This window comes from Lucilia sericata, unplaced genomic scaffold, assembly GCF_015586225.1.
Source record: "Lucilia sericata isolate MDLA Ls3-8-SP2 unplaced genomic scaffold, ASM1558622v1 Contig000911F_arrow, whole genome shotgun sequence".
Lineage (NCBI taxonomy): Eukaryota > Metazoa > Arthropoda > Insecta > Diptera > Calliphoridae > Lucilia > Lucilia sericata.
The window spans coordinates 5015-77103 of NW_023994898.1; the positions used below are offsets into that span (position 1 = coordinate 5015).

At 32.4% G+C, this 72089-nt stretch overlaps 8 protein-coding genes across 9 annotated transcripts in view; 2 read left to right on the forward strand and 6 right to left on the reverse strand.

Moving 5' to 3' along the window:
* Nucleotides 1-24304: 24304 nt before the first annotated feature.
* Nucleotides 24305-24695, forward strand: LOC119608997. Its single transcript, XM_037963655.1, has one exon. It carries the CDS (start codon nucleotides 24408-24410, stop codon nucleotides 24627-24629), a length of 222 nt encoding a protein of 73 aa, XP_037819583.1. The 5' UTR covers nucleotides 24305-24407; the 3' UTR covers nucleotides 24630-24695.
* Nucleotides 24696-30170: 5475 nt separating this feature from the next.
* LOC119608993 (H/ACA ribonucleoprotein complex subunit GAR1-like) lies at nucleotides 30171-33394 on the reverse strand. 2 transcript variants are annotated; one of them, XM_037963649.1, is made up of 2 exons: nucleotides 33349-33394; nucleotides 30171-30634 (listed from the first exon to the last, which is right to left on the reverse strand). In XM_037963649.1, exon 2 carries the CDS (start codon nucleotides 30597-30599, stop codon nucleotides 30288-30290), a length of 312 nt encoding a protein of 103 aa, XP_037819577.1. In that variant the 5' UTR covers nucleotides 30600-30634; nucleotides 33349-33394; the 3' UTR covers nucleotides 30171-30287. The 2 variants fall into 2 exon arrangements, with proteins under 2 accessions (XP_037819577.1, XP_037819578.1); XM_037963650.1 differs by having other exon boundaries at nucleotides 30171-30608; nucleotides 33327-33383.
* Nucleotides 32891-33391, reverse strand: LOC119608994 (H/ACA ribonucleoprotein complex subunit GAR1-like). The gene has a single exon (XM_037963651.1). The coding sequence runs from the start codon at nucleotides 33315-33317 to the stop codon at nucleotides 33006-33008; it is 312 nt and encodes a 103-aa protein (XP_037819579.1). The 5' UTR covers nucleotides 33318-33391; the 3' UTR covers nucleotides 32891-33005.
* Nucleotides 33395-37259: 3865 nt separating the features above from the next.
* LOC119608996 (H/ACA ribonucleoprotein complex subunit GAR1-like) lies at nucleotides 37260-37788 on the reverse strand. The gene has a single exon (XM_037963654.1). The coding sequence runs from the start codon at nucleotides 37679-37681 to the stop codon at nucleotides 37370-37372; it is 312 nt and encodes a 103-aa protein (XP_037819582.1). The 5' UTR covers nucleotides 37682-37788; the 3' UTR covers nucleotides 37260-37369.
* An 8375-nt stretch (nucleotides 37789-46163) lies between these two features.
* On the reverse strand, nucleotides 46164-46556 carry LOC119608999 (glycine-rich cell wall structural protein-like). The gene has a single exon (XM_037963657.1). The coding sequence runs from the start codon at nucleotides 46554-46556 to the stop codon at nucleotides 46164-46166; it is 393 nt and encodes a 130-aa protein (XP_037819585.1).
* Nucleotides 46557-50918: 4362 nt separating this feature from the next.
* LOC119609000 (neuropeptide-like protein 31) lies at nucleotides 50919-51215 on the reverse strand. Its single transcript, XM_037963658.1, has one exon. It carries the CDS (start codon nucleotides 51213-51215, stop codon nucleotides 50919-50921), a length of 297 nt encoding a protein of 98 aa, XP_037819586.1.
* A 3045-nt stretch (nucleotides 51216-54260) lies between these two features.
* LOC119609010 (keratin-associated protein 19-2-like) lies at nucleotides 54261-54867 on the reverse strand. Its single transcript, XM_037963670.1, has one exon. It carries the CDS (start codon nucleotides 54723-54725, stop codon nucleotides 54360-54362), a length of 366 nt encoding a protein of 121 aa, XP_037819598.1. The 5' UTR covers nucleotides 54726-54867; the 3' UTR covers nucleotides 54261-54359.
* A 17156-nt stretch (nucleotides 54868-72023) lies between these two features.
* LOC119609001 (keratin, type I cytoskeletal 10-like) overlaps nucleotides 72024-72089 on the forward strand; it is a 339-nt gene continuing 273 nt past the window's right edge. The window contains exon 1 of the mRNA XM_037963659.1: nucleotides 72024-72089. This exon is cut by the window's right edge and continues 273 nt beyond it. Within this exon, the coding sequence (XP_037819587.1) occupies nucleotides 72024-72089 (66 nt within the window).

The window sequence follows — 72089 nt, forward strand, 5'->3', positions numbered from 1 at the left end:
CTTGCTTCTTCAAATTTTTTTATTAGATACAATGATAGCGGTGTCGTCTGCGTAGGCAAAAGCAGTACTATTTTTTAATATATTTATCATGTCGTTCGCATATAGCAGGTAAAGAATTGGACCGAGTTTGGAGCCTTGGGGAACACCGTTTTCATTTAAAGTAGTTTCGTTGCTAAAACAGTTTGAGATTTGAACTTTATATGTCCTTAGATTCAGGTAGTTTTTAAACCAATTTAAGCAATTTCCTCTTATAACCATTTCTTTCCAGAATATCCAAAAGATTGCTGTGCGATATCGTGTCAAAGGCCTTACTAAAATCTATAACAGTGCTAAACAGTGGAAGTTTCGCTGAGGCTTTTATTTATGAAATGCGCAAAATTTCCAAGCATTTGTTTATATTTTTGCCTTTTTGAAAACCATATTGTTTAGGATTGAGGATTTTATATTTGTTTAAAAAATTGTTGAGTCTACGAACAATAATCTCTTCTAGAATCTTTCAATAATGGACAATATAGCAATTGGCCTATAGTTGTTGCAGTCGTTTTTAACGCCGTTCTTAAAAATAGGACGAATTATTGATGTTTTCAGTATTGCTGGTATTGTTGCAGTGTCAATGCTCGAGTTAACAAACTTTGTGATAATTGGAGTTAAAATAGCAGCATTTGCTTTTATATCTGTCGGTCTAATACCATCTACACCTGCGCCTTTCTTTGTGTTTATATTCTTTAAAATGTAAAAAATTTCCTCCTCATTTGTAGGTACGAAATACATTGAGTTTGATAATGTTGTTTATTGTATTGTAACGTATTTATATTGCATTTATGTATATTTTTTGTACATTAAAATTAAAATTTACGGGCAAATTTATTGGCTATAGCCACAATGTTCTCGCCTTTAAAGTTTTTATTTATTGTTTTATCTATGTTATTAACTGTTTTACCCGTTATTTTCATTTACTAATTGCCACGTTTTTCGGATATCGTTTCTATTTTCTAGGAATTTTCTTTTATAGTAATTGTTTTTTGCGTATGTTAATTTTTTATTTAATTGGTTTCTAAATTTTTTGTATTCATTTTCATAGTTTTTGTTGTTTCTGTTATTTCGCCACTTGTTAAAAAAGTTTATCCCGGATATTACAACAATTTATTAAATATTCATTTAACCAAGGGTTCACTTTTCTTTGATTTTTTTAGCATGATTTTTCATTGATTTTTTGTATATATTACTAAACTCTTCATATATCCTATTAAATAAATCATTAGTGTTTGAGCTTTGTTGACTTATCACGTTCCAGTTTGTTTCATTAATATACTTGTTAACTTTATAATTGTTTATGTTGGCACGCAGACAGTCTGATATTGGATCACTCTGGTTTTGGTTAGTTTGTTTTTCTTTTGATTCGTAAACACAACAGAAAAGAGCATAGTGGTCAGAGATACTTGTTCTCACTATTGATGCGTGTGTTTCAGCTGCTGATTTGTTGTTGCGTACATGAAAGTGATCAATACAGGTACTTGTTTTTTTATTTATGTCTTCTCTTGTACACTCATTTATGATGCATTGCAGTCCATTCGACGACAGCATATCTCTATATTTTGTTGTTGTTAAATTTTGTGTGGAGATGTCAATATTAATATCACCAATAATAAATACATCTTGTTTGTTATTTATTATATTGATTGTTTTGTCGAGCTCTTTTATAAATTCTTGTACATTGTTTTTAGGAGGTCTGTATATGCATATGAGGGAAAAGGCTTTATTGTCAGAGCTTACATCAATTTGAATTGTTTCAAAAGAGATTGTGTTACAATAAATGTTTGAGTGTGTAATTGATTCTCTGACGTACAATGCTATTCCCCCGCCTCTGCCATCTCTGTTTAGAAAGTAAGAATTAAAGCCATTAATATTGTATAAATTATTTTCATTATTTGTAATGTTAGTCTCGACAAGAACGATAAAGTTTATGCTGTTTAAAATGTTGTGTATTGAAGCTAGAAAAGGTGCAAAGTTTAAACGAAGCGAACGAATATTCATATAAAGAATTGTTTTGGGATAACTTAAGAATTGTTTTTCTATTTGATTGAAATTTTCAATTATTTTTATTGTGTTCATATTTTTTTATTATATAAAATTTAAAAAGACAATAGATTTAGATATGATTAAATTGTTGATGTTATCAATTCGATATCGGCTGTATTGTTTACGAGGATTGGATGTGAAATATCATTCTTTTTTGCAAAAATGTGTCCATTTCTCACCCAGACGAATTTCCAGTTTGACTCTTTGGCCTTTGTTTTTACTTGCCAAAGTAGATGCCTATTGTGTTGGGTTAATTGATCATTAATATATATGAAGTTTTATCGTTTTCATCTCTTGTTATTACTTTAGACTCTATCCTATGACGTTTAATTTTACCCATCAGTTCCTTCTTTTTATTAAGTGTAGTAAACTCTATAATTATTTTTTTTGATTTTTTAATGTGATAGGAATTGCTTATATCGAAGTCGTTTAGTTCAACGTTAAGAGATGTTGCGATCGTTTTTACGGCATCGTTTGGGAGAATGTTCTCATTGGGAAAATTTTTAATTTCGATACTCTTATTTATAAGTTGTTGTTGCAAATCGTTAATCTGTGTTTTCATCAATTGCATTTCTTTTTCTTTTTCTTTGTTGCTTTCGCCAAGAGCACTTACTTGAGATGTAAGGTCGCTTACTTGAGAGGTAAGAGTGGTAAGGGTGTTTGTTATTGCGTTGACAGCGGTTTGAATATTTTCGTTTATTTGATTGTTTTGGTTCACCGATACTGCTAGCTTTTCCATAATTGCTTTTATATCAATTGTATTAGTTTTCATGGCTGTAACGTCATCTTTAAGAGATGATACATCGTCTTTTACAAGAGAAATACTTTGTTTACATCGCTTAGAGAGAGGGAGTCTTTAAAGCGTTTTGGGTCATCATTTTCGTACACTTCATCATCATCTCTTTGTTGTTTTGTTGCTGGTTGAATACTATTATCGATTATTGTGAGATAACCATTGTTGCTGTTGGTGGATGCTTTTCTTGTCTTACATCTATGACATCTCCAATCGGCTCTTCTATCAATAGCCATGGTCGCGTGGGTTTTCTCAGACAGGGAGCAGCAGGGAGAGAAGTGATAAAGAGAGTTACACCCGTAACACTTGACAAACTTTGTCGACAACTCTTTGTTACACTGAGAGCACAAACTCATTTTTTATATTATGCTTTTACTTTTATTCTTTAAATTTTTCTTAGTTTTGCAATTATTTTTGGATTGTTTTATTGTTTGTTATTTATTTTGCTTTTTTAATAGCACAATGTAGATATTTATTCCTTTTTTATTTATCAATTTGGGGCAAATTATTTAAAATATCAGCAGGTTTGTTGAATTATTTCTCAATTCCACTTCAAGCACTTTTTTACAACAATATGTTAGAGCGGCGTTAAAAACAGGTCTGTTCGCAATGAAAGCACGGAACTTTCATTGAACTTTACAAGATCTAAGAACTATGGTTCAGAATATCCAAGAATTAATTTCTCGTGGAGAGACAGTTTTTTCGATCGGTGCCTAATTGATGTTACCTTCATAGTTAGTTATTTAGTTAGTTAGTTAGTTAGTTAGTTAGTTAGTTAGTTAGTTAGTTAGTTAGTTAGTTAGTAGTTAGTTAGTTAGTTAGTTAGTTAGTTAGTTAGTTAGTTAGTTAGTTAGTTAGTTAGTTCGTTCGTTCGTTCGTTAGTTCGTTAGTTCGTTCGTTAGTTCGTTCGTTAGTTAGTTAGTTAGTTCGTTCGTTCGTTCGTTCGTTCGTTCGTTCGTTAGTTCGTTCGTTCGTTCGTTCGTTCGTTCGTTCGTTCGTTCGTTCGTTCGTTCGTTCGTTCGTTCGTTCGTTCGTTCGTTAGTTCGTTCGTTCGTTCGTTCGTTCGTTCGTTCGTTCGTTCGTTCGTTCGTTCGTTCGTTCGTTCGTTCGTTCGTTCGTTCGTTCGTTCGTTCGTTCGTTCGTTCGTTCGTTCGTTCGTTCTTCGTTCGTTCGTTCGTTCGTTCGTTCGTTCGTTCGTTCGTTCGTTTCGTTCGTTCGTTCGTTCGTTCGTTCGTTCGTTCGTTCGTTCGTTCTTCGTTCGTTCGTTCGTTCGTTCGTTCGTTCGTTCGTTCGTTCGTTCGTTCGTTCGTTCGTTCGTTCGTTCGTTCTTCGTTCGTTCGTTCGTTCGTTCGTTCGTTCGTTCGTTCGTTCGTTCGTTCGTTCGTTCGTTCGTTCGTTCGTTCGTTCGTTCGTTCGTTCGTTCGTTCGTTCGTTCGTTCGTTCGTTCGTTCGTTCGTTCGTTCGTTCGTTCGTTCGTTCGTTCGTTCGTTCGTTCGTTCGTTAGTTCGTTCGTTTCGTTCGTTCGTTCGCCCTCCCCCTCGTCTTCTCGTGCCTCCGGTGGCCCTCGCCGTCCCCCGCTCCCTCTGCCCCTTCTTGCTCTTTCCGCTCTTCTTCTTCATCTTTCTTCCATCTTTTTCCCCCACTTCCCGCATTCATTGTATGCTGTGTATTCATACCATTATTCCATTTTAAATACCTTCAATTCAATAATTCCCAAAACCGTGGCAATCCTTTCCCACTTCATTCATTTAACAATCCATAAATTAAACACACACGTTCTTACATATTTTCTCAGCTTGTGCCTTAAATCTATCAAAACAGGTAAGAAATGATGAAAATAAAAGACTTATACATCTTTCATTTAGACTGTTAAAATTTATCAAGTATGAAATTTTGTTAAAATAAAATATTCAATGAATTATGAAAAGAATGAACAAAAAAATGCCCTAAATTGGCTGCAATAACCATAAATACAAGTAAATGAACAAATGGTGCAATTGAACAATAACATTTTCCTTAGAACGTTTGCCCAACAGCGAATCATGGCTAGCAAAAGGGTTATAAAAATTGGAGTAACTTTTAAATGGAATTGCACAGTTTTTCCTCTTTTTTGTATTTTTAGATCATTTTTGTCAAAATCATAAATCAATCAGCCGAAATTACAATGCTGACAAATGGTGGTGCCATTATGACGAGAGAATAACATCAATAGACTTTAGTTTTCAGTTTCTTTTGTTATCGCACATTTTATGATGTAAAACATCTGGAAAAGAGTTTGAAAAAGTGCATGTACTATTAATATAATAGAATATTCATAGGTATTTTATTTAGAATATATTGTTGTTAAATTTCTGGGTATTTGTACAAGGTATATGGTAGTTAGGGTAGTTTCATGTATTGATGATAGAATGGATTATATTACAAAGTGTAATAGTAGCAAAATATTTTGGGAATATAATTAACAATTTCTTGCTACAACACTGAAGTTTGCAATAAATATGTATATACAGTGTCGGTCAAAACATACTGGACACAAGTACCTTGAAAATGGATGACGCGTTCAGCTGTCAATATAATTGGGTTTCTGATTATAGCTGGATTTAACATTCAAAATTGTGGTTCATGGCTCCTTTGAACTTTGATATTCATGTTCACATGAATATCAAAGTTCTTCATGTAAAATTTGAAGATTCTAGCTTCTACAGCATCTCAGATATACAAATTTTTCTATATAATTCATATGGGGGTTTTAAGCCACCCCCTGATGAAAGTCCGCTTTTTTCCCACAAAATGTTCAGATGAATATAAAAGTCCTTTTTGCAAAATTTTAGGAATCTACTTCTTTTAGTTTCTTAGATGAAATATTTTGTTGTATTTAATTCATATGGGAGGTGCCGCTCCCCCCATTGGTATTCCGCCAATTTATTACCCAAAATATTTACATGTATGCTAAAGTTCTTCGTGCAAAATTTTAAGCTTTTAAGTCTAATAGTTTCCAAGATAAACGAATTTGTGTATTTAATTAATATGGGAGGTGTCACGCCCCCTGCTGCTAGTCCGCCCACTTTTCATATTGAGACTAATGTGGCTCCGACCAAATTTGAGGGCTCTAACTGTTACATTTTCCGAGATATACTGATTTAATATTTTCTTAATATGGAAGGTGCCACGCCCACTATAGTCATTCGCCCATTTTGTCCAATAATATTCCTATGGATGTCAAAGTTTCCGTGCAAAATTTTAGGATTCTATTTGTACCAGTTTCCAAGATATATGACTTTTAATAGTTATTTAATGAGTAGGTGTGGCACCTCGCCTACTTGAAATTTTAAAATAAAAAGTAGCCTATAATTCCTTCCAGATATACGCAAAGGTACTGTTAAAATTTGAAGAAAATCGGTCCAGCCGTTTAGCCGTCTATAGACTTCAAACAAACAAATCCACAAACAAACCCACAAACAATAAACACACATTCATTTTTATATATATAGATCTACATATATGTATGTACGTTTGAGTATAATTTCTTAAATTATTTTATATTCGCAGTAAACATCTTCTTAAGATCAATAGAAATATCAAAACGTCTGATCATTTTAATGTACATTAACACTAAACATGCAAAACGTGCCTTCTTTGCCAAATCACTAATTAAAATTCAAAGGAAACATTTGTAATTGTAGCATAAAATGGGATCGATGTCTGACAATTTGAAAATATGTAATACATATTATTTCCATTGTTAATTCCTTTGAAATAAGAGTAGACGTGTTTAGGTTTTGACCTCCAGAAAGATAATTTCATTTAGTCTTATGCCGCCATCAATGAAGACATCAATGTGTCAGACAACAGGATGCCTTAGAATAAAGGGCGCTCACAAACACATTTCCTTCGGTTACTAAGTAGTAGATACATATCTATTTCGTTAAATTTCATTCTATACAATAAATGTGAGAAAATTTCTTATCTAGATTGGTTTCTTTTCTGGTTGTAGTTATATTCAGTTTAAAACAATGCAATCATTGTTTAACAAAACAAATTGTAACTGATATTTTTACTTCAAAAAAAAGTACTTAAGCATAAATGCATATTTAGTGTTTTTTCTTTAACTTAAGTGAAGAACTACAAACCACATACTTCTGTCTACAATATATTTATGTTTAACTAGACAGATTAATAAGTTTGTGTTTTTTTAGTTTTATTGTTTATGAGTTCGTTCAACTATTTAATTGTAATTTTATTAGTTTTTATTTTATTTTTGATTGATGACCTGGTAACTACTCTTGAATTTCTTTGTTTTATAAATTCAATTTTCATTTTCAATGATTCCTTTCCTAAAAGGTCGTAAATGTTTTTCGTTTTTTAACAATGACCCCCAAATTTTTTCAAAATTTTATTACACCTTCACTGCATTATCACGATTAGCAGTAAATGCTTAAAAAACTATAGTAAATATTTATTACCTCTTAAATGTTTATATTTTTGAGTAAATATATTTAGTTATTTTGATTAGTTATTACATTTAAAGGAATATTTTCATTATAATTTTGACCTTTGTAAGCTGCCTTTTAATTACCAAATATTTATAGTGTTTTGAGTCAAGAATTTCAAAGTAATTTTAGTAATAGGATATATGTACTTTGCTAAATCGATGGAATAACGTTTAATACCCCTGTACTGTGGCGAAGAGCATAAAATGGCTCCCGAAATTAAAAACTTTCGACTTTCTTTCTTTTACAAATAATAGCAAATCACAAGATGTCGAAGTGTTTTACGCGAACATCGGCCGGTACATCTTGGCGGTACTTTTCAACCACTGGGCGAGCTGAATAGACGACTCACCATCTCCCCTTTGTGTATCTTATACACTGGTGGCAATTTTTGTACACGATTCTACCGGTCCATGTACAAGCACATTGCTCAAGTTTTCGAGCTATCTAATCTCTAACCACTGCTGCCCAGTTGCTTAACTTCCGAGATGCAAAAACATCACTTCCGTTTAGAATCACGCATATGGGATGGCCTCTAAAAAATTCAATATTATCACTTTTATAAGATACCTTTCATCCATCACCATTTAACCCAGCACACTTCTCATTCATTCGACACATCCATAGAGAACAACATCCGACACACTCACTCTAGGTATACGAGCGGGGAAAGATCCGTATACATTCATCCTTTATCATATACATTTAACACCAATTTGTTTCCAATGCTTAGTCCTAAAATCACTCTTCTGTGGGGCATCTGTTGATTTCGGCAACAGCAGCGAACTTGTTCCGAATTATAGACTTTATCGTGCATCAGTCTTTAAACACACATTCTCTTCCCGCGAAGTTGGGTTTCAATCACAGCCACCACGTGCACGCCGAAAGAACCTTTTCAATAAACGGGACAATACATAGTCCGAAACTCTGCTCTGCGGGCTAATGATTCCCGTGTTACCAGATAATGTAGTTCTCTGGTTCGATCCCATGTCAAATTATAAGAAGAAAAGGCCGAAGATACATCAGATCATCACCAGTTTATAGTTCCGGAAGATTAGAGGTACTGGTAGCACCTTTTTCCCCGGGGTTGCAATAACACCAAGCTGGGGTATTTCATCAAGGTTACATGCCCCGGGGGAACTCTTCAACCCGCTTTTAATCACGAATATCGAGTGCTTAACGTGAACACCTGCCTTGACGGCCTTATTTCACGGTGATCTTTTTCACCCACTGGGTAGACTAGAGATGGTCTATCACGCGCCCCTGAATCCTTCTATGAAGAACTCAGTTGACAATTTTGTACATGGCTGAGCCGGTCCATGTACAAGCACTTTGCTGAAGAACTCGAGCTATCTAATGCAAACCCCAAAAAGGAAAAAAGCAATCACTGGTCTAAAGTCAATGGAAGGGGCGACAAACCCCAGCATCAGGTGAAATAAATCATCCGGTATACCGGAAGGTGATCACCCTTTTGATGTCATGCAAGATTGCATAATTTAAAATGCAATCCCCTTCAACTAATGACCCATTCCAGTGCATTCCTTAACCTCTTACTGAGATGGCTTGGCAGTCCGAAATATCCAGCCAATAAATCACGATCCCTCTGTATGTTAGATAATGTGACAAAGCATGTAGAAATTTCCAAAGTCAATTCGAACCCAATAATTGCCCCGACGAGTTGAGGGAACAGACCTCAACCATATGTCGCGTAGCAAGAAACAATATGAATCCTGTTGAGATGGCAACAACACCGAGAACTTCCCTGAAGTAAAAGGTCTACTAAATCAGCACTAGTCTCCTGTCGGGCAGAGGAGTCTTTCCCGATCGTCCGCCAATTACATCAGTACCATTCTCAGATCATAAAGAACGATCTACGGAATGACGGGTTCAGGAGTCCAGCATAAGTTGCTTTGTCACATCGCCCAGTGACATCTGTTGAGATGGCAACAGCACCGGAGAGAGAATATAGTCATAATTGGCATTTGGATATATCAGTCCCTAAACCAACATTCTCTCAACGCGAATTTGGGTATAAACCACAGCCATTTCGTGGATCCCGAAGGAACCTCATTCAATTGACCGGTCAGGACTAGGTCCTGCGGGCAACCGGCCACCCGTAGTGCCAGATTATATGGTATTCTGGTTAGACTCAATGTCAAATCAGTCCAAGGAAAGGCCGAGGATACATTTGATCATCACCAGTTTATAGTCCCGACAGACTAGAGGTATTGGTAGCACTTCTATACCCCGGGATTGCAATACACCAAAAAAATTTGATCTCTTGTGTTCAACTATACTTTCATTATTGTTTTGTATGCGGATTTATATAAATCTTTATGCTTTAGATAACTCAGCTGTTATATTTCTATTTGAAGTTAATCTATAAATAAAGTTTTTTTTCATATGAAATTTGTCATACCGTTTTTACCGGTTTTAAGATTATTTGTTAACAATGCCTACATGAATATTTACATCTTCACAATAAGAATTCAAAATATAGAACACAATGTCAATCAAATTTTAAGACCGAAATCAATCATTTATACTGTGTCACATAGTAAAAACTCTTAAATGTAAATGTTTCATTATTTTGATGTATAAAAATCTATGAAAATTTACCCAGAATTTTACGAAATTCTCAATCGGCTAATTTTAAACAACTATTTAAACATAAATAGGGAAAATTCAAAGTTTTCAATTTAAAGGAATAAGCAAATTTTTAAAATATTGTACGATTTAATATGTTAATCATTATTTTAAAGTTATTTGGACATATCAGACGGTAGCCAGTTACCCTATACTAGTTATGAGTATGCTTCAAATGCGGATTATTATACCCTACACTACTATAATGGGGATGGTATTATGCGTTTCTGCTGATGTTTGCAACACACAAAAACATTGGTCCTACACCCTCATTAAAGTCTACTAATCGGCTGAGAATCACTTTCTGAGTCGATTTAGCTATGTTTGTCCGTCCATCTGTCTGTCTGTCCATCTGTCTGTCCGTCCATCTTGTGTGCACGCTACAGAATGCAATTTTCAAGATAATTTGAGTATGCTTCAAATGTGGATTATTATACCCTACACCACTATAATGGGGAGGGTATTATGCGTTTCTGCTGATGTTTGCAACACAAAAAAATATTGGTCCTACACCCACCTTAAAGTCTACTAATCGGCTGAGAATCACTTTCTGAGTCGATTTAGATATGTCTGTCAATCTGTCTGTCTGTCTTTCCGTCCATCTTGTGCGCACGCTATAGGATGCAATTTTCAAGATAATTTGATGAAATTTCTTCTTCAATCACAAAAATGGTAAAAATTGGTCCATTATTTCGCCTAATCCCCGAATAAGTCTTTTGAGCTTATAACTACGTCAAATGCAATAATATCTCTTCAAAAATCTGTAAAACTTAGTTTGCAGTTTGCCTTTGACCCTAGCCCCCATACAAAGTTCGCATCTGAAAATAACTTGAAGGTCAAAATTTACATATACACACTAACATCTCAATGAAATTCTGCATAAATAACTTTAATGTAGGCGTAAATCCCTCCACCAAAATTTATCAGGTTTGGCTCACATTTCTTCTTGTCTGCATATAACCTCTCTTTTAAAAAATATCTTTGTTTGCCAACAGATTGTTAAAATATTTCGGAATTAAGGTAAGAAACAATTTAAGTGCATAGTTATTAAAAAATACTACATATTTTCAAATACATATCATATGGTCCACCATGACCGACTATACATTCTTACTAGCTTAATTCGGAAATATTTAATGTTATATGTAAATAAGTGTTATATTCGGATTGGATGCAAATTTTAAAGAGTAATTCCTTTTTAAATACAATTAACTTCTTTCTAATTTCATCATAAGATTGGGTAGATAAAAGTTGTAAAGGGGATCTTATATAAGGGGTAGGACAGTAATGAGCGTTGAAGCAATTTGTTGAAGGGGATCCTGTAGGGGATCTTATTTGGTTAAAGAGTTTATGGTTCCTGGTTTTGTCAAATTTCATAGCTGTTAAACAACCTACACCAATAAAAAATATTTATGGAAAATTTCACCTCTAGTTCTCTTTCGTCTTAAGGTCTAATCCAGAATATATGTACATATATTTATTTTTGTGGGCACGACATTGCTAGCGTCGGGAGCAACATTTGACATTTAATTTCTAGTATACAATTTAAACTATTATTGTTAAGTTTGGTACTGTAATTTTACGATATGAATATTTATCTAAGACACTACATTATAATCTTTCCTATTAGTTATATAATCGGTTTCAAAAAAGTCTGAATAAATTTAACTTTAACTTATTCGACCAATATTTCGATGTGTTACAAACGGTATGACCAAATCAATATACTCTATCTTTTTGGTGGATATAAAAAGTGAATATCTAAAGGAGACCTTATATGGTTCGATCCTTCTAATTGGAGTATTTTACTTAGTCTATTATAGATGTTCAAGTTATTTGTCAGAGGAGTTTGTATGGTAACTTAGGTCAAATGCGAATCGATCATTATGAAAATTTATAGTTTAGAATTATATAAAAAGTAATGGTACCGATTTTTGTAGAGATTCTATATCTATATATATAAAAATGAATGTGTGTTTGTATGTTTGTATGTATTTTGAAATTCCAAGTGGGCGAGGAGCCACGCCCATATTAAGAAAATATTAAATCTGTATATTTTAGATAATATAACAGTTAGACTCCTCAAATTTTGTCGAAGCAACTTTAGTGTCAATATTATTATTTAGGACAAAAAGTAGGCGGACTAGCATTAGGGGGCTTGGCACCTCCCATATAAATTAAATACAAAAATAGGTTTATCTTGGAAACTATTATATTTAGAATCTTCAAATTTTGCACGAATAACTTTAACATCCATCTAAACATTTTGGGTAATAATTTGGCGGACTACCCATGAGGGGAGCGGCACCTCCCATATTAATTAAAGACAAAAATTCGTTTATCTGGAAAACTAATGGAACTAAATTCTTCAAATTTTGCACAAAGAACTTAAATATTCATCTGAACATTTTGGAGGAAAAAAAAGCGGACTTTCATCTGGGGGGTCTTGAAGCCCCCATATGAATCAAATAGAAAAATTCGTATATCTGAGAAACTATTAGAGCTAGAACCTTAAAATTTTACATGAAGAACTTTGAAATTCATGTGAACATTTAGAGCATAATGGGCGGACTTTCAATGGGAAACTTGGCACCTCCCATATGCATTAAATATAAAATTTCGTTTATCTGGGAAACTAATAGAACTTGATTTATAAAATTTTGCACAAATTAATTTAGTATTTATCTGAACATTTTGGGGGCTTCAAGCTCAAATAGAAAAATTCGTATATCTGAGAAACTATTAGAGCTAGAATCTTAAAATTTTACATGAAGAACTTTGAAATTCATGTGAACATTTAGAGCATAACGGGCGGACTTTCAATTGGTGGCTTGGCACAACATATATGAATTAAATACAACATTTCGTGCATCTTGGAAACTCTTATATTATTCAAATTTTTTATAGATAGATAGAAATTGGCGATAGATAGAAACTGGCGTCCTGGCAATAATTTGCTTGACATCTCTCATATGTAACATATTATAAATCTGGAAAACTATTGTAGTTAGAATCTTCAAAATCATTAAGTGGGATTTTTATTTATACACATTCCTTTTAGGGTAGCAAAGCACACTGGGTATAGCTAGTTTATTTATATTTAACTATACAAGTAATGAAGATGGGCCGACGGTGATTCCAAGTCGTTGTTAGGTAGATTTTGTGCATTACAAATATCAGCACAAACGTATAATACTCTCCCAACTATAGTAGTATAGGTTATAACAATGCAGTACATAACACAATTATCTGCCTTCTATATGTGTACATTAGATTGAAAACTTGTTTTCTGTACTTGACATTTGAGACACAATTTTCAAGTTGAATGAACGATTTGCAAAAAATGCAACAAAATTTCCATGAACACCCATATTGAACCAGTTATGATGCAAAATTATTTAAATAAAGAAAAAATCTAAAACGTAAACTCTCACATGCCTAGCAATATATTTTAGTGAAATAGGCTAAAACTGGAAATGGTGATTATGATTATTTTTGCCATTAATATGAATATATTAATTTTGTCATGCCGTTTGTTACACATCGATGTCGCAAAACCCAGAAAATGTACTTAAAAATCAAGTATGAGCATTTCATATATTATGATAGAAATAGGTTTTGTTTTCAATATTCTCAAAATGTTACTCTACATATTTGTTAAGAATAAAATTACATAAGTAAGAGTTAATCGCATTGATTTAAAATTTGATTTTTTTACGAAATAATAAATTTTGTAAGCTTTTCACAAAAGATATGTCAAATAAAATATATGCACTATTTTCCCATAGCATACCTAGAATAGATAGTTATTACAAATTTTAAAAATAAATAAACCAGAAATGCGTAAGTTGTTATGTAAGTTGAACGATTTTTTTTCTTTAGAAAAAAAATATAACTTAACTGTTGATTCTTTTTTTTACTGGCAACTTAAAGATTTGCAAATATGACATGAATTTTGTGCTTGCAACCAGAAATTTCAGCATTGGATGCATCAATACTCCATATAAAAGAACAACTGCTGATTGAAGAAGTGGCAGTTTGTATTAAACTTTTGAATCGTTGTCGTGTGTTGCACCGAAAAAAAAATGAAATACCTTTGTTGCCTTTGGTTGTGCATTGTGTGGCTAGTGTGTTATGCCCAGTATGGAGTTTACGGTTTACATGTTCAACAGGCACCGGAAATTATACAAAGAATAACACGACAAGCAACACGTTACGGTAGTGGTGGCAGTGCTAGTGGTCCAAACTATCGACCTATATCAGGATCGAGTTCAAATTTTAATGTTCGCAATATAGCTTCCGATATAACAACACATCAATTGAATTCAGTGAATTCAGCTAATTCCGGCCAACGACCAGTTGGTGTGGGTGCTTACAGTTTTGGTGGAATGGCTAGTGGTCGTCCGACAAATGGCAATAGTTTTGCCATTAGCAGTAGTTCCATAAAGGGTTCTGGTTTACGCGGTTCACAACCAACCAACATAGCTTCGACAATTGTTGGTAGTGGCAGTGTAGCAGGTGGCAATGTTGCTGGTGGCAGTATTACTGCTGGTAGACCTCAGCATTTGCAACAAGCTTTATTACAAGCTGCTCAATATCAACTGCAACAGCAGCAGCAACAACAACAACAGCAATTACGTCGACAAATACCACAACAACAGTTGTATCGTCAACGTCCTGCCACTTCTTATCAGCAGTATAATTAAATACATTAAATAAAGAGTCTTGAATTTAAATTTATTTATTTCGTCATTATTGTAATTAACATGTAATTTGACAGAATTTAAACAAAATAACAAGTGTTTTTTAAATAAAATTATATTAACAAAAACTTACATTAATAGCATCAATAAAATTTTCTATAAATTTTATTCATCAGAACCAAATATCATAAAATTCCAATAGTGGATGATTCTCTTCTGTCGTATAGATTCATTTAAAAGGGAATTTTTATAGTGTTTGCGCTGGTGGAAATGGGATAAGATCGAAAAATATCATCCCAAGTCATTTGAATCTAACTAGCCTGTCAATTATGAACAAATTGCAATGTTTAGCTCTCATTTCCGTATGCTCTACATCAGTCTGAATCTGCTGGCCCAAATTTTCATACTTGTATGTGTGTTCAATTAGAATACGTACTATAGTACTAATCCTGAACTTACTCATTATAAACATGAAGTTCCCACTCGTTTGGGTCGACCTTTAGGATCCGTGGTGCTACCAATATAGTTTCCGAATATAACCGATTAGCCTGAAACTGTAAAATTAAAACGATTATGATACCTTTACAGTCTAAGTAATACGATTTGAGACTTAACTTTATCAGATGTAGTCTAATTTAAACATACCGTTTTAATAGACAAAAGTATATTTCAGTTTCCAAGATTTCAATGTAAATCAGGGTTCAATGCGACTAATGCCATCCAAAATGAACATTGATTACGTGTTCTATAAACGCTTTTATATCGTATCGCCCAAATATAGGACCCATTGATCTTCCATAAGTTTCAATAAGGAGATATCTAGCAATGTTTCTAGATCTAGAGGTTAATGTAGCGCTCATAAGCAATATACACATGCTGAACTTCCTATATCAGTAGTATATTGCACATTTAGTTTGAAAAAGTCCACCAGATTATTAAAGCGTAAGTCATAGTCGGACTTAGGCTTCATTTTGTGGGTGTAACTTCCTATATAGCACCCAGCATAGTTTTGCCTTGTTGGGCCTATAACCTATTTGTTGCTTCCATTTTAATTTGCATTAAAGGTTTACATCTATGCACACAATTCTGTGAGTATCTTTTTGACCGGGAATCGGGGTTCAGTGTACTCAGGAATTTTTGTATTTTTTGTGAAAAGACAGATTCCAATTTTGGGGTTAACATTCAGTCCATGTTCAAGGACTCCTTGGTCTTTCTAAATAAGTAAATTTGATCCTTGTCTTTAGATGTATCATGATATGGACCACACAGCAGACTTATCTAAATTCCTGATGGATTTAATAAAAAATTATCGAAAAATAAAGCGAAGTTTAAGTTGATATTTTATGATCCAATATACATACATATTTAATTGCCCAGCCTTCTTCCTTTACTTTTTCCAGTCGATTTATGAACCAATCCTGTTGAAGAATCGTAACTTATAAGCCTAGAGCACAATGTAGAGCCCCCGGATTAGATAACACAGGCCACTAAATTATAACACGTAGAATAAAGTATACTAAAGAATTCAGGTGCGCTGAGTTCAATTCTGGGTTCATAATATCCCCATTTCGAGACATCGCTAAAACCATAGATTTTGACCATATTTGAGATATTAAAACAAATGTTCCCACGACATACGGCCTACCCAACAGAATGACTCCAATTATTTTGCCAAGGCAGTCAACTTCCACAATAACTATAATTATTTGTAATAAATATAAATATACTTTATTTTCTATAAATAAATAATTTAAAATATCATTTTGATCTTAAATCTGTTTGCAATATAAATCCTTAAATAATAATAATCAATAAATTATCTAAATGTATAAAATTATTCATTTTCATTTTTCATTTCCTCCAATGAACGCTGATTTCTTACAAAACCTGGAAAAATCCCACCAGGAACTCCAAAACCATTATTTACACCATTTTGAGGTGGTACACCGAATGGTATCATTCCTAATAAAGGATTTAATATTGATGGTTGTGGAAAATGACCTGCTGTTGAGGGTTCTGCTGTTAAGGAACTCATATAATTGTTGCCATTCATTGGTGGCATACCGGTTAAGGGTCCCTGTTGGCCATACATATGAGGAAATCCAGGTGGTTTGTGGAACTGTTCGCCATTTGTTGCATAATTATTTTGTAAACCAGGTTGTCCAAGAGGAAATGGGCTATAGCCCATTAGATGATTACCATATGCTGGAGGATAAGGCTGCTGTCCAGGTTGTGATAGACCTGGTTGTCCATAGCCCATGAAATTTGTAGCATAACCATTGTTAAAGGGTAATTGACCATTTCCAAAGTCTGACATGGGTTGTTGACCAATTAGATTATTATTGACCTGATCCAAAGGTTGTACGCCACCATTTAAAGCCATATTAGGATTACCGTATAAATAACCCGGCTGGCCCAAAGAAGGAAGTCCTGGTACTAAGTGACCTTGATAAGGATAGTTATAGGCATAACTGGGTACACCTCCAACATTGAAGGGATTGTCCATTTGCAAGGGAACATTTTGTAATACATTGCGCAAGGGCTCCACATTGGTTTGTAGTGTTGTTAAACCAATCGGCGTATTCACGGCAAAACTTGGCGAACGTGCTAATTGAGACCTGGTCATGGCTTCAGAGTCTTCTTGCTGTTGCTGCTGCTGCTCTTGTTGTTGTTTTTGCTTTTTAACACTTTCACTTTCAGATTTTTTACTATGTCTACGCCATCTTCCAATAATTTCATCATCATTTTCATCGGCCTTTATTTCATTGGCACAATTATAACATATGACCGTAAATATCACAAAAGCAATATAAAATTTCCGTATGTTCCTCATCTTAGCACTTTCAAAATGAAACTAAATTCAAACCTTAATATACTGTCGAATTTTATTTAATTTTTGGGTGAAATTATGGATTTTATCCTCCATTTCATATCCACTTTCTTTTCAATCACTAATTGTGTACATAATGATAATTTCGTAATATATTTTTTATTATAATTTTGGTTTCTGTTAAAACCCCAAAATGACTAAACTGAAAATATCAACATTTGTATATATTTAAAATCAATTTACACCTTCCACATAATGTTGAAAATAAATAAAGAATCTATTGTATTTAAATATTACTATGGATTGTTAACACTACTGGCATAGTTTGGACTTAATACGCTTAATTGGAAACTATAAAGATGCATAACTTTTTCTTCGATTAAGTCGTCTGTTGTTGTCTCCAAAAGAAGAAAACTTGAGAGAAAATAATAAAAACAAAAGATGAGCTAATTAAACTCGACATGTTCACACACAAAATAGAACATTTTTATGGTAATTTAAATGTTTCCCATTCATTAGAAAATCCACTAATTTTAGATACATACATATGTATTTCGATGATGCTGTTAGATCTCAGCATGTGGGTTTTCTAATTAATTATGTATACATTTTTCCCTTTTTCTATTTTAAATATTTAATACGTCTGATGAAATGCATTTTATCATAAAACTTTGTTACTTTATTCATTGGAGTTTACCCAGAATTTTAACGTTTATTTCTTAAGTCTTTCGTTTGAGTGTGGTGGGAGATGTGTGATTTTCATTTCTAGTGTTTGTTTCTTAAGTCTTTTGTTTTTCAACAATATGCTAACGCTTGTTTCTTAAGTTTTTTATTATTCTCTCAACCAGTGTTGCCAGAAAAATGTTGAAAAAAACATCGTATTTGAATATAGCTGAGACATGTCTCACAACCTGCGCCATCTGGTAGTCAGTGTAAAACTAAACCAATAACAAGTGGCTTTGATAAGCGTACATTTAGTTTTTTAATGAAATATAGATGGCGCAATATAACATAATATTGTAAAAACATAAGATAGTAAGCAGAGCACAGCAACAGATGTCTTTGCGTTTCCAGAATGTCAAATCACATATGAAAAAAATATGACATTTATTGAGTACACATAGAAATATTTTCCCAAATTGCCACTCGCTGTCACCTCATCCCAAGGGACAAATCGAATACTGTTTTCTTATTGTGGTATGTAAATAGTTATCGATGATTTATGATTTTTCGAAATTTTTATTTAATGTTATAAATAACATATTTTAGGGGTGTTAGATTTAAAGCTAAGAAATATGCAATACCTTTAAATTATTCTTTATATATTAAATATGTATATTAAAAAAGTGTCTAGCATTCCATAATTGCATTCGAAATGGATATAGCGAAAGACTAATTCAGTTAACGGAACCTGTTATCGAAATAACGAAATTAATAACATAAAAACTTTAAGATTACACTCAGTGTTACCAGAAAAATGTGTATTTATGTTACCAATTTTATGCTTAAGGTCCCTAAAAAAATCCATATTATACCCGTATCATAAATCATGGATAACTATTTACATTCCACAACAACAAAGCAGTCTTTTGTGGAGGGCATATTAAAAAACTTAAGAAACAAGCGTTCGCATATTGCTGAAAAACGAGACTTAAGAAACAAACACTAGATTTTTTTTATGAAAATCACACATCTCCCACCACACTCAAACGAAAAACTTAAGAAATAAACGTTAAAATTCTGGGTAAACTCCAATGAATAAAGTAACAAAGTTTTAATGATAAATTTGGAAAATTTGATCCCCTCCAGAAAATGATTTTAATCCTCATTACTGTGTTAAAAACAACATTATAGCTATAAAATTATATATAAATAAGTTTTGTAATATCCAAAATCTCTACCAAATTTTATGAGAACTGTTCCATAATTGACCCTATCTCCCATGTAAGTTCCCCTACAGAAAATGACTTTAACATACATAATTGTCTTAAAAATAACATTACAAAATTCGACAGACAGTTTTGTAATAATCGAAATATCTGTAACAAATTTCATGAGGATCGGTTCAGAATTGAACATTCCTCCCCCCCATATTATGTCCCCTTTCGAAAACGACTTTAAGACTTAAAAATACAAGTATAGCGACGAAATTTATAGAAATCAAATTCTCCTTACCAGGATCAGTTCATTATTGATTCTTATATAAAGTCTTTCCATGCTTCTTTACAACACATGCTTTGATGGTGGGTACATAAGATTCGCATAGCCGAATATAACACTCTAACTTGTTTTTAAATTGACATTATCGGACTTTGATTTCACTCTATACAAGTGAACCCCGGAATACAGTTAACAGCCGTAAGTATATTAAGTATGGAGCAATTGTGATACAATTTTACACAATTTAGTTTTATGGGTCACACTTAATATCCATAAAAGCTTCAGAAAATTACTTTAAGTTCACGTTTGACATCAAAAAGGCCTACAAAAAATTCTTATAATCTTAGTACTAAATTTCATGAGGATCGATCCGTAATTGACCTATATCAGATTTGTCAATAAATCGTTCAAAATTGTATTAACATAAAACAAAAAACCAAACAGATCTATTCCGAAAATACCTCTTATGTTCATATTTAAAATAGATATATGATTATTCAAACGCATGCTATTTAGGATAGATTGATGTACACTACATCAAATCCGAAGAAATACACCTAGGCCACTATCGGGCCTGTTGTGCGCTCATGTATTATCGCCTGTTGTACGCTCATGTTTCCTGGACGTAATTCCTAAGAATTTTACAATCAGCGTCCGTGAGGGATTTTATATCCGGAATAACTCCAATTTCGATGAAATCCTGACAATGGCAAAATGGTTCACAGTTACACTGTTCTCTCAACATGCTCTACATTCGTCTGAATCCGCACGTCCAATTTTGTATAGCTGTACCCGTAATCCTGTATCCCTCAGAATACGAACCGTCACATTAACTTCAGATTTGCACATTTTGAAGAAGCTTCTGGTCCTACTATCGTTGCGGTTACCCCATACGTTCTTTCTGGTTCTAGACACCTTTTGATTATTGCAACAGTTCTTATGGGATTCTCACACCCATATCTTTTATTCAGTCTTGTTGAGTCAAATGGTTTTGCGATCCTCATATTAACTACCTCGAGCTCCCTTTCCTTTAATACTATTACATTTGCTCTTTCGTTGCCGATTACTCCCATGTTGCCTCTAGAATAGTATTCGGTTTGAGCTTTCTTAAAATCAATACGGACTTAATTTTATCACCTGATATTACTCTAATTGACATCTGGCTATCGGTAAATATATTAATCCCTGTTGGCGCCATATTTAGCATAAACCAATTGACGCATTCTATTACTGCTTGAACTTCTGCTTGGAAGCTAGTGTTGTGATTAGGTAAAGGGTGGTATATTTTTATTTCTGAACCTTCAATATAGAGCTTCTGGCCCGCTTTGGTCCCCTATTTAGAGCCTTCCCTGTAGCGATGGATTCCTACATATATTTGCTCTAATATTCCGATTATACATAGTCTCCTTATTGGATTTACACCTTTTTTCCAAAGAAGTCCGCCAGATTATTGAACGCATAAAGTTTTATATCGTATATTTTCTAAACTACTTTTCCAATTTTATTATTCTTGGACTCCAATTACTGGTAAAGTGTTTGACTGCGAAACACTTTACCATTAATTAGAAAAATGGAATGTTTTGTTCGGAATTATAATAAATTCAAAAACATTTCCCCAAAAATCCTCAAATTCCAATCGTAATTTCAACATAGAGATGGGTGGACATGGCTAGATTGTCTACACTATTGTGAAGGGTGAAATAAGATGATGTTTAACTTAATAAATTATACAAAAATAACGCCCTTCTCGAAGTGCATGATGTAAATGTTTAGGGGAAATTCTTATAACAAAAAAATTGTTATTCTGAAAAACGTTTCCTTTTCTAATGAATATATTCAACAAATTTGTTTATTATGTCTAATTGTGATTTACAACGTATAAATGTTAAATAGGTAATAAATTAAACTGCGCAGGTATTTTAATTAACAAAAACTACGCCTTTTCACTTAATAAGTTAGAGTGTAATATTCGGCTATGTATAAACTTGAAAGTTCATATCGAAAGACAGACTTTCATATATGTACATATGTGTGTATATCGTACATAGTATGTATCATTGGTATTAATGAAAGGATTCGCTATTTTTTACATTTATGGATATCGGGCTGATTTTCATGTGGCGGATGTGTCAATTATGGAACGGTTTTTAGAAAATTTTATAGACTGATTTGTAAATATTGCAAATCAAATCATTTTAGTTGAATTTAAAATCATAATTCTTGATGAAAGACCCCATCTTGGTGTTATTACAATCCCGGTGAAAAGAGGTGGTACCAGTACCTTTAGTCTGCCGGGACTATAAACTTTTGATGATCAAATGTATCCTCGGCCTTTCTTTGGAATTATTTGACATGGGGTCGAACCAGAGAACTACATAATCTGGTATTACGGGAATCGTTAGCCCGCAAGGCGGAATTTCGGACTTTATCTTGTCCCGGTTATTGGAGAGGTTCCTTCGGGGTGCAAATGGTGGCTGTGTTTTAAACCGAAGATTCGCGGGAAGGAAGTCAACAGATGTGGCTGTGGGTCTAAGCGTTGTATGAAGGTAGGGGTATACGGGTCTTCTCCCGCATATAGTGAGTGTTTCTGATGTTGTTCTCTATGGGTGTCTCGAATGAATGAGAAGTGTACTGGGTTAAATGGTGATGTATGAAAGGTATATTATACAAGTGAATTTTCCTTCCTTGTCCAGGTATGTTCAGGGTTTATTCTGTTCATACCAGATTTACCACAATGTATTCTCTAAGAGTAAGAACAAAGCCCTCGGCAAGTTTGATGGATTCGGGTTTCGGTCTACCAAATACGTCTCTAGGGGCTGTTGCCGACTCCATAGGGTCCATCCCATCTGCGTGATTGTAATCGGAAGTGATGTTTTGCATCATGAAAGTTAAGCAACGAAGCAGCAATGTTCAGAGATTAGATAGCTCGAGTATTTGCGCAAAGTGCTGTACCGGCAGAGCTATGTACAAAATTAGACACCAGCGTATAAGATACAAAAAGGGACGGTGGTGAGTCATCTAGTCAGCTCACACAGTGGCTGAAAAAGTACCACCATGAAATAAGGACGACACTGCAGGTGTTCACATAAAGCACTTTGACATCTTATCCTACTCCATGCTTTTCATATTTCATTCAAGGATATCCTGAAGTCAATGAGTAGTAGAACGTTATTCTATTGATATCTCTATTAAAGAGTTGAGTATTGACCTGATCTATATACATTGATTCTATTTGGGCAGAAACTTACCTGTTTATCTTGCAGATTGTTCTCTATTTAATTTGGATTCTGACTGTCAGTATCTTGAAGTTGTAGCAAACTTTGAAATAGCTCTTTTCTGTCACTTTACAAGGATATATTTTTTAAGTTAAATGTAGGCTCTCTTTAGAATTATTTGTGTATCCATGCTTAAAAAAGAATAATCATACAATTGTGATAACGGAAAAATGGATGGACTATTCTAAATCGTCAATCAATGTCTCATTTGATTATATAAAGTTTGACTTACAATTGATCTAAGCCCTTATAGAATATCAGTTTCATAAATCTATTATTAACATAGAACAAACGATATAAATAATGGAAATTTCATACCAACAATGAATACGAATCTGACTTTTTACGTTTTCGACCTAAAGTTTGAGAAAAGGTAAAATCGATTTTTGTAGAATTGTATCAAACTTTAGGTTAAGATATCTCTAAGTGGGAATAAGACATAACAGATATTAAATCTTCATTTTTAATTCAATATGAATTTTAGATGTCATACCATCAATATATGAGGTTAAATCCTTAGTCCCTTTCAAAATTCAAATATGATCGGTAATGATACAAATGCATATATTAGAAAAATGTTTATCGAATCTAATTAATGATTTACTAAGTAAATTTATTCTGTTTTGTATCTATTTATATTCAAAACAATTTTTATTATTGAAATTTCCAAAATTTACTTTAGCCACAATATTGATTGTCCCAAATCAAAGTATTATATCATTAAGATCGCATTGTCATGATCATTAAAACTTGAATGCTTTCAATAAAAAATAACAGTTTTTAATTAATTATTGTTAATTTTTATGCAATTTGTTTGTAAACAACAGTTTATTTATTTTGAAATAATTTTGTAATGAAACAAGCAAAAAAAGTACCCAAAAACGTCAATTGATACAGGTTGTCAAGTACAACAATAACAAACAATATCAATAACGCCCAAGAAGTTCTACACCAATAAGTGTACCCTGCAAATAAAAGATGTGCATGTAGGGTATACAATTTATTATTTGCATTCAATATGTGATTTCTATTTTTAATTTAATTCAATAAAAAAAAAACGCATTTAATAGTAGACCAATTAATTGTCAAATCAATCATGATGAACAATAGAACTAAAGACTGGTTCATCTTTATGGTGTTTTGTTGTTTTAAATGGCAAATTTGTTGAAAACCTGAATATAACCAGAATATTCTTTAGAAATTATTGGTATAAAAATTTTTATAATTTATCTTATATTATCGGCGCCTGAGTTTATTGTGTAGTGCAATTTAGAATCGTTTTCAGTCAACACTCTTATTCAAATTAGATTTTAATATAAAATCATGAAAATATCAAAGTGATTCTAACAGTTTAAATCTTCTAATTCAGCATTTCAGTTCTATTGCAGCAAATTAAGTTTTTTATAAAACAAATAAAATAATTAAATTAAAATGTTGCAAATGCGTTTTGTATTGTGTTTTTTGCTGGTGGCCATTGTTGCCGTTTCGGCCATTACCGTAAAACCTTTTAAGGAACAACAACAATCGCTTTTGGATGTCGATGATCTTGGCCATGGTCATGAAAATGTTGGTGATCGTTTAGCTCGCGCTTATGGACGTCGTGGTGGATATGGACGTGGTGGCGGTTATAGACGTGGTGGTCACTATGGATAAAGATTTTAGATTATTTTTTTTTTGTTTTTAATTTGCGTCAAAAAATATTATTGTTGTTAAAAAATATATTGGAATTTTTTTTTCTTTGCTAAACTGTAATATTTATATTAAACTAGCTATACCCAGTGTGCTTTGCTACCCTAAAATCGATGTAAATAATAAACCCACTTTACGATTTTTGAACATTCTAGCTGTAATAGTTTCACAGATATAAGATTTTTTGTATTTACTTCATATGTATGCGACGTCAACTATTGCAAGTTCGCCAATTTTTCGAAATGTCAATTTTGATTTTAATGCAAGTTCGCCAACTATTGCAAGTTCGCCAATTTTTCGAAACGTCAATTTTGATTTTAATGCAAACTATGAATAATTTGAATAATCTAATAGTTTGCCAGATTCATATTTTTGTGTTTATGGGAGGTGTCAAGCTCCCCCATTTTATCACCACCATATTCAATTGGATGTCAGAATTTGTCATGTTCACAGGGAGGTCAATGTATTTAAAAGGGGGGTCATATGCTAATCTGTTAATTTATTACCAAATATTCACATGAATTGCAAAATGAATTTTACTGTATACTTCTAAGATAGATAGATAGATAGATGATGATTAGATTTGATAGATAGATAGATAGATAGATAGATTGATAGATAGGATAGATAGATAGATAGATAGATAGATAGATAGATAGATAGATAGATAGATAGATAGATAGATAGATAGATAGATAGATAGATAGATAGATAGATAGATAGATAGATAGATAGATAGATAGATAGATAGATAGATAGATAGATAGATAGATAGATAGATAGATAGATAGATAGATAGATAGATAGATAGATAGATAGATAGATAGATAGATAGATAGATAGATAGCTAGATAGATAGATAGATAGATAGATAGATGATAGATAGATAGATAGATAGATAGATAGATAGATAGATAGATAGATAGATAGATAGATAGATAGATAGATAGATAGATAGATAGATAGATAGATAGATAGATAGATAGATAGAGATAGATAGATAGATAGATAGATAGATAGATAGATAGATAGATAGATAGATAGATAGATAGATAGATAGATAGATAGATAGATAGATAGATAGATAGATAGATAGATAGATAGATAGATAGATAGATAGATAGTAGATAGATAGATAGATAGATAGATAGATAGATAGATAGATAGATAGATAGATAGATAGATAGATAGATAGATAGATAGATAGATAGATAGATAGATAGATAGATAGATAGATAGATAGATAGATAGAATAGCTAGATAGATAGATAGATAGATAGATAGATAGATAGATAGATAGATAGATAGATAGATAGATAGATAGATAGATAGATAGATAGATAGATAGATAGATTAGATAGTAGATAGATAGATAGATAGATAGATAGATAGATAGATAGATAGATAGATAGATAGATAGATAGATAGATAGATAGATAGATAGATAGATAGATAGATAGATAGATAGATAGATAGATAGATAGATAGATAGATAGATAGATAGATAGATAGATAGATAGATAGATAGATAGATAGATAGATAGATAGATAGATAGATAGATAGATAGATAGATAGATAGATAGATAGATAGATAGATAGATAGATAGATAGATAGATAGATAGATAGATAGATAGCTAGATAGATAGATAGATAGATAGATAGATAGATAGATAGATAGATAGATAGATAGATAGATAGATAGATAGATAGATAGATAGATAGATAGATAGATAGATAGATAGATAGATAGATAGATAGATAGATAGATAGATAGATAGATAGATAGATAGATAGATAGAAGTAGATAGATAGATAGATAGATAGATAGATAGATAGATAGATAGATAGATAGATAGATAGATAGATAGATAGATAGATAGTAGATAGATAGATAGATAGATAGATAGATAGATAGATAGATAGATAGATAGATAGATAGATAGATAGATAGATAGATAGATAGATAGATAGATAGATAGATAGATAGATAGATAGATAGATAGAGATAGATAGATAGATAGATAGATAGATAGATAGATAGATAGATAGATAGATAGAGATAGATAGATAGATAGATAGATAGATAGATAGATAGATAGATAGATAGATAGATAGATAGATAGATAGATAGATAGATAGATAGATAGATAGATAGATAGATAGATAGATAGATAGATAGATAGATAGATAGATAGATAGATAGATAGATAGATAGATAGATAGATAGATAGATAGATAGATAGATAGATAGATAGATAGATAGATAGATAGATAGATAGATAGATAGATAGATAGATAGATAGATAGATAGATAGATAGATAGATAGATAGATAGATAGATAGATAGATAGATAGATAGATAGATAGATAGATAGATAGATAGATAGATAGATAGATAGATAGATAGATAGATAGATAGATAGTAGATAGATAGATAGATAGATAGATAGATAGATAGATAGATAGATAGATAGATAGATAGATAGATAGATAGATAGATAGATAGATAGATAGATAGATAGATAGATAGATAGATAGATAGATAGATAGATAGATAGATAGATAGATAGATAGATAGATAGATAGATAGAAGATAACTTGCTTTTAAAATTATAGCAATGCAAAGAAATTCGACATACAAGTTTTAGAGGAACATAAATCTTTCTGCTAATTTTTTTTTTTTTTGCAAATCGGCAAATAATTGACCCTAGCCCCCATATAAGGCTTCAGAAAATTACTTTAACTCTTAAAACTTGCTTCAAAATAATAGTTAAGCAACGAAATTCAACTTAAACTAATTTTTTGGGAACTAAAATATCTCCCCAATATTTTATTTAGATCGTCCCATATTTGAAAAATACCAGTATATCGATCAAATTCGTCATGAACTAGTTTTATAGGATCTAAAATCTTTCTGTCAAACATTATGAGCATCGGGCCGTATTGTATCAAAGCCTTCATATAAGTCTAAGAAAGCATGGGCATTCTTTGTAAAATCTTAGGAGGATCGGTCCAAAATTGACCATAAGTAAATTTACAGGAAATCAAATCATTAAAAAATTTATTAAATATGACTATATTACTATTTATATATGATTAATCAGTTCAGAAAAAATCCTATAAATGTTTAAATTGTGGTAGCAAAAACATCTATTTATACATTTTCCAAAATTCACTTGAATTTTAAGACACATGATTTGATGGTGGGTTAATAAGATTCGACACAGCACAAGCACTCTTGCTTGTTTTTAAAAAAGTCTGGTATTTCTAAAAGGCTGGACCGTTCGGGATAATATAGTTTAGTCCGGCTTTTTAAAACTATATGGCATAACTTTGAATCGAACGGGCTCGACAAATTTCAGTTTTTTTAATTATTACACTCAACAAGTTAGAGTGCTATATTCGGCTATAACGAATCTGAAATATCCTCCTTCTATAAGGTATTTTATTATTAATACTAATTTATATAGTAGAACCACAGAAAATATTTTCGACAATTTTGATGTCTGCGCTTTAAAGCATACTTTAAAATCCAAAATAATAATAAGGTGGTATGTACTTTGTAGTTTTGGATATTGTAAAACTTGTTCAACATGGTATAATCGATTTCTAATGGAATTTGTATTGAAGCTCTGGCAAATATGTGATGAACGGTATTTATATAAAATATCTATATAGTCGAGTCGGTATAGAGTAAACACTGGATAATATGAACTCCTGGATAATATGAACACCTAAAATTTAACATTAGTGACTCTAAAGAGTGAACAACGCAACCCTCTATAAAGTGAACGTGATGTTTTTTTTTGGGAAAAAATTAACAAAAATATGGTTTTTATAAGTTTTCTACACATTTTCGACATTAGCCCGACGCCCACATTCAAAATAAGTATTAAAATTCGCATATCTCAGAAATTACAACAGCTAGAACCCTAAAATTTTGTATGGACAACTTTGATATCCATATGAACGTTTGTGGACCAAAGGGGCGGACGTCTATAGTTGGCATGGTACCTCCCGTATAAAAAATTTTGCTATTTCCTAGGTGACTGCAAATTTGAGGTTATTTTTTTGATTTTGGTGTATTATTTGACAAAATTTATAGTTTATCGATCATATAAAGGTAGTAGTTTGTTTTATTGTAGTATGGTCAAAGTAAGGCATAATTTGAACAAGTAAGAAAGTATAGTCGGTAGCCGACCATATGATACCCTACACCAGTTATGAATATTATGTGATCTATTTTTCATAATAAAGCATTTATCTTGAATATTACCTTGATTCCGATTTATTTAAACAATTTATTGACGAAAAACTAATTTTCTGAAAGAGGCTTTATATGGGGGATAGGAGCAAATGTGAACCGATCCCGATAAAATGGGCTAGATAGATTTATATTTATATAATATTTGTCTGTGATAAATTTCATTGCAATAACATTGTTAATAAGTGAATTGCGGATATTCAAGTCATTTTCCGAAGGGGGGCTTTGTATAGGGCTAGGGTCAAATGAAGTCCGATCATTTCAAAATTCGGCAAGGTTATCAAGGCTTGTATAAAACTTAGTTGTGCTAACTTTTATCGAGATACATTTATATTATATAGAATTATGAGCTCAAAAGCCCTTTTCGGGGGGTTCAGTTGTATGGGGCTAGGTGAAATAATGAACCGATTTTAACCATTTTCAGTAGGCTTCGTCCTTGGGTCAAAATTCATCAAATGTGTCAAATTTCATCAAATTATCTTGAAAATTGCGACCTGTACTTTGATAACAACGTTTACAAGGACACACGGACGGTCGGACGGACGGACATCGTTAAATCGACTCAGCAAGTGATACTGAGTCGATCGGTATACTTAAAGGTGGGTATAGTACTAATATTTTAGTGCGTTACAAACATCAGCACAAACGCATAATACCCTTCCCACTATAGTGGTGTAGGGTATAATGATGATAAGTATCAAGACGTTTTAAATAACTACATTGATGGTTATACAACTTTCAAGGCTCCGCTGTGAATGTTATAAGGTCAAAATGTCTTCTCAATTGCAATAAGAAGAAGACAAAATAGTAACTTTAAAGAATATTCAAATTACGCTGTCTCTATTGTTTACTTAAAAAGACATTGACTCTATTAATCCTTGATAAAAATTTGCTACAAATATGGTCATTACATAATTAGATGCAGATCGGCATACAACCTACCCACTTAAAAGTTACCGAAGAAATTGTTTATATGAAGAATGTTTCGCTAGTTTCTTTCATAATCTATACAGTATAAAAAAGGAGTCCTAGTCTGACTACAGGCAGCAGTGTTTCTTACCTACAACAGATGAGCAATAGTCTCCAAGAGTAACATGAGAACTAAGGCGTAATATAAATGTCCGAGTGTCAGTAAAACTACTGTGACCATGACTAACGAATCCAATCACTTAATGCTTAAATTATACAAGTCTTTTAATTCTACACTTAAATTATAAATATATTAATACTTCGGCATTCATTTTTTAGTTTGTCCTTCAAAAAAGGCAAAATATATTTATATTTTTTTTTCGTTAAATCACAATTAATACAGTCATACAAATATTGAGCATTTTCTATTTAAATAAAATAATCCGTTTAGCCGTAGAAACCACCACGGTAGCCACCGAAACCACCATAACCGCCACGGTAGCCTCCGAAACCACCATAACCGCCACGGTAGCCACCAAAACCGCCATAACCACCACGATAGCCACCGAAACCGCCATAACCACCACGGTAGCCGCCGAAACCGCCATAGCCAAACTGACGGGCTTCACGATCACCAACATTTTCATGACCTTGTACATCTACATCGTATAAAGATTGTGGTACTTCCTCAAAATTGGCAGGAATGGCAGCAACAACGGCGACAACGGCCAACAAAACACAACACACTAGGAAACGCATTTTATTTAGTTTCGTTTTGCAAATAAATAAATAATTTGGGAAGTAGTTTTATTTTGTCAAATAAAACTACAACAACTTTTGATACACATATATACAAACAGAAATATAAAATAATAGCAAAAATCCCAATTTTGGTTACGACAACCAAACTCGCACTCCCAAAAACTTCCATACACATACACACACACACACACACTAACATGCAATATCTGGTGAAATATATTCTACGTAAACAGCAAAATATTTAAAAAATTATAATGCTATAAATACATACTACTAAAAAACAAAAAATAGATAATTCGATATGAACAAAATATATGTATTTAATAAAGGGCCCTTCATTCGATCACACTTTACGTATGACAAAAACGAGAATAAAAGTCGTATGGCTTTGTGTTTACACGACTGGTATAAAACAATTACAAAGTATGATGAAAACAGCTGTTTTCCTTTGCGTTTACGTAAAAATACATCCCTGCTCCAATGCGACTTGCTTGTTTTTTGAATCATTTGAAAAAATGAAGAAAAGTAATGGTTTCATTACATATAGCGTTTAGACGATCCAATCTGTAACCTTCTACACAAAATTTGGGTGCGCGTGTAAAGGGTGCTTAAGTTTAGACGATGCCATTCACACTCTTCAAGACAAAATTTTGTCAGATAATATTACTTGTGTGCTCGTGTGAAGGGGGCTTAAACAACATATGGAAGGGTCATTATTGTAAGATTTGGATTTAATTACACAGGCCGTCAAATTTTTAACTCAGAGACCAAAGTATACTTTTCTAAAGGATTGAAATGACGCTGAATTCGAATCTGACCTTAGAATTTCTCTATCATATCTAAGATTCTAGATATCGTCACGTGAAAAATTTTACTTTTTCAAAATGTTAATGCAATTTGATGTCAAGTGACCTAACTCTAAAAGTCGATTTGGAGACCCAAAAAAGTATATATTCTGGGTCCTTATAAAATTCTGAGTCGATTTAGATATGTCCGTCTGTCTGTGTAAAACACGCTCACGATAAAACGAAGCACTAGAATTTAACCAAATTCACCCAAAATCTTCTTCATTCTTCATTTTCCTAAGTTGTTTGGTATTCAAAATGAGCAAAATCGGTTCACGTCGGGAAAAGTTATGAATCAAAATTTATAACAAACTAAAAAAAAAATAAGCATTTTTTACACATTCTGATGTAATTTTCTCGAAAACTATGCAAGATAATTCCATGAAAATCACCATACATTCGTTTCTACAGAAGAGCTTGATCTTTACTGAAAATTGCTGGAATCGGTCCACAATTTCATATACCTCCCATACAAAAGTACATATTCCCGGAAAATGGGTTTTTTGTTAATAACTTCCGTGAAAATGTCGATATCTTCACAAAATTTTACAAATTAAAATCCTGTGTCAACAGAATTTATTCAGAGGAAAAATTTTCGGGATCGGTCCATAATTGGACATAGCACCCATACAAGGTCCCCTCCCGAAAATCACTTAAATGCGCATAACTCATTACTAAATTAAGATATCCATATAAAATTTGGTACAGGTATTTCTCTTATATACAGAAATATTACTATGCAAGTTTTTTTGGATCGGTCCAAAATTGGTTATAGCTCCCATACAACTCATTACTAAATTAAGATAATCATATACAAATTGGTACAAGTATTGCACAGAAATATTACTGTGAAATTGTTTTTCTATCGGTCCATAATTGATCATAGTTTTCGAGAAAATTACATCAGAATTTGTAAAAAATGCTTATTTTTTTGGAGTTTGTTTTAAATTTTGATTCATAACTTTTCCCGACGTGAACTGATTTTGCTCATTTTCAATACCAAACAACTTAGGAAAATGTAGAATATTTTGGGTGAATTTGGTTGAGCGTGTTTTACATAGACTGACGGACATAGCTAAATCGACACAGAATTTGATAAGGACCCAGAATATACTTTGTTGGGTCTCAGATGAATATTTCTTGGTGTTACACACGGAATGACAAAGCTATATATACCTACCCACTTAAAAGTTACTGTTTATACGAAGAATGTTCCGCTAGTCTCCTTCATTAGTCATAGTCTGTCTAAAGAGCGTCGGAAGTCATACCTACAACAAATGTGCTATAGTCGCCAAGAGTAACAACATGAGAACTCAGATTAAGGATAAAGGTCGAGTGTCAATGGAACAACTGTGACCACGACTAACGAATCTAATCACTTAATCCTTGATGATATAACTTTTGTAGTTCCACACTTAAATTGAATATATTAAAACTTCGGTATTTATTTTTTAGTTTGTCCTTCAAAAAAAGGATAATTATATTTATATTTTTTTCATTAAATCACAATTAATACAGTCATATATTGAGCATTTTCTATTTAAATAAAATAATCCGTTTAACCGTAGAAACCACCACGGTAGCCACCGAAACCACCATAACCGCCACGGTAGCCTCCGAAACCACCATAACCGCCACGGTAGCCACCGAAACCGCCATAACCACCACGATAGCCACCGAAACCGCCATAACCACCACGGTAGCCGCCGAAACCGCCATAGCCAAACTGACGGGCTTCACGATCACCAACATTTTCATGACCTTGTACATCTACATCGTATAGAGATTGTGGTACTTCTTCGAAATTGGCAGGAATGGCAGCAACAACGGCGACAACCGCCAACAAGACACAACACACTAGGAAACGCATTTTATTAAGTTTTGTTTTGCAAATAAATAATTTGGGAACTTCTGTGAACTATTCACTTGAAATCTATTTTGATTCTGATGATTTTGCAATCTTCGATGCCTCATTATATATGAAAAAATTAAGAAAAGATAGGGGACTTTCGTTCATTCATTAAATCGTACGCTGTATCTAAACCGCTTCTGTTTTATTTTGTCAAATAAAACTACAACAACTTTTGATACACATATGTATATACAAACAGAGATATAAAATAATAGCAAAAATCCCAATTTTGGTTACGACAACCAAACTCGCACTCCCAAAAACTTCCATACACATACACACACACACACACACTAACATGCAATAGTAAAAAACAAAAAATATATAATTGGATATGAACAAAATATACATACGTATTTAATAAAGGGCTCATTACTCGATCACACTTTACGTATGACAAAAACGAGAATAAAAGTCGTATGATTTATATTTTTTGTGTTTACACGATTGGACGATATCATTTCAAAAAACGAAATAAAATTTTCCATCCGTATTTTCTCTTAATGTGTGATGGTTTCATTACATATAGCATTTAGACGATCCAATCTGTACTCTTCTACACCTTCTACAAATTTGGGTGCTCGTGTAAAGGGGGCTTAAGTTTAGACGATCTCATTCGCACTCTTCAAGACAAAATTTTGTCAGATAATATTACTTGTGTGCTCATGTGAAGGGGGCTTTTCTAAAGGATTGAGGTGACGCTGAATTCGAATCTTAGAATTTCTCCATGACATCTGAGATTCTAGATATCGTCACGTGAAAATTTTTACTATTTGAAAATGTTAATGCAATTTCGTGTCAACTGACCTAACTCTAAAAGTCGATTTGAATAAAATTTGCACAAATGTTTAGCTCTATCGGTCAAGAACTGCCTTACTTAGAGGGGGTCAAAGTTGGACATTTTGGTCATATAGAGTTTTATTCAAATAAATGTAACTTAAATATTGGTCCTAGCAAAAATTGTTCAAAGGAGTTCAGATAGCTATTTCTTCAGTGTTTCACAATTTTTTTAATTTTTTTTTACTCAGTAGAAATCTTACAAATTAGTCGCTTAATGAAATGCGAGCGGGTACTTCACATTCCCTTATTTTTTCAAAATCTTCGTTTTTGTTGCTTTTTTTGCTCAAAAGACTGCCAAGATCATTTCCTTTAAGAGCTTTGTTTTTACTTAGTGGGATTTGTTTCTGGCCTGCAGTCCAATAGTACTAACCTTGGTGCAAATTTCATTCGAATCGGAAGACATCGATTTTAAAGGTTGGGTCACGAAACAAAACTGTAGAATTATATTCATAAAACTGTAGAATTATATCCATAAATCAATTTTTTAATAAATAATATATTTTATTAAAGAATTTATGAAAAACTTTAAACGTAAAGATTTTTCTTATCACTCCTCCTTTAAAAAACATGTTATAGAACTTAAGATAGTGCCACACTGAAACTACGCCTGCTTTCGATATTTTCCCATTACGTCACAAGTTCTGGTAATTCACTATTTTACATATAGTAGCATATAGGCGAAAGGGATTGTCAAAGACCTAAGTCCCCTGTCAAAAACCTAACTGGTGAGAATGTATTAGTAGAAGCCCAGAAATAAGCACAGTTGTTCAAAAAGTACTATATAATAAATGTATTTTTGATACGTTATTTTTTGTATGTTATTACTAGGATTTCATATACTAGTGAATGAAAATATTAGTTAATTAATTTTTTTCAGAAGATATTTCATCTTAAAACATATTATAAACACGCCTTTTTGTTATTTTTTCTGCACTAATGGAAAAAGAAAAAAAGTATGTGAAATACTTTTTTCATTTTCAATACGAAAATTTACAACTTTTCTTTTTTTAGTTTAAATTAAAATGAAATGTCAAAGAATAAAAAATATTTTTTTTTTCGTTTGTAAAATATAAATTATTTTCATGGTTTTAAATAGAACAAAAGTGTGGCAAAAAATAATAAATATTAAGTTTAAGTGATAAGAAAAACTATTAAGTGCTAATATCCTCGCAATTTCGCGAAGAAAATTTAAAGTTTTGTGAGTGCGTTTAGTTCTCTCAAGTGTGTTTTATTCTCTCAGAACTCGTCTGTGTGAAGAGAAGAGTTTCGCCTATATCACTACTATATGCTATTTTACTTAACCCTTATGAAACCGAACTTAAATTGTACTTACAATATTCGAAAGAATAACATTTTTAAGACCAAAGGTAACTCCATCTGATAGTTATAAGCGTTTAAAGTTCAAAAACTATTTTTAAATTTAAAATTTTTATATCTTCCATCACAATCAGTGGTGATGGAGGGTATATATGTACATTCATACATATAAGTTTGTCATTTCGTTTGTAACACTGGGAAATATTAATCCGAGAACGAGGAAATTTTGAGTCGATTTAGATATGTCTGTCTGTCTGTCTGCCTGTATAAAACACGCTCACAACCAAAGCAATGAAACTTAATGAAATTCACCCAAAATATTTATTGTTGTCCTAAGCAGTTTGGTATTGAAAATCGCAAGATCGGTAAAACAGATTCAGAGTTATAAGTAAAAATTTGAGAAAACCTTAAAAAACATTGTGCTTTTCACATATCTACTCTATATATTCTACTTTTTACATAAACTCCTGCAGATAAATTGTTGAAATTTACCAGACATATAGATCCTGATGCAAGGATCAATTCTGTTAAGAACAATTCATATACCACCCATAGAAATGTACATACATACATATTTATTATTAATAACATCCCTTCATATGTCGATATCTTTACAAAATTTTACAAATTAAAGTTCTATGTCAATAGATTTTATACAATTTTCTCAATCAATCAATCAATCATAATTGGTCATAGCTCCCTTATATGGGAACTTCCGAACATCACTTAAATTCACATACATAATTCATTTCCATATAATAATATACTTACAAAATTTGTCACAAATATTGCTTTTGTATACAGAAATGTTACTGTAATTATTTTTACGGTCGGATAATAATAGGTCATAGCTCCCATACAAGGTCCCCTTCCGAAAATCACTCTCACGCATACTACTCATTACCAAACTGCGATATAGATACAAAATTTGGCACAAATATATATTGCTTTTATATAAAGAAATGTGATTTAATAAGCCTCGTAATGTCGCATCATTTGATGTACATATCATCAAGGAAAATAAATGTAATTCGTACTTCGATCTTTTTTTACTGGGTGGCCAAAGGAATTTTTTTAACATTTTGGGAATCGATGTAAAACTTAATAAAGATATTGTTTAAAGGACATAATTTAAATTGACACATTTTGAAACTTTTTCAAATAATTGATGATAAATATCAAGACGTCGTCCATTAGTAACTACCTATGCGGTTAAACATTTTTCAATGCTCTGCTATGAATGTGTTAAGGTCGAAATGATTTCTCAATTGCATTAAATAGAAGATATTTTGCAAATGAATATTCAGAAAAAGTCTTGGTTAAAAAATCGAAACTTTAGAGACTCCAATTCCCAAATGTAGAATATTCATATCGCGTTGGCTCTATTGTTCACTTAAAAGGACATTGACTCTATTAACCCTTGATAAAATGGACACTATATAATTATATGGAGATCTTCATACTACCTACCCACTTAAAAGTTACTGAAGAAATTGTTTATACGAAGAATGTTCCGCTAGTCTCCTTCATTAGTTATAGTCTGTCTAAAGAGGGTCGGAAGTGTCGGAAGTCTTACCTTCATCTTAACAAATGTGCTATAGTCTCCAAGAGTAACATGAGAACTCAGATTAAGGATAAAGGTGGAGTGTCAATGGAACAACTGTGACCACGACTAACGAATCTAATCACTTAATCCTTGATGATATAAGTTTTTTAGTTTCACACTTAAATTAAAAAAAAATATTTTTTAGTTTGTCCTTCAAAAAAAGGATAATTATATTTATAATTTTTTCGTTAAATCACAAGTAATACAGTCATATATTGAGCATTTTCATTTAAATAATATAATCCGTTTAACCGTAGAAACCACCACGGTAGCCACCGAAACCACCATAACCGACACGGTAGCCTCCGAAACCACCATAACCGCCACGGTAGCCACCGAAACCGCCATAACCTCCACGGTAGCCACCGAAACCGCCATAACCACCACGGTAGCCACCATAACCACCGTAGCCAAATTGACGGGCTTCACGATCACCAACATTTTCATGACCTTGTACATCTACATCGTATAAAGATTGTGGTACTTCCTCAAAATTGGCAGGAATAGCAGCAACAACGGCGACAACGGCCAACAAAACACAACACACTAGGAAACGCATTTTGTTTAGTTTCTTTTTTGCAAATAAATAAATAAATAATTTGGGAACTTCTGTGAACTATTCACTAGAAATCTATTTTGATTCTGTTGGTTTTGCAATCTTCGCTGCCTTATTATATATGAAAAAATGAAAAAAAAGATAGGTGACTTTCGTTCATTCACTAAATCGTACGCTGTATCTATACCACTGTTGCTGTTTTGTTTTGTCAAATAAAACTACAACAACATTTGATATACAAACACACAAACTAAAGTATGAAATACTCGCAAAAATCACAATTTTTGTTACGACAACCAAACGCACACTCGCACTCCTCAAAAACTTCCATACTCACACACACATTCGCATGCAATATCTGGTGAAATCTGTTCTTCGTAATCAGCAATATATATTAAAAAACGATAATGCTATAAACACAAACTATTAAAAAACAAAAAATAGATAATTCGATATGTATAAAATATATTTAATAAACAACATATCCAAGGGTCATTATTGTAAGATTTGGATTTAATTTTTATTAAGCCGGCTTTATTTATTGCCACTATGTATTTCTAATTTCATTATGAACTATGTACATATTCTGATATTGTTTTTTTCCTCTACCCTACAGCACCGACTTATACGGGTCATTATTTTTTTTTTTAGAAAATTTTGCTTCTCATCATTATTTGTTGTCATTTGTCATTTAGCAAATATTATTTGTTTCCGGTTTATTAACATTAATTTAAATTAAATTTTTTAAATTATTTGACACTTTTACTTTATTAATATGTATATGCCTAAATTTTGAAAAGATTTTTGACAAGTCGTTACATAAGTTTTTACTTTTTCCTCCAATTTAGATCTGCTGATAAAAAATCAGCGATAAGAAAGTTTCCTATAAGAGACAGATAAACCGTTTCTAGGGTTATGTGGGTTGGTTCCTATAGGTATGTCGAATTTTAGCTGCAGAGGTAAAAGCCTACATGTAAAGGAGACCTTATTGTATCTAATGGAATTTGATACAAAGAATTTAGTTCTTATAAAACTAGTTTTTGTCGTATTTTATTGATATAAAAAGGGATAGGCGATTGTGCGTTCGACAAGCCGACAAATTTGGATTACCATCTTGTCAGGTATTTAGAGTCCAACAATTGATTTAAAGATCGCCACTTTAGCTTTCGTAGCGGTCGTTCTACGGGAGACCTACTAGCGGAAAAATGGTGCAATTACATTCCTATGGAATGCACTATTATCAAAACTAATTGCTTTTGGTGTCGGTAAAAGCTTCTCTCGATTCATATCGAGCTTTCTCAATAATCGGTTTATACAAATTGCTATAGATAGGATCTCACCAAAAGAATTCAAAATATATTCATGGGTACCGCAATACTCCGTTCTTTCTCCTACTCTATATCTCATATTTCTAAATGATGTATGTCGAACTTCCAACCCTATCTACTCTTTTGCGGATAACAACAACATTTGCCATTTTTATTCATTCAATTATAGACCAAGACTTTTGGAGATTGGGGCAATGAGACAAAACATGAATGAATCGCTTAACCTAGATTTAGTAGCAATTTCCGGATTGGGTCGTCATAACAGTGTTGATTGCAATGCTCGTAAAACTCAATGTCCTGACTTAACATACAAACGCACGACGAATATCAAGGAATCAGAAGCTCTTGATGATCTGGACATGAAAATTCAGTTTCGCTTGACTACGCACATATGTATTTCAAGTGTCGAAAGAAGCATTCAAGTGTCTCGTTTTGTTTCTAATCGGTGTAATACATACTTCACTCCATATGAATTTCATACAATCTAAAACACTTATGTATATCCGACCTAAAATGACAACTGTATTTAGTGGCTCCTCTACTGCGTACAGGAGAGGGTGAAGGACTTATCGGTGACAATAAGGTATCCAAACCTAATGACTCATTGGAGAAGAGTCGCAATGTGGGGTTTGTTTTACTGTTTTATCGATACTACAATGTAATCTGTTCTTCTGGAATTAGGAATCTCATTCCCGAAACCCGCATATCAAGAACACATTCATATATGATCGATTAGCCAGTGGATATCACAATGCATTACATGAAGAATTCGTTCTTTAATCGTACTGTCCGTATGTGTAACAAACCTCTCCCGGAAGTCTTTCCTGTCACCAGCAATAAGTTTAAATCGAATGTCCACGAACACTGCTCCCTATATCATCCCTCAAATAACCTATTTTCCAATACACTGCATGCGTCGGGATCATCTCCTGAGTGCTGACCTTAATAAAAAGAAGTACAAAATAAATTGAAATTGGGCGATAATTTTCAGACTTGTTGGCCTCTATCTTTTTGGGGATTAGCATTACATTACCAATCTTCCAGTATACAGGAAATTCATTAGCATGGTATATAGTTCTCTAGGGTTAGGATAATGTAAACTACATCAAATCCGAAGAAATATACCTAGGCTACTATCGAGCCTGTTGTACGCTCCTTTTCATGAATAAAAACTGAATGTATTATTTTTCAATGTTCAGAAACTCAGTTTCCTGGACGTAATTCCTAAGAATTTTCCAATCAGTGTTAGTCAGGATTTCCGGAATAATATCACTTCCAAGGTGCTTTTATCTAACTTCGACGATTGCCTGTCAGAGGGAAAGATAGTACCCCAGAGTTTTACTGTCCTCTCCACATGCTTTACATTCGTCTGAATTCGCACGTCCAATTTTGTATAGATGTGCTCGTAATCCTGTGTGTCCACTCAGAATATGTACCATCATACTAACCTCGGGCTTGCTCATTTTGAGGAGATTTCTTGTCTTGCTCTCATTAGGGTCACCCCATAGGATCTTTATGGTTCTACCCACCGTTTCATTATTCCAAGAGGCCTTATGGGATTCTCTCATCCATATTTTTAATGCAGTTTTTGTTGCTTCGAATGGTTTTGCGTTTGTCAGGTTAACTACCTCGAGCTCCCTTCCCTTTAAAGTTATTACATTCGCCCGTTCGTTCCCGACTACTCTCGAGCGGCCTGGTATCCATATGATGTAAACCTTACCTCTGGGAGAATATTCATTTAAAGCTTTCTTACAATCCAATACGTTCTTAGATTTAATTCTATCATCTATTTCTGGGTCTCCAATATAGGACTCCAGACCAACTTTGCGCCCTATTTCAGAGCCATCCATGTAGCAACGGATTCTTACTGGTATTTGCTCTAATGTTCCGCTTGACCAAGACATTTTATCTGGGATCAGTATTTTAAAGTTATAACTGCTTTTGGCCAGTTCGCCTAAAGGAAACAGCCGTTCGGCTGTAAGCGCCGTCTCATATTTTAAATATGTTTCAATGGGTGACATTACTTATACTCAAGCAGCATGTACGCTGAACTCCTTGTAGATTATTGGTCTAATTAAACTTTTATAGAGCCAATTTGTCATAGTAGGACTCAGATCCCATTTCATGCCTATAGTTCTCCTATATATCGCCCAGCACCGATGTGCCTTGTTGATCCTATCCTCTATATGGTGTCTCCATTTTAATTTCTGGTATTTATCTTTGTCTGTCACCGGTATCTTCTTGCGCAGAAAGCAATTATACCGATATGATTTTCTTGATGATTTGACTTGAGTCAATTATACTTTTACAAAAAGTAGTTTTTGTTGAATTTTCTCTTAATTCCATCCTATTACTATATAGTTAATGGCTTTAAGGGGGACCGATCTCCAAGTACCCAGAATCTACTACCAATATTTTGATGTATTACAAACGGAAAGACAAACACATTATAACCCCTATATTTTTTTGGAAGGGTATATAAGCAAAGGGGATTAACAAGTCGTCTTTACCACTATATATTCGTAGGCTTTTTATGATTTTGTTTGACAAGTTAAAAGCATCAATAACAACAACTCCCTCATTTCATTATGGCAGTTTAATTGTATGTAATACGTGTATGTATAAGTATTCGTCTATTTGTTTATTGTTTAGTTTATTACGTTTTTATTTTATTATTATTTTTTTATATGTTTGTTTATTTTTAAGCAACTAAAATAATATAATGAGCAAAAAATCTTCATATGGGGATTTTACGCATAGTGACCGCAAATTTCATCTAAAACAAACTTAATTAGGTATTCAAATATTCTAACATGTTTAAAGTAGTTCTTGTCTAAGTTTAGACAACAACAAAAAACACAAACAAATAAACTTATTCTTTATAAATTTATAATACAGTAGAACATATAGATAAACATATAAATTTTCCGAAAATAATAATGAAATACACAAACAATTAATAATGACAATAGGAAGACTATATTTTTTAAGATTTAATAAGAACACAAAACAAAATTTGATGATTTGGTCAATTATTATTGTCATCCCGCTATAAAGTTTAATTGTCTGAAAAATAATTTATTTCTATAAATTAGAATTCTTTATGCGAAAAAAACCACTGAATCATACTTTAGTAGAAATGACTTAACAATATTTTATAGATTTTTTTAATTTTATATTTTTCTTATTAAATCTTGTATCTATAATATAAACATCGAAAATCTTGATATTTTTTCGTAAGAACTTTTGAACTCAAACTGTTAATACCTAAATGATTAATTTTGTTTATTTGAACATTGTAGCAGGTTTTTAAATTGTTTACGAGTTTGTAAGATTAAATTTTAATTAAATTATGTTTAAAAAAAAACAATCTTATTACAAAATATAAAATATATTTATAATTAATTGCTCGAAACCATTAGAGTTACCAGATAATGATAATCAGCAAATATATTTGAATTGATTTTACAATATTCTACTGCAATGAAATCAGGTTCTCCCTAAGGGAAGAAATAACAATTGGCTAGATTTATGACATAAATATTAGAAACAGGTATATATTTACTTATGGTAAATTTTTGACCGATCCTAATAAGATATTTGTTTCAATAAAACTTGTTATGTCGAATATCAATGCTTTCTAAGCATTATACGAAGGATTTGATCCAATATGGCCCAATGCTCATAACATTTGACAGTAAGATTTTAGATCCCATAGAACTAATCATTCTATGAAAAGGACCATTAATAGGGGTAGGATCAATTATGAACCGATCTACATAAAATTTCGCAGAGAGGTTTTTGTTCAGCTAAAACTTGTTTATGCCGAATTTCATTGCATTGCTATTATTTTGAAGAAAGTTGTAAGCGACATAGTCATTTTCAAAAGGGGACCTTGTATAGGGGCTAGGGTCAATTATGGACCGATCATCATAAAATTTGGTAGAGAGATTTAAGTTCCTCTAAAACTTGTTTATGAAGCAAGTTATCAGCATTAAAGTAATATTCTGAGGGGAACCTTATGGGCCGATCTATATAAATTATGGCAGAGAGATTTTAGTTCCCCTAAAACTTGTTTTAGCTATCATTTTCAAGCATGTTATGAGCGTTATAGTAATTTTCTGAGGGGGACCTTATATGGGATGTACGGTCGATAATGGACCAATCCTCATAAAATTTGGTAAGGAGATTTAGGTTCATATAAAACATTAAATCAAAACATGTACCGATATAGCTCGTTTTCAGTACCAAACAAACTGCATCGATAGAGAATATTATTTGATAATATTTGATCGGACTCTATCGTGCTTTCAACATACAGAGGGGCGGACAAGGCTATATGGACTTAGAATTTAATTAATTAATTTTCTGCCCATACTTAGCCCCGGTTCTTGGACAGAACGATATCAGTGACCAACAGTGTTAAAAAACTATGAATAATTCTTGATCGGAAATTAATATGTAGTCTTACTACATAAATGCATAATTGACCAATTCTAACTTATGCGCCTATAAACTGATTACTTTCTATTAAAATTGCAACATAACAGAATTGTTTGGGAGCAAGTAGTGTCATTACCACTACGTCGACCAAAACTTTAGAAATATTGCTGAACATTCTACCAATAGAAACGCATGTAGGATATTAGACAATGCGATACGAGCCGCTCTTTTTGTTAACCGAATTGACCGTTGGATCAATATGTACAGCACATGAATTGCCGGGAACAATGTCTTCTGGTACCAGATAGGATGATAGTATGGGGATCTACTTAGAAAACTTGGAACTTGGAAACTTGGAACTAACTTCCTAACCACAGCACTAGCTTCAAGGTAGATGATGTCCTACTATTAAGAATGTTTAACAAAAATTGGATTAAATATGATGCCAACATCCAGAATTAAGGTGATATCAGCCGATAATATTACATCTGAGATCGTATTGAACTGTATGAGAGAGCTATAATTGAGAAAGTGTAAATGTAAATAAACAGATAGGTGCTGGAGAAGGTTAACGTGATAAATGCAAATCTGTTCAACGCACCGGGGCTGAATTAAAACAAAGACTAGAGAATACCATGAGGCCAATTGGAATATTGAAACAGTGGGTACGACCACTTAAATCAACCGATTTGACCGATTTTGTTGAATTAAATATAATCTGTTAGAATTATAAACGACTTGGATTCCATTCATATCTGGGGTCTTCAGAAAATTTATTTTAACAAACATATAGACAGACAGACGGACATCACCAAATTGACTTCTTTATCTATAAGGATTCAGAATATATAAACTTTAAAGGGTCTGAAAACCATATTTGTAGAAATTATAAACCATCATATCATATTTCCGCCAGATTATGCCCCTATGACGTTCTGAGTTTGTGCTATTAAGCTCTTTTTATTAAAATTTGGATCTCTTGTTCTAAAATTCCACAAAATTTAGTTTGCCCCGGTATTCTATGAATTATCAACTTTAATAATCTATATATATAAAATAGTAGCGACTGATTATTTCATCATCGCACAGCCCAAACGGCTGAACCTAGAATCATGAAATTTTGACAGTAGATGTGTTTTTGGTACATTTACGGGTAAAAAGGGGAAAAAACGGGTAAAACTTCTTAATTATCTTACACAATATTAGTAATACAAGAAAAATTTTAAATGCACCTGTATCTACTCTTAATATGAGTAGATGGGTGTCTGGTACTTTTTTGAAATTCGTACTTTTAAGGGGTAACAATTTGTAATAAAGGCGATTTTGGTACCTTTTTGGCCCTTTATACATATCTTTTGAACTAATTAACATAATAAAATTTTTATAAATATTATGGATACATCTCTCAAAATTATTAGACACCTGTTTAGTACTTTTTTAAAATTCCGCCCTTTTTGGGTGTAATGGTACTTTTTTTTAGCACATTAAGAAAACTTTTTTGGTTTATTGAATTATTCCTATTAAAATACGGACTAACTCTGTAATTACTAAAAAGGGGATAAACGGGAAATGTAATTTTATTCAAACTCATTGAGCCAATTTTTATAAGATTTGAAAAAGTAGTTTACTTACTCACACAAAATAAGCTATTGGTATATATTCTTTTGGAATTTGAGTACTAAGGCCTATATAGGACCAAATTCGAGTAAATTGTTTGGTACTTTTTGAAAGCACTATTTTTCTGAAACAAATGAATGCAGATTTGAATTGTTTGAGTGAGATATATAGATTTAAATACGGAACATTCTGTAAACTTAATTCTCGAAAAATATATTTCTAAGCGAAAAGGGGAAAAATTGTACTCTTTTTATTAGTACTTTTCACTTGGGTAAAATTTATTCCACTTTTGGTACTTTTTCTTTCTTCAAATGATACTCTTTGTATGTTCTTTAATATGAATTCAAAACACTTGATTATTAAACATACACGGTCCTCATTGAATAAGATTCTTTAAGAGACAACTTTTTAGTACTTTTTATCTTATAAATTGTAACATACATGGTCTTGACTGAATAATATTCTGTAAGTGGGAACTATTTGGTATTTTTCTATTCTTAAAATGGTACCTTTTAGATTCTTTATAATGGTTAACCGGAACACAAGGTCCTTATTAAATGAGAATTTATTGAGAGAGATTTTTGTACTTTTTCGTTTATCCGATGGTACTTTTTGATATTTTTACGATATTGAACATAGATATTGAAAATAAAATTTAAAATGTATGGACTTTAGTGAATGAAAGGGACTTTTGGCACTTTTTCATTCATCAAATTATATTTTTTGAATTGTATATAATATTGAAAACAGAAACATAAAATTTTTGATTAAATGATAATCTATTAGAGGTATTTTATAGTAATTTTTTTAAATAGTACTTTCGAAATTTTCTATAATGTAGAAGCTAAATGAATAAAACTAAAAATACAAGCTTCTTACTGAATGCGAATTTAATCACATGATATTGAACGTATAAAACTGAAACATTAAAAAAAAGTTTGATCAATTTTAATTTTCTATAAAAGTAAACAAAATTTTGTATGTATTTAATTTAAGTTAGGGTATCGAAGCACCCAGGGTATGCTAGTATCTAACAAATTAAACAAAAACAATATTAAGAATATTAAATAACTTTTATTTAAAATTATTGTAAATTCTTATCTGCCATATCCTCCACTATAGCCTGTTGCTGAAGCACTAGCACTTGCTGAAGCACTACTAGTAGCACCACCATAACCTCCACCAGGATATCCGCCACCACCACCACCATAGCCGCCGCCGGGATATCCACCACCGCCACCACCATAGCCGCCGCCAGGATATCCACCACCACCATAGCCTCCACCACCATAGCCTCCACCACCATAGCCTCCGCCTCCATAACCTCTACCACCATGGCGATGACGGGCTAGACGAATGTGATCATTGCTGTCAACTCCCTGAGCTGCTTCATCAATTGCTAATAGCAAATCTAAATTGTTATTTTCCAAAGGCCAGCTAAGGGCAACCGCCAATGAACACATAACTAAAACTGCGGCCAATAATTTCATAATGAATATAAGGATTTTTGTTCTTACTTATTTATAAGCAAATATTTCTTATTGAAGTGATGTCTTTAATCTGAAAGTTAATTTAATTCTATGGATGCATTTGAAAAATAGCCATGTTTTATACATCCTGAAATTTAAAATCGTAATTGTACTGTGTAATGAAAAAAATTAATCAAATAAAATAATAATTATTTTAATACTGGTGAATCGCTCAACACGCGCTCCTAAGGAACAAGGTACATGAACTTTATTAAGTTTTTGCGAGTTTCTTTTTAAAATAAATTGATAATTATTATTAATGTTTTCTAAAAATTTCGAATGAAAAAAGCGGTTCTACATGTTTTATGAATAGGGAGTGTGTTATGCTATTAACAAATTGACTATAATCACAGACCAATCACGGTTATTGATTTGATGTACAAGCGCAACTAATAATCGACAACTGCACTAGTGTTCAGTAATTTTTCGCGGAATTTAAGATGTTCACACATACTATATAATTCTTTTATTAAATATCACCTTTTTCAATTTTAATACAAAGTTATTCAAAAGAATTCTTAAGTAAATTCCAGGTACATAAATCCGTATTGCACTTAGAAGTCTTTCGTAAAGTAATAAATGCTAACCAGTAATACTCCGCTATCTATAAGTACTCGAAATATTGTACATACATACATATATAGTACATTATAGGACTAGAAAATTATATTATAGAAATCACAAATAGAATGACAAACTTATATATACCGTTTTCACTAAGGTGAAGCGTATAATTATATATATATATATGTCCAGTGTCTGTGTTCTTTAAATTTCGAGTCGAGAAAAAAACATTTAAATATCGTCACCTGAAATGCAAAAAGACGTAACAACCAAAAAAATTTAAAATCGACTTTTTGATTAAAAATAGTCAACTGCATCAAAATACATGTTGTTGAAAATTTTAAGAACCCTAGTGTCAAAAGCACCGACTTTATTGAAATAAAATTCAAAGGGCATAACAACAAATTAGTCATATCCACAAGTCCGAAAAATATAGCCGCACAGTTATATTCAAACGAAGATCCCGATATCTTCGGGATCCAAATCTTCAACAATTCTCTGGACCTATGTTATCCATTTTCAATAGGCTTCGTCTACGGTACCATAGAAGATCATGTGCCAAATTTCATTGAATTATCTATAAAATTGCGACCAGTTTGATTACAAGGTTTACAAGCCCTATTTGGGGGTTCAGTTGTATGGGGGCTAGGTGAAATAATGGACCGATGTAAACCATTGATAACAGGCTTCGTCTCCGATATCATAGAAGATCGTGTGCCAAATTTCATTGCATTATCTTCAAAATTGCAACGTGTAGTTTGATTACAAGGTTTACATGGACAGACAGACAGACAGACGGACAGACATAGCTAAATCGACTCAGAAAATTATTCTAAGCCGATACCCAGCAAAAAATCTGAAATTTTTGGTAATAGCCAGTAGTTATTTCATACATTACTTGGTAATGAGTGTTCATTATCATCCACATTATTTCATTTAGCTGAATAGGTTATTACTGGTAAAGAACAAAACAATTTGGATTTGTTATGGCTCAATTGTCTAGGTCGTTTATTTAACAAACAGGGGGTTCGTGGTTCGAGCCCTGCTGGATACTGCTTATTTTTTTTCAAAATGACATTCATTTATATTTTTTTGTAAAATGCCGTTCTCAAAATTACAAAAAGCAACATGTTAATGGAGCATCGAGTAAGCGGCTGGAGTGAGGAACATAGAAAACAACTGAATGCCTGGAATTTTTTTTATTTTTTGTTTTCTACATACAAAGTCGGCCCAAAATAACTAGCTATCACATAACATATTTGTAGGCTTAGTTGTAACTCGTTATTTCGCAAAGTTTTTGTAATCAAATTAGTAACCATTTATTAATTTGTTTAAGGTAGGTACATATTATTTGAACCTCGTCGAACAAAAATAATTAGTTATTCACCCCAAAAGTAATTAGTTTCCACGAGATTCCAATATTACTTTCTAGATTACTAGGTAATGAAAATTTTTGGTAGGTATACTTTAAGGTAGATATAGGACCAATATTATTGTGCGTTACAGACATCAGCACAGACCCAATATACTCTCCCCACTAAAGTTGTATAGGGTACAATGAAGCAGTGTGTAGACCCTATAAAAGGGTACTTTTTGGTACTTTTTCGTTCTACAAAAGGTACTTTTTGAAATTTCTATAATATTCAACCTAGAAACGTGAAATTAATATTTAGAGTCCGGATTATGTGAGAACCTATAAAAAAGGACTTTTTGGTAATTTTTGGTTTTTAAAAAGGTACTTTTTGAATTTTCTATAATATTGAACCTAGAAACATGAAATTTAGGATGTAGGATCCGGATTAGGTACGAACCTATAAAAGGAGACTTTTTGGTACTTTTTCGTTCTAAAAAAGGTACTTTTTGAATTTTCCATAATATTGAACCTAGAAACATTAAATTAAGTATTTAGAGCCCGCATTAGGTGAGAACCTATAAAAAGTGATTTTTTTGGTACATTTTCGTACTGCAAAAGGTACTTTTTGAAATTTTTATAATACTGAACCTAGAAATATGAAATTTTGCATGTAGGGACCGGATTAGATGAGAACCTATAAAAGGAACTTTTATCGTACTTTAAAAGGTACTTTTTGAATTTTCTATAATACTGAACGTAAGTGAGAACACATAAAATGGATTTTTTGCTACTTTTTCGTTATACATAAGGTACCTTTTGAATTTTCAATAATATCGAACGTAAAAATATGAAATTAAGCATTTTGAGCCTTAATTAATTGAGAACTAGGAAAAAAGGAACTTTTGGACACTTTTTCGTTCTTCAAAAGGTACTTTTTGAATTTTCTGTAATATTGAAGCTAGAAACATTCAATTAAGCATGTAGAGCCCGGCGTAAGTGATAACATGTAAAAGGGGACTTTTTGGTACTTTTAAGTTTTTGTTCTATGACTGTTTGAACAAAATCTATAGAAGGGGACTTTCTGGTACTTTTTCGTTTTTCAACACCACTTTAGTGGGGTATACCCTCTCACTGATGTTTGTAACGCACAAAAATATTGGTCCTATACCTACCTTAAAGTATACCAATCGGTTTAAAATCATTTCTGAGTCGATTTATCTATGTCCGTCCGTCCAGATAATTCAATGAAATTTGGCTGTTGAAAATGGTTAAGATCGGTCCATTATTTCACCTAGCCCCTATAAAACTGAACTCCTGAATAGGGCTTGTAAACCTTGTAATCAAACTATAGGTCGCAATTTTGAAGATAATTGAATGAAATTTGGCACATGATCTTCTATGGTACATGATCTTCTACAAAGCCTATTGAAAATGGTTAACATCGGTTACCTAGCCCACATACAACCGAACCCCCGAATCAAACTACAGGTTGCAATTTTTCAATGAAATTTGGCACATGATCTTCTATGGTACCGGAGACGAAGCCTATTAAAAATGGTTAACATCGTTCAATGATTTCACCTAGCCCCATAAAACTGAACCCGACGAATAGGGCTTTCAAGTTCATAATTATGTTTAATATAATCGTATCTCGACAAAAAGCTGCAAAACCAAGTTCTATACTAGCTCTGATGACCCTCATGAATTTTATAATTATAGGGTCTCATTTCACCATAGCCCCTACACAAAGCCCCTTCAAAATTTGACTTCATGTCCATAATTTTATCTATAAATGTATATAGCTTTACTGACTGACTGATTCATCATCGCACAGCCCAAACGGCTGAACCTAGAATCATGAAATTTTGACAGTAGATGTGCTTTTGGTTATGTAGTATATCCACTATGGAGGGATTTTTGGAAATTTGTACATTTACGGGTAAAAAGGGGAAAAACGGGTAAAACAGGTTTTCTTAATTATGTTGCACAATATTAGTGATACAAGAAAAATTTTAAATGCACCTGTATCTACTCTTAAAATGAGCAGATGGGTCTCTGTTACTTTTTTGAAATTCGTACCTTTATGGGGTAAAAATGTGTAACAAAGGTGATTTTGGTACCTGTCTCCACTTCCTGCTAAGAAGAGTACGTTGGTAACGAATAACCCTATTTATACACATTTGGATCAACCAGATGGTTAGATATTACTGACAATGATTGCCTTGTACATGTGCATTAACTCTTTTTCGAACTGCTTAGCAATTTAATAAACCTAAGCTCTTACCTTTTTCCCTGCTATTCCGTTAAACATACAAATACCAATTTCATTTCTATTAAATATTTATTTCTTAACTTATTACATTAATTTATATCAGTACATATAACTTATTTGTTCGAGCGAATTATCAGCCGAAATAACCAAAGCCGCCACCTGTGGATGAAGCAGATGCAGAGGCTTGAGAATTACTAAATCCACCGCCACCACCACCATATGGGAAACCATAACCACCATAACCTCCATAACCTGGGAAGCCATAACCACCATAAAACTGGCGGACTAAACGCAAATGTTCGACATTGTCTGTATCACCACGAATGGCACCATCAATAGCTTCCAGAGTATTTCTATATCCACTATCAACTGGCCAACAGGAGCAAATGGCCAAAAAGCAAAGGACCACAAATGTTAAAATTAATTTCATTATGTATAGATTTAAAAAATTTTTGTTTATTTAAGCAAACGATCGTTTGGTTTTGGACACTTGTAAAGTTCTGTTAATTTCTTGGACAAATAACGATTTTTTATAGGTCTGTTATATTCTAAAATTTAGTATACTATAAGAAAAAAAATTCAAAATTATACATGCAAATTTTAAATTTTTTTAAATGATTTCTACAACAACATCAGAATTTTTGTTATAATTATTTTAAAAGGAGATCAAGTTAATATATTATATTAAATACTAGTATTACCTGCATATTTTAAATATTTATCGTCAATAATATTCCTCCAAATACAAATTTAATTCAAGTTTTGTCTTAAATTGCATTGAACTTTGAAAAAATGTTACGATCGAAATCAGGTTACAAAAATTTCAACGGGATCTTTCTATAATTTTTGAATGTCAGAAACAACACTATACAAAATGAATTTCCCAACTAAAATAATATTTTGTAATTTATTTTTTTTTTTTAATTTTATTAAAATTAATTTTTTACATTTTTGCATTATAAACCTGATAATATTCTAGCAATACTGTGTTTACATTTTTTTGGATCTAGCTCACCAGATATTGACTTAGACGTAAGTACCAATATTTGGAGTAGGTTATGTTAGGTTTGGTTGAAAGGAGGATGTATAGGACATCAAATCCGATGAAATACACCTAGGCCACTATTGGGCCTGTTGTGCGCTCCTTTTCATAAAAAATTGTTCACTTATTCTTCAATGTTCAGAAACTCAATATCCTGGACTTAATTCTTAAGAATTTTCCAATCAGTGTTAGTCAAGAATGCTATTTCTGGAATAACATCACTTCCAAGATACTAGGATCTAACTTCGACGAATGCCTGACAGTGGCAAAGTAAGTGCTCCAGAGTTTCGCTGGTATCTCCACATGCTCTACATTCGTCTGAATCCGCACGGCCAATTTTGTATAGATGTGCTCGTAATCCTGTGTTTCCACTCAGAATACGTACCATCATACTAACTTAAGACTTGTTCATTTTGAGGGGATTTCTCATCTTGTTCTCATCAGAGTCACCCCATAGCATCTTTGTGGTTTCAATATTCCAAGAGGCCTGCTACACATATGATGTAAACCTTACTTCTGGGAGAGTATAAAGTTAAAGCTATCTTACAATCCAATACGGTCTTAGATTTAATTCTATCACCTGATATCGCCCCAATTGCCTTCTGGCTGTCGGTAAATATATATAGAGCTGTAGGCGCCATATTTATTCTAATCCAATTTACACATTCCATTATTGCTCGGACTTCTGCCTGGAAGCTTGTGTTATGATTAGGTAAACGGTGGTATATTTCTGTTTCTGGATCTTCAATATAGAACCTTATTCCCACTTTATGCCCCAATTTAGTGTCATCCGTGTAACAACGGATTCCTACTGGTATTTGCTCTAGTTTTCCGCTTGACCAACACATTCTATCTGTGATCAACGTTTCAAAGTTTCCGACATATTCTGTGTCTGTTGAACTAGCGATCAGGCACGTTCGACGATTGTTTATAACCTTCCAATGTGGCTTTTATATATTGATGACGTGTCCTATAACCGCTTTTGGCCAGTTCATCTAAAGTATCTTAAATATGTTTCAATGGGTGGAATATCTAGCAACGTTTCCAGACTAGTTGAAGTAGTACACATGGCACCACTTATATCGAAGCAGCATGTACGTTTAACTCCCTGTAGTAGTTTGATATTACACTTTTTGTCCAAAGCAGTCCTCCAGATTATTGAAGCATAAGCTAGAATTGGTGTAATTACACTTTTATAAAGCCAATTTGTCATAGTAGGACTCCATTTCATGCCTATAGTTCCCCTACATATCGCCCAGCACCGATGTGCCTTATTGATCATATCCTCTATTGAGTAACTTATATATGTAGATAAGTTCAATAAAGCTTTATGAAGTTAGGGACAAAGTATTTATATATCTCTGAGTAACCACCTCCTAAGGACCCTATCCAGAGAAGAACAAAAATTAACTACATAAAGGATAAGATCAAAAAGACACATCGGTGTTGGGCTTATAGATAAGCATGAAATGGGGCTTTAGTCTAACTATGACACAATGGCTTTATAGAAGTGTAATTAGACCAATTTTTACTTATGCTTTAATAATCTGGTGGACTTCTTTGGACAAAAAGTGTAATATCTAACTACTACAGAGAGTTCAGCGTACATGCTACTTTGGTATAAGTGGTGTCATGAGCACTACGTCAATAAAGGTTCTGGAAAAGTAGATATTCCACCTATTGAAATATATATAAGATAAGAGGCGGAACTTACAGCCATACAGCTTATAACTTTAGGCGAACTAACCAAAGGCAGTTATAGGCTATTTACAGAATATGTCGGGAACAATAAAATACTGATCCCAGATAGAATGTCAAGAATTGCTAGCCATACGTGGTTCCATTTTAAAGACCAAGAAGCAGAAATATACCACTGTTTCCCTAATTACTACACTAGCTTCCAGGCAGACGTCCGAGCATTAACAGGATACGTATATTTGATTAAAATAACTATGGCGCAAACAAGGGTTAATATATTTACCGAGAGCTAGTAGGCAAATGGCGATATAACAGATGATAAGGCTAAATCTAAGACCGTATGGGATTGTAAGAAAGCCTTAACCGATTACTCTCACAGAGGTATGCATTGCACTATATGGGTATCACTCTGGAGCACTTTCTTTGATAGAAGGCAAAGAGTTATCAGTACAACTGTTCAAATCAAATTTCCCATGCTGTTTAAAATTTTTGTGATACAAAACTAAACTGTTCTAGAATATTGGGAATCTGTATAATATATACAGCTTAGATATAACCGCAAGAAATAAGATTGTCTTCATATTGGAAATACCTATTTTTTGGTAAAAAATTTACTGTACAAAAAATTCTCAGCAAAAGAAGGTATATAAGTTTCAGTTGTCCCAAAACTGTGGTTATTAAATAAGTTTAGAATAAGTTTTTTATTTCAGTGATAAAAATCAACAATTGTTTTCATATACATAAATAAAAAAATAATTTATTTAATTTGGTTTTAAAATTAATAATTATACTAAATACAATTAAACATTAACTAAAGCCGCTCTTATGATGATTCTATCTACCAAAACCGAAGCCACTACCGACAGATGATGCCGATGCAGAAGCACTAGCACCACTGATGCCACCTCCAAAGCCTCCACCAATTGGATAGCCACCGTAGCCACCATAACCAGGATAACCACCATAACCGCCATAACCACCATAACCACCATAACCGCCATAGCCGCCATAACCGCCATAACCGCCATAACCTCCATAACCACCGTAACCACGAGCTAAGCGTACATGATCAGCATTCGCATCGCCTTGATCAGCTACATAAGACACTGACTCCAAAGTGTTCTTTTGTTCGTGTTCAATTGGCAAGCTGGAGCAAATGGCCAACAGGCAAAGTCCCATAATAGTTATAAACAATTTCATTTTGTACGAATAAATGAATATAGATTTATTTATGGATAATTTGCTTAATTTCTTTACTAAGTAAGTAGTTAAAGCTCTGCACTATTTGAACGATCTTTTTGTTTTGAAATGTAAACAAACTCTGTGAATTTCTTAAGAAATTGACAATATTTTATAGGTAAAGAAATGGTTTGGCATTTAGCCAAAAATTTAATACAATAAATACTCTAATCAATAATCGATACAATAAAAAATCCCCATCTATAATCGTAGATAAAAACCAAAAAAACATCTTGTATTAACTAAGTATCTACAAAATACATCAATATCAATTTTGAAATACAATTCACAGATAAGCAGGTGCTTTAGTAATATCTTGTTTTATTTCGTCTTAATGTAGATATAATTTCCATTTTTGTTTTGTTTTAATACATGTTTTACAGAGATTCTGTGTGTGTTATAATTTCGTTTTAGGTAGTTCAAAAGTGGTCCATCCAGTCTGACTGTTAGAGAGTGTTAAAAAAAGTGTGAAGAAATGAATTAGCCGTTTAGATTAGAGATATTAAAAAAACAAAAACATACTTATCATAAACGGAAAGAAGTAGACATATTCGTTTTAAATGTTATTTAGATTTTAGAAACATAATACATTTAGGCCCATTTAGAATAAAAAATTGATTTTGTCAATCCGTAAGTAAAACGCATCAATTTCAGAGTTCGTATAAAATTGGTAATACTAAATAGCAGTGGCTGCCTTGCTAATTAGGAATATACGTATGATATTGATTTCATTCCGGTCTAAGACCTCTGTCTGTTAAAATCAAGATACTAAGCAAAGAGAGGTCTTCCTAGAATGACATAGTAAGTAACGAATGCGGCATAGATAAGAAAAAACAGAAATCTCCTTGTAAAAAGTCAAGAGGCTCGGCACATAATTGCTCCTACTAACTAACTACTAACTAACTAACTAACTAACTAACTAACTAACTAACTAACTAACTAACTAACTAACTAACTAACTAACTAACTAACTAACTAACTAACTAACTAACTAACTAACTAACTAACTAACTACTAACTAACTAACTACTAACTAACTAACTAACTAACTAACTAACTAACTAACTAACTAACTAACTAACTAACTAACTAACTAACTAACAACTACTAACTAACTAACTAACTAACTAACTAACTAACTAACTACTAACTAACTAACTACTAACTACTAACTAACTAACTAACTAACTAACTAACTAACTAACTAACTACTAACTAACTAACTAACTAACTAACTAACTAACTAACTAACTAACTAACTACCTAACTAACTAACTACTAACTAACTAACTAACTAACTACTAACTAACTAACTAACTAACTAACTAACTAACTAACTAAACTAACTAACTAACTAACTAACTAACTAACTAACTAACTAACTAACTAACTAACTAACTAACTAACTAACTAACTAACTAACTAACTAACTAACTAACTAACTAACTAACTACTAACTAACTAACTAACTAACTAACTAACTAACTACTAACTAACTAACTAACTAACTAACTAACTACTAACTAACTAACTAACTAACTAACTACTAACTAACTAACTAACTAACTAACTAACTAACTACTAACTAACTAACTAACTAACTAACTAACTAACTAACTAACTAACTAACTAACTAACTACTAACTAACTAACTAACTAACTAACTACTAACTAACTAACTAACTAACTAACTAACTAACTAACTAACTAACTAACTAACTAACTAACTAACTAACTAACTAACTAACTAACTACTAACTAACTAACTAACTAACTAACTAACTAACTAACTAACTAACTAACTAACTAACTACTAACTAACTAACTAACTAACTAACTAACTAACTAACTAACTAACTAACTAACTAACTAACTAACTAACTAACTAACTAACTAACTAACTAACTACTAACTAACTAACTAACTAACTAACTAACTAACTAACTAACTAACTAACTAACTAACTAACTAACTACTAACTAACTAACTAACTAACTACTAACTAACTAACTAACTAACTAACTAACTAACTAACTACTAACTAACTAACTAACTAACTAACTAACTACTAACTAACTAACTAACTAACTAACTAACTAACTAACTAACTAACTAACTAACTAACTAACTAACTAACTAACTAACTAACTAACTAACTAACTAACTAACTAACTAACTAACTAACTAACTAACTAACTAACTAACTAACTAACTACTAACTAACTAACTAACTAACTAACTAACTAACTAACTAACTAACTAACTAACTAACTAACTAACTAACTAACTAACTAACTAACTAACTAACTAACTAACTAACTAACTAACTAACTAACTAACTAACTAACTAACTAACTAACTAACTAACTAAATAACTAACTAACTAACTAACTTATTAACTGTTAATACAATTTTATCTCATAGACCCAAAAAACTTACAAAATCAGTTGCAGAACAAAAGATTTAAACAATACTGATAAAAGTTGATGTTTATCCAAAAATAAGTTTTGACAGTCTTTCTTTTGAAAATACGTATAAGTTTGGTCCATAATTGAGGCAAGTGCTAATAAAAGTCCTTATGAAAGTCAAACTTATGATCAACTAATATCGATACATTGTTTTGAAAGTGGGTATTTAACAGTCAAATAGAAAACTCTTAGTGTATCAACTCGCGATACATTAATCCTCGCTAGAGCACTGTCCGCAACAGCACAGATCTACGTTCAAGCTTAATTTGTAGAATCTTAAATAATTCCAAACCATCTAAAACAAATGGACATGATGGATTTCTTTTATAATATGTTAAAATTATACCATAGGGTATTCAAAATTCTACTTAGGATATTCTTATCATTTTAAAAACCAACATTTCAGTAAAAACATTAACAAAACAAAATCAGAAAAAACCCACAATATTTCAGGTTTAATTTATTACAGTATCTTCATAATTAATTGTCAATAACGTTTTCAAATTACGCATGCGCTAATTGATGTAGATAATGTGACTTTAAAATGCTTCTGAATAATTTCATTAATAAAATAGAATATAACACTCTTACTTGGTAAATAATAAATTTTAATGATCTAATCAGATCATTAGGAATGAATTAACTTAATAGTAATTTTAATAAATGTGATCTAAAAGTTAATTAAGCTAAGTATATAATTTAATATTTAACGTAATAATTTTAAATTATTATTATTATTAAATCGAATAACACGCATATTCGTTTAAGTAACTTAAAATGATTCACTGCTTTTTGATTTCTGGAAAATCCCCCAAAATTAAAAAAAAAATAAATACAAAAAATCTATTGTTTGGTTTTAGTATTTTGTTTTGTGTCTCTTATTTGTTATTCTGTGTTAATGGCATTGAAACTTGTTTTAAAATAAAATGTAAGTATTAAAAACAATAACAAAATGAACTTATAATGATCAACTAATATTTTTTTTAATAACAAAAAAAAAAAAAAACAAGCGGATAAAAATAATTCGGCTATGAAGATTCTCACATGCACTCTATCAAAAGCAAGTATTTATAGGTTATAAATTATAACAAGAAAATTTTAATAAAATCCCGGAGAACGAACAGTAATTTTGAGACAATATGAAATCTCAACAAATAAATAACAGTTTTAGTAGATCGATCATTCAATTGATCTCCAATTATTGTCAATTGCTACAAACATTACAATAAACACATAATACCCATTAAACCATTTCACAAATGTCTAGAGTATAATTAAGATACCAGTTCTATTTGCGGTGAAGCAAATTTTAATTCATTAAATAATTTAATAAACTTTTAAATGTGTTAATCTAATGAATAATATGAATTTGCTGAAATTAATTAATTTATGGGTAGAAAGTTTAATGTAGTTCATCAACTTTCTCTTTGTCTGAGATTTTGTTTTATATTGTTTTTTTTTTTTTTTGTATTTAAACTTATTTGTCTAGTCATTTAACTATATTGTATTGTAGTACAAATTAGAAACCCATTAATTTAGCTTAGAAGATCTTCGCCTTAAGTACTTGTAAAGAACTTCTCAATAGAATATGACTACACAGATAACAAATGTCATTCACCGATTCTCAACTAAAACAACAGTCAACTAATAATTTTTTAGAATGTCTGTTCAGAAAGATTTCTAAAATTTTAAATTATTATTAATGACTGCTACGTATTTAACGCCCATCTTCATATATGTATCTTAGTATGAGAATTAAGTGGGTATTTTAAATTTGTGATGGTGTTTGGGACAATATGAGCGATAAACAAATATTAAGCGGTACATATAATTTAATTTTTGTAGATTATTTACAACTTTTATCTGTCTATCTATCTATCTATCTATCTATCTATCTATCTATCTATCTATCTATCTATCTATCTATCTATCTATCTATCTATCTATCTATCTATCTATCTATCTATCTATCTATCTATCTATCTATCTATCTATCTATCTATCTATCTATCTATCTATCTATCTATCTATCTATCTATCTATCTATCTATCTATCTATCTATTCTATCTATCTATCTATCTATCTATCTATCTATCTATCTATCTATCTATCTATCTATCTATCTATCTATCTATCTATCTATCTATCTATCTATCTATCTATCTATCTATCTATCTATCTATCTATCTATCTATCTATCTATCTATCTATCTATCTATCTATCTATCTATCTATCTATCTATCTATCTATCTATCTATCTATCTATCTATCTATCTATCTATCTATCTATCTATCTATCTATCTATCTATCTATCTATCTATCTATCTATCTATCTATCTATCTATCTATCTATCTATCTATCTATCTATCTATCTATCTATCTATCTATCTATCTATCTTATCTATCTATCTATCTATCTATCTATCTATCTATCTATCTATCTATCTATCTATCTATCTATCTATCTATCTATCTATCTATCTATCTATCTATCTATCTATCTATCTATCTATCTATCTATCTATCTATCTATCTATCTATCTATCTATCTATCTATCTATCTATCTATCTATCTATCTATCTATCTATCTATCTATCTATCTATCTATCTATCTATCTATCTATCTATCTATCTATCTATCTATCTATCTATCTATCTATCTATCTATCTATCTATCTATATCAGATTCGGTTTCAACACCTAAAAATACATCGTGACATATTATTTTAAAAAGTTTTTCCGAACCTTCTTTCATTCCAGTTTTTATACAATTACTATTATAGTCCTGACATTTGGAAACGTTTTTTGTTTATAACACTTGATTATGTGGAATTTTCTATAGATGTGTTACATCAAAAGTTGGCAGACTGAAATATCTAAAAAAACGAAAGACTTAAGAGACAAACATTATATAGACCTTTGTTTAAAAATTCACACAATCAAAAGTGATTCTTTAACTTCAAACCCATATGGTTCAAGTTACTTAACAAATTACTACATTTCAAATTCTTTTTCGCAATAAAGTCAAATTCTTCATAAATCGTTTGTGAATATTTTCCAGAAATGAAAAAATCCATAACTTATATCTCCGTTATTTATGGACCGATTTTGCTGATTTTAAATAGTCGAAAGCATTTCTGATCGAATTATTGATGATTCGGATCTGGCAGATATCTGGTGTCTTCTGGAAACTGATTTCAACATACACACTGACAGGCGGATATGACTAAATCGATTCCGCTATCTATAAGGATCCAGAATATATATACTTAATAGGGTCAGAAAATTTTATTATATAAATTTCTAACGGTATGACAAACTTATACTTCTCACGAAGGTGAAAGGTATAATCACGAAGGTAAAGGGTATACTCCCGATAGTGAAGGGTATAAAAATAAAATTTAAATATACAATAACCCGCTGTATACGATTACAAGATATCTTTGGATTTTAAATGAAATCCAATAAATAAATAAAATGTTAAAAACAATATTGTTTATCACTAAGATGACAATTCCAAAACAAAAGAAAACAAAATATACTTTTAAAGGTGATTCCCCAAAACCAGATAAACATTTTATAACTTCCCAGCTGTGTTTACCATACTTTACTACATACATAAACATACCTTTCTAAATGTACAGGTCAGGCCGTTATGTTCGAAATATAATTTGTTTCGAAAATTTTATCGATAATTTATTCCAGAATTACAAACATACGGATTTGAATTTATACCTCATAATTTATTTGTTACATTCTCATTTATATTTTTTTTCGAAAAACTTTTGGTAATATGAGTGATAGACCTATTTACCTATTCAGCGAGATTTAAGTTTATTTCAACGAAATTTTCAATATTTTGCTAAAGAGAACTAAAACTCTAAATATAAATTTTTTCTTGCGAATTAAACCCTTTTTTTTAATTTTCTTTCTTAATGTACAATTAAAAGATTTGATGTCCTAGATTTTTTTTAAACATTTTTTCTGGACTTAGGCAGCCTAAATAAAGAAATCCTTATAGGTTTTTTATCTCTAGCGAAATCATTGTAAACTGGTGTTATTATTTATTTGTTGGAGGCCAAACCGCAAACATATGTCATATTCAGCGTTTTTAAAATGCGCATGATTGTGACGTCTTTGGATTTTTTGTTTATGTTTTAATTTAATTGATTTTGTGACAAAATATATCTTCATATATTATTTAATTTATATTTATTATATTATCTTTATATAATTTATGTCTTCAAATTCATATATTGGATACGAAGAAGTTTTGAAAATCGCTATAATGGAAAATTTTTAAGATATTAAAAATAATTAAGTTATACTTTGATTTAGATAATCGAGGATTAAGCAATAAGAAAAGATGTTAAGAATGTATTTTGACTTTAGTGCATTTTATATAGGTTCAGTTATAGATCAGTCCTCATTAAATTCAGATGAAAAATTATGTTCCCAAGTATAAACTTTTTTATGTCGATTTTCATCACTGTTCTAGTAATTTTCTGAATCCTCCTCATCAAATCAATCTGAAGAGAACTTTATATGAGCGGTACAGACAATTATTGACCAATCATAACTTTTTATAGACCGATTTTGGTTCATATAATCGCTGTACTCGCTTTTTTTGCGCTAGTAATTAGCCTTAAATTAATTTTCTGATGGGGGCTTATATGGGGGGTAGGGTAAGTTATCGACACATTCCTCATGAAATTCGCTAGCAAGGTCAAAGTTCGTATAAAAGTTTATTGTGTCGGATTTCATAAACGTATTTCATAACTTGTATTTTTAAGCCAGCAATTATCGTTTAACTAATTTTCTGAGAGGGACCTTATATGGGGGGTAGGGTTAATTATGGACCGATCCACATACAATTTGGTAAAGAGATTTTGCCACGCAAGGAGCTTACTTGTGTCAAATTTTATCGCTATACTCCTATTTTAACCAGTAATGGGCGTTAAAGTAATTTTCTGAAGGGGACCTTATATGGGGGGTAGGATCAATTATGGGCCGATCTTATAAAAAAATGGAAGAGAGGTTTTGGCTAGTAAGAAACTTACGTGTGTCGCATTTCATCGCTTTACTCGTATTTTTAAGCCAGTAATGAGCGTTATAACCATTTTCTGAAAGGGACTTCATATGGGGGATAGGGTCAATTATAGACCGATCCTCACTAATAGGTGGTAGAGAGATATTGGCTTGCGAGGAACTTAAAATCAAATTTTATTACCATATCCGTATTTTTTTAGCCAGTAATGAGCGTTAAAGTAATTTTCTGAAGGGAACCTCATATGGGGAGTGGGATCAGTTATGGACCGATCCTCACTTAATTTAGTACAGAGATTTTGACTCGCATAAAACTTATGTGTGTAGAATTACGTCACTGTATTCATAGTTTTAAGCCAGTAATGAGTGTTAAAGTCATTTTCTGAAGGGGACCTTATATGGGCGTTAGGGTCAATTATGGACCGATCTTAAAAAAAATTTGTTAGAAAGATGTTTTCTCATGTGAAACATATTTATGTTGAATTTCAATACTATACTTGTGCTTCTAAAACAGTTATGTTCGTTAAAGCTGTTTTTTGGAAGTCCACTTGTATGGGTGCTATCCGAAAACGTGGGCCCATTTTCAATACCAAGCAAATATATTGGTAATAGTGGCTCTATGACCAATGTTTCGATATGTTATAAACGGAATGACAAAATCAATATACCCCCATCTTTTTATACCCACCATCAAAAAAGATGGGGGGTATATTGATTTTGTCATTCCGTTTGTAACACATCGAAATATTGGTCATAGACCCATAAAAGTATATATATTCCGGGTCCTTATTAAATTCTAAGACGATCTAGCCATGTCCGTCCGTCTGTCCGTCCGTCCGTCCGTCTGTCCGTCTGTCTGTTGAAATCACGATAGGGACCACAAGAGAGGAGGTAGACAGTTGAAATTTTGCATAAATATTTGTTATTGTTAAGGTTTGTTTGGTATTGAAAATGGGCAATATCGGTCCACTTTTTCGGATAACCCCCATACAAGTGGACCTCCAAAAAACAGCTTTAACGGGCATAACTGTTTTATAAGTAGGAGTATAGCGATGAAATTCGACATAAAGAAGTTTAATGTGAGCCAAAATCTTTCTACCAAATTTTTTGAGGATCGGCCTATAAATGACCCTACCCCCCATATAAGGTCCCCTTCTGAAAATAACTTTAACACTCATTACTGGTCCCAAAATGCAAGTATAGCGATGAAATTCGGTATAAATATGTTTCTTACGAACCAAAATCTCTCTACCATTTTTTTTAGGATCGGCCCATAAATGACCCTACCCCCTATATAAGGTCCCCTTTAGAAAATGACTTTAACACTTATTACTAGCCTAAAAATTCGAGTATAGCGATGAATGAACCAAAACCTTTTAACCAATTTTTTTTTAGGATCGGCCCATAAATGACCCTACCCCTCATATAAGGTCTCCTCCTGAAAATGACTTTAACACTCATTACTGGCCCTAAAATGCAAGTATAGCGATGAAATTCGACATAAATAAGTTTCATGTGAGCCAAAATTTTTCTACTAAATTTTTTGAGGATCGGTCCATAATTTACCCTACCCCCCTATAAGGTCTCCTTTAGAAAATTACTTTAACACTCATTACTGGTACAAAAATGCGAGTATAGCGATGAAATTCGGTATAAGTAAGTTTCTTACGAACCAAAATCGCTCTACGAATTTTTTTTAAGATCGGCCCATAAATGACCCTATACCCCATATAAGGTCCCCTTCTGAAAATGACTTTAACGCTCATTACTGGCTAAAAAATATGAATATAGCAAAAAAATTCCTCGCGAGCCAAAATCTTTTTAATAACTTTTATGTGGATAGGTCCATAATTGGCCCTACTCCCCCTATTGGGTCCACTTCAGGAAATAGCTTACACGCTCATTACTGTCTTAAAAATACGAGTAAAGCGATGAAATGCTACACACGTAAGTTTCTTACGAGCCAAAACCTCTGTACCAATTTTTTTGGATCGGCCCATAAATGACCCTTCCCCCATATAAGGTCTCCCTCTGCAGATAACTACAATGCTCATTACTGGCTTAAAAATATGAATGTGACGAAAATTGACGCACATAAGTTTAATGCGTGCCAAAATCTCTCCACCAAATTTAGGGAGGATCGGTCCATAATTTACCCTACCGTCCATATAAGGTCCCCTTCAGAAAATTACTTAAACGATCATTACTGGCTTAAAAATATTAGTTATGAAATACGGTTATGAAATTCGCTCCGAATTTCATGCGGAATGTGTTGGTAATACACAAAAAGTTCCCTTCAGGAAAGAGTTTTGGTTAATAAAATACGAGTGTTCCTTATTTAAAATACGAGTATAGCGCTGAAATTTTGCATAAACAAGTCCTATACATAATCTATGTACAAAATTTTATGAGTATCGGTTCATAATTGACGCTCACGGTTTAAGAATTGAAATAAATTATTTGTTTTTTTTTTTTTTTTAATTAATATTTTGTTAGTTCAAAAGAGCTCGGGCCATAATTGACTTAAGCCATATTCCAAATATCACACTGATGTTTATAGGGGAGCATTCCTTTTACGGCATACGGTTTGATGGTGGGTATATGAGATTCGGCACAGCCGAATATAACACTCTTACTTGTTTGATAATGGGTTTAAAAAAGCTAAAAAAAAACGAAAGACTTAAGAAACAAACATTATGTAGAAATTTATTTAAAAATTCACACAATTAAAATTGATTCTTTACAAACCATTACGTTCAACTTAACAAATCACTACAGTCCAACTATTTTTTTTTGCTATAAAGTAAATTTCTTCTTAAATCGTTTGTAAATATTTTTTAGAAATAAAATAAATCTATAACTTTTTTGGAATATTATTTGGATTTTATGAACTGTCAATTGCAATCTTTTTAAACATACCCCTAAACCGGTAAAACCTTTGTAAATAATTTTTTGTTATCTTTTTAAACATGCTGTAACTGTACAAAATTAAATCTTTATCGAAATACCGAAAACAACAGACATCTTTTCGTTTATTTAATTTATTAAATATTTTATTTTTCCTAATTTATATTAATAATAAATTAAACTCTTATATTTTTTGTAGACAGCCATTTATATAAAAACCAAAACAAAAAAAAAATAATTTTAATATACAATAACCCGCTATTCGTATGCAAAATATCTCTAGAGATCTTAAATGAAATTCAATAAATAAATAAAATTAAAAAAAAAAACAAAATTGTTTATCATCAAGATGACATATACAAAACAATGCAGCAAAACAAACGTCGTAAAGAAAGAAAAGAAAACAAAAGATTTATGAAGTAAAAACAAATTAGCAAAAGCTAAATAGAAAACAATATTAAACACAAACAAAAGAAATAAACAAAAAGAAAACGAAAAATACGCTTAAAGGTGATTCCCCAAAACCAGATATTTTTTTTTATAAATTCCCAGCAAAACAAAATGATCACCTGTTTATCATACTTTTACTACATACATATAGCAACATTTTATTGAAACAGATCTTTCTAGATGAACAGACCGTTATTGTTCAAAATATTATTTGTTGGGTATTATAAGTACATATTCACACTAACGCCTATACAAATCAAAAGTTAAAAGATCGTAATTATACACTTATGGGTAATTATTATTTAATTGTTGTGGACCAAACCGCAAAAATATGTCATATGGTGGCATTTTTTAAAAAGCACATGATTGTGACGTCTTTGGATTTTTGAATTTTTTTGTTTGTTTTTTAATTTAATTGATTTTATGACAAAAGTAATCTTCATAATTTATTTAATTTATATTTTCAAATTCATATATTGGAATTTATTAGGTTTTTAAATTCGCCCATATATGAAGAAAATAAGCCAGTTTTGAACAATAACCCTTTTCGAAAATCATTATAATTAGTATAATGGAAAATTTTTAATCGAGGTTTAATCAATAAGAAAAAAAAAGTTAAAAATATGTTTAGACCTTTAAAGTAAATAATGGGATCATTTCAATTGCTTTAGCTGAAGTCTTTAGAACAAATAACTAGTTAATTCTAGATTCAATTATTGTTATCATTAAAAAATGATTAATAATTTAATGATAACCTGCAGTAAATTCCGTTAATTAATTTTGTTTTTTTTTCAATAGAAACCATTTATAATATAAATTTTTAATGATTTAATTCGAAAGTAAAAAAATTCAACAGGTTATTAAACCCTCCAAATTCTAGATTTTTTTGTACCCACCATCAAATATTATGGAGATATATTGATTTTGCCATCCCGTTTGTAACTCAGCAACATTATTTGACGAGTAGTATTAGTGGAAGCGATTATCGCTTATTGGTTAGGATTCTGTATGAATAATAAATATGTATATCGCTCATTTACTACAAGACTGACATACACCAAAATTCGGGTTTTTTTTGGAACTGAGAGCTACAAAATATGCGCCATACAGAAGTCTATCATATAGATTTAACAAATTTCAATTATGTCTAATAATTTTGGTGTAAAATTTGTTGTTGTAAACGATGTAAGCGATTGCTATATTCATTTATATGTGTTACTACGACGTTTCGGGAGGACATTTGTTTGGACCGATTTTCCCTTTAATAGGTTTTGACAAAAATTGATTTAGAAAGTTAAATATTGTTGTGAACAGTCGGAACGCACTTGGGTTCTTATCGTTGATACCTGTAAAGGAGAAAGTTTTCGATTATTAATACACTTCGAACCAATTACTCCGGATTCCTATTCAAATCAGTTTGTCCGTAGATTCGCTCTCGTGAGTTATACGACGGTTACATGGGTCATACGATGGCCACACGACTGATTTTTACAATTTTTAATAAGTTTCGACAAAAATCGATTTAGAAAGTTAACCATTGTTGTCAATAGTCGGAACACACTTGGGTTCATATCGTTGATCCATTTGTGTTGTCGGCGTATTAATACACTTCGATCCAATTACTCTAGATTCCTATCCAAACCAGCTTGTCCGTGGATTCGCTCTCGGACATAGAATAAGTGCTTGTGATCTTCGTGAGTCATACGACGGCCACATGATCTTCGCCTACAGGTAGCCTCGACCATCTGTGTTGTGCAAGCTTGTTGAGTTTATAGTGCTAGGCCATCAAGATAGTCAGCGTGCTCTGTTGCTATTGAGGAGCTTATTTTCGCAAAAGAGTCCTCGATGGTATTACCAGGTGTCTGTTGATAACCTGAAATTCAGTACAGTCCTACAGTGGAATGTTTCGCCATCTCATTAAGGATGTCCAGCATTCAAGGACTAAGTGTTATGTTATACAAACACCTGAGCCAGTTTTCAGCTCGCTTTATGGCTTATAGTTCAGCCTGAAGTAAGCTACATTGGCCGGAAAGCTACATTGAAGAAACTCCCGTTCCAGTATGTGCGGAGGCTTGATTCCATCACATATTGATAGTGTTGAATCGACGCTGAAAAGCTTCTTTCAACAGATAGTGCAATAATCAATGTTGCCTTGAATTGCACCCAAACAGTTAAAATGCCAAATATCAATTGTTATGACTCTAATCGATGCATTGAGGGCAAGCTCTTGAACCATCAACTGGTAATCAATTCATCATGACAAAAAGAGACTATGATAGAGTGGTACGATGGGGACCAGTTATAATTAGCGCTGATGCTTGAAGGATTGCTTCAAATCTCTTCCGGTGGACGATTCGTAAGGATTTCCAGCAGGCAAGTACACCACATTATGGACTTTACTAACTTCTTGAAGAGCTATTTGGTATTCTTAGGGATTATACACCAGGATAACCCTATTGCTCTTCTGCATGAGTATAGGGCCTCAGCTGCTTTGTTCACTCTTGATTGAGAGGACTGAATGTGAACCCATTTAACGTATTCTTAGTCAGGTCTATAAAACAGTGTTAAATAATCCTTGATCGGAAACTAAAAAGGAAAAAAAAATTTAACTCTTCTCAATGATCTGGCAGACTTCCTTGGACAAAAAGTAACATAATATTACTATAGGAAGTTAAGCGTACGTGTTGCTAGGGTACAAGTGGTGCCATAAGGTCTATATAAATCAAAGCTTTTGAAATATTTCACATGTTTACTGATTTGAACGATTATACACAGCGAATAACTTTGGTGTTAAGCCTTCTAATATTGATACCAGATAGGAGATAGTGGTTAAGCAGAACATTAGAGCAAACTCCAGCGGTAATCTATTCTCAAGTATGACTGGGAGACAAACCTGATGTGGGACAACTTTAAAATGTCTACCTAATCACAAAACTAGCTTCAAGGAGGAATCCGGATTGTATTAAATGGATGGGACTGAATATAGCGCCAATAAAGGTTAATATTTTTTCCGACAGTTAGAAGAGTCAAATAGGGCTTATCAGCCGATAAGACTAAATAAGGCTATTATAGAGGAGACATGAAGTCTTCCAGAATATATCGATTACTGTACACCAAAAACCCCTTTTCCAAAGAAACTTCGGTTATACTCTCTCCAAAAATTCGTGATTAGAGGAACACTGCTCCCTAAGAAACCTCTTCGAATACTTGGATGTTTTCTAGGAAGGAGAGCGAGTTGAAGGTGTAATTTCTATGTCTGAATTCAGGATCAAAATAACCTTAAGGATACAACATGTACTTTCAAAGAGAAGAAAATTGGCTGGACAAGCGGGGAGGAAAGCCACGAACGAACGAACGAACGAAACGAACGAAGAACGAACGAACGAACGAACGACGAAACGAACGAACGAACGAACGAACGACAACGAACGAAACGAACGAAACGAGAAACGAACGAACGAACGAACGAACGAACGAACGAACGAACGAACGAACGAACGAACGAACAACGAACGAACGAACGAAAGAACGAACGAACGAACGAACGAACGAACGAAAACGAACGAACGAACGAACGAACGAACGAAACGAACGAACGAACGAACGAACGAACGAACGAACGAACGAACGAACGAACGAACGAACGAAGACGAACGAAAACGAACGAACGAACGAAAGAACGAACGAACGAACGAACGAACGAACGAACGAACGAACGAACGAACGAACGAACGAACGAACGAACGAACGAACGAACGAACGAAAGAACGAACGAACGAACAAACGAACGAACGAACGAAACGAACGAACGAACGAACGAAGAACGAACAACGAACGAACGAACGAAGAACGAACGAACGAACGAACGAACGAACGAACGAAACGAACGAAAAGAACGAACAAACGAACGAAACGAACGAACGAACGAACGAACGAACGAAGAACGAACGAACGAAACGAACGAACGAACGAAAACGAACGAACGAACGAACGAACGAACGAAAACGAACGAACGAAAACGAACGAACGAGAACGAACGAACGAACGAACGAACGAACGAACGAACGAACGAACGAACGAACGAACAAAGAACGAACGAACGAACGAACGAACGAACGAACGAACGAACGAAAACGAACGAACGAACGAGAACGAACGAACGAACGAACGAAAGAACGAAACGAACGAACGAAGAACGAACGAACGAAAAGAACGAACGAACGAACGAACGAACGAACGAACGAACGAAACGAACGAACGAAACGAACGAACGAACGAACGAACGAACGAACGAACGAACGAACGAACGAACGAACGAACAACGAACGAACGAACGAACGAACGAAAACGAACGAACGAACGAACGAACGAACGAACGAACGAACGAACGAACGAACGAACGAACGAACGAACGAAACGAACGAACGAACGAACGAACGAACGAACGAACGAACGAACGAACGAACGAACGAACGAACGAACGAACGAACGAAACGAACGAACGAACGAACGAACGAACGAACGAACGAACGAACGAACGAACGAACGAACGAACGAACGAACGAAAACGAACGAACGAACGAACGAACGAACGAACGAAAACGAACGAACGAACACGAACGAACGAACGAACGAACGAACGAACGAAGAACGAACGAACGAAAAACGAAACGAACGAACGAACGAACGAACGAACGAACAACGAACGAACGAACAAACGAAACTAACGAACGAACGAACGCACGAACGAACGAACGAAAACGAAAACGAACAAAACGAACGAACGAACGAACGAGCGACGAACGAACGAACGAACGAACGAACGAACGAACGAACCGAACGAATCGACGAACTGAACGAACGAACGAACGAACTGAAACGAACGAACGACGAACGAACGACGCACTAATAAGAACGAACGAACGAACGAACAAACGAAGAAACGAATAAAGACGAGCTGAACGTAAGAACGAACGAACGAACGACCAACGAACGAACGAACGAAACGAACGAATAACGAACGATACAACGAGAAGAACGATAATACGAATCGAACGAACTAACGAATCGAACGAACGAACGAACGAAGCGAACTAGACGAACGAAAAGAAACGAACAACGAACTAACTAAAGATACGAACTAAACGAAACGAACGTAACGAACGAACGAACGAAAGAACGAATCGAACAACGAAGAAACGATAAGACGAACGAACGAACGAACGAACGAAAGAAGAACTAACGAAAGAACGAACGAAACGAACTAAAGATCCGAACAAGAACGAAACTAACTAACGAAGAACTAACTAACGAACGAACGAACTAACTGAACTAACGAACGAACGAACTAACGAACGAACGAACTAACTAACTAACTAACTAACTAACTAACTAACTAACTAACAACTAACTAACTAACTAACTAACTAACTAACTAACTAACTAACTACTAACTAATATCATACAGGCATTACAAAGGATCGATTGTCTGCGTCTTTGCAGCCTGAAAACATAACCTTAGATCATATCTGATTGTACGACATCCATAACCGAAAGCTAATCTTATTCTGATGAATACAGACTCGTTTGAAACAATCAGATCTTAGTACAAAGCCGCAATTTAAATCAATTTAGTGAGGTTTATGAGTGCAACTATTTATATCGAACGCATTCAGACAAATGCATAGCATTCAGATATTACAGTGAAACTCTGAAAGACTTTCTCTATTATAATCAAACAATGTTATTCCATATTTTACATACCTCAAAAACACTGATTGGAAAATTCTAAGGAACTATTTATACAAATTCAAGTTACTGAATTTGAGAATATTAGTGTAGAGATGAAATTCAACAAGTTTGAAAGAACCAAAACTTGTATGCCAAAAGGACTTATCCTCAAAAAATCAAAATCCATAGATAGTCAATTTTCGAAATGCACTCTATATTAACGACTGACGCTTTTAAAGGTGGGTATATAAGATTCGTCATAGTCGAATATACTACCAAAGTTATTTCTTTAAATACATTTATCTTAAACAAATAATGATTTTTATTTTAATATGTATGTTTATATATTTTAAGTTATTTTTAAATAATAACTATTATTTAATAATTACTTGTTTTATTGTTATTTTTTACTACAATAATAATCAATTAGAGGATGAGCAGACAAAAACTGCAAACTTTTTAAAAATAATAAAATTACTAGAATTTTTTTTTAGCAAAAAATAACTTAAAATTTAGTTCTATGTTAGTGGGGTTTTACCAAAAATGCTGAATAGAATTAAGCGACAATAAAAATTTACTATAAATTCTATGATATTAAAGGATTTGAAATCAGTTTTAATTTGTTCATTTAGTGAAAAACAAAGATTTTAACGATGAAACTTTTAATCTGTTTAACCATTTTGGTTGTAGTAGCTGTAGTTAAATGTCATCCTACTTTT

Excerpts from the sequence above, each read along its gene's own strand:
- LOC119608996 (XM_037963654.1), bottom strand. The coding sequence starts at position 37,681 with ATGCGTTTCCTAGTGTGTTGTGTTTTGTTGGCCGTTGTCGCCGTTGTT.
- LOC119608997 (XM_037963655.1), top strand. The coding sequence starts at position 24,408 with ATGTTGCAAATGCGTTTTGTATTGTGTTTTTTGCTGGTGGCCATTGTT.
- LOC119608994 (XM_037963651.1), bottom strand. The coding sequence starts at position 33,317 with ATGCGTTTCCTAGTGTGTTGTGTCTTGTTGGCGGTTGTCGCCGTTGTT.
- LOC119609000 (XM_037963658.1), bottom strand. The coding sequence starts at position 51,215 with ATGAAATTAATTTTAACATTTGTGGTCCTTTGCTTTTTGGCCATTTGC.
- LOC119609010 (XM_037963670.1), bottom strand. The coding sequence starts at position 54,725 with ATGAAATTGTTTATAACTATTATGGGACTTTGCCTGTTGGCCATTTGC.
- LOC119608993 (XM_037963649.1), bottom strand. The coding sequence starts at position 30,599 with ATGCGTTTCCTAGTGTGTTGTGTTTTGTTGGCCGTTGTCGCCGTTGTT.
- LOC119608999 (XM_037963657.1), bottom strand. The coding sequence starts at position 46,556 with ATGAAATTATTGGCCGCAGTTTTAGTTATGTGTTCATTGGCGGTTGCC.